At 41.8% G+C, this 72,089-nt stretch overlaps 1 protein-coding gene across 5 annotated transcripts; it reads right to left on the bottom strand.

Annotated features, from left to right (window-relative positions):
- Nucleotides 1–23,391: 23,391 nt before the first annotated feature.
- BDNF (brain derived neurotrophic factor) lies at nucleotides 23,392–71,454 on the bottom strand. Of its 5 annotated transcripts, none has more exons than XM_043549576.1 (2): nucleotides 71,290–71,454; nucleotides 23,392–25,815 (listed from the first exon to the last, which is right to left on the bottom strand). In XM_043549576.1, exons 1-2 carry the CDS (start codon nucleotides 71,290–71,292, stop codon nucleotides 25,054–25,056), a joined length of 765 nt encoding a protein of 254 aa, XP_043405511.1. In that variant the 5' UTR covers nucleotides 71,293–71,454; the 3' UTR covers nucleotides 23,392–25,053. The 5 variants fall into 5 exon arrangements, with proteins under 5 accessions (XP_043405511.1, XP_007067976.1, XP_027685922.1 ...); XM_007067914.3 differs by lacking the exon at nucleotides 71,290–71,454 and adding an exon at nucleotides 70,213–70,491; XM_027830121.3 differs by lacking the exon at nucleotides 71,290–71,454 and adding an exon at nucleotides 49,200–49,505.
- Nucleotides 71,455–72,089: the final 635 nt, after the last annotated feature.

The raw sequence follows: 72,089 nt of genomic DNA, 5'->3' as shown, positions 1-72,089 counted from the left end.
GTTACAGATAGTTTAGAGAGGGGTGAGTGGGAAATGTGTAATTTTGCATACATTGCAAATGACATATGTGGAAAAAATACTAAAATTGCATTTCATAAAACATAGTGATACTGATTCCAAAGAGTGGGAACTTGCATTAGAATTGTTTGGAGGCTTGATCTGCTGAGGTTCAGGAAGAAAACACTAAAATTAGTTTATAATTAGAATTTTGACACATTTAAATAAAAGTGTGTATATTTTGTTAGTGTTTCAATTGTAAGAATGGCCATACTGGGTCAGACCAGTGGTCTAACACAGTATCCTATCTTTTGAAAGTGGCCAATATCAGATACTTCAGGGGGAAATGAACAGAGAGTTCAACTGAGTGATCCATCCTCCACTGTCCAGTCCCAGCTTCTGGCAGTCAGAGGGTTAGGGACATCCAGGGCATGAGGTCATGTCCCTGACTATCTTGGCTAATAACCATTGATGGACTTACCCTCTATGAACTTATCTAATTCTTTTTTGAACCCAGTTATACTTTTGACTTTCACAACATCCCCTGGCATTGAGTTTCACAGGCTGACAGAGTTGTGTGAAGAAATACTTCCTTTTGTTTGTTTAAAACTTGCTGTCTATTAATTTTATCGGGTAACTCCTGGCACTTGTATTATATGGAGGGGTGTCATGGGGTGGTCGCCTTAGATACAGACCATGCTCACTCCAGGCTAGCTTCACCACCGTGCTTTATTATAGTGGTCTATCAGGCTTGTAGTACTATTTACACACACGCACACGCACGTCCCAGTCAGCTCCCCTCTTACTTCTGGAAGAAAAGGAAGCAGTACTAGCAGCTCTGCCTTCCTTCCAGCACTACACCTCCCTCCCCCGCTTTTCCAGGGCTTCCTTCCTCTCTATTTATCTGCTCCCAGCTGCTACAGTTGCTTCTCCCTCTAATTAGCCCTTCAGCTTTGGCCATTACGCTACTTGTTAATTGGTCTTCCACAGAGATCCCAATTAACCTATATTGGTAGGAGATTTGAGTGACAGGGAACTGAGTCATCACCTTACTAAGAACCCCTGCCACACACCTCACACACATCATCCAAATGCTCTGTTTTCTTTTGGGCCAAGCTCTGCCTTTATCAATATTCCCTGGCTTTTGCAGGACCCCAGCTTTGGGTTTCTTCCCAGCCTCTCAGTGGGTATCTCAATGGGTACTTTCCACCCACAAAAAAGTAATCTGTGGGTGGGGGTTTTCCCCCACAATTCAGTCTCTGGCCTTGTTCTTCACCAACTTGTCACAGGGAGCACCTGTTACTCACAGCTGGGCTGCACCTCATCCTGGCTATTCTGGAGATTACATCTCTTCCTGGTCCAACACCTCCCCTAGTGGTCTCCCCACATTGTCCTCTCTTACTCTACAGCCCCTCTCTTGCTCCAAGAGCTGCAACTTCCTCTTTGTGACTCATTCCTCTGGCCAGGTCAATATGGTATTTCCCCTTCTGGGTTATAGTGTCTCACTGGACCTGCTCTCCAGACACTGCAACTCTGTCAGTAGCTGGTAGGAGAAAGTGGGTTCCAACCAGGTTCCAAGCCCGGGACCCTACAGCATGCAGCCAAGGTCTGCTCAGTCCCCAGTTTTACTGCTCTCTCCTTAGGCTGCTTCCTACTTGCTTCCCACAGGCTCTCTTCTTTTCACTCTTCTTACTTCTGGGTATGCCCCTCCCTCAGGACCAGGGTCCAACTCTTTCCCTAGGTTTTCTCTCTCTAATGCAGAGGGTGACTGTAGGCTTCCTCACTGCAGCCATTGCAGTTGCCAGCTTCCTAGCTTTATACTAACCCAGGCCAGCCCCCTGCTCAATTGAGCTCCATCTTCCAATTGGGTTGCTTCACCAGCCTAAACCCCTCATGTGTGGCCTGTCTCACTAGTTGGCTCCTTTCTCAGCTTCTTTCACTCTTTTGGGGCTAGTGTTTAGTGAACACCCAATCACAAGGGTTAAACAAACACTTAGTCACTTTCTCCACATCATTCATGATTTGATAGACCTCTTATCATATCCCCTGCCTCAGTTGTCTTTTTTCCAAGAAGAACAGTTCCAGCCTTTTTAATCTCCCTCATATGGAATTTGTTCTGTACATTTTTATTGCCCTTCTCTGTATCATTTCCAATTCTAATATATGCTTTTGAAGCTAGGGTGACCAGAACAGTATTCAAGGTGTGGGTGTGTCATGGATGTCTATAGTGGCATTATATTTACTGTCTTATTATCTATCCCTTTTCTAATGGTTCCTAACATGCTGTTTGCTTTTTTGACTGCTGCTGCACATTGAGCAGATGTTTTCAGAGAACTATCCATGCTGACTCCAAGATCTTTTTCTTGAGTGGTACAAGCTAATTTAGATTCCATCATTTGATATGTAGTGTTGGGACTATGCTTTCCAATGTGCATTGCTTTGCATTTATCAACACTGAATTTCATCTGTCATTTTCTTACCCAGTTTTGTGAAGAAATAAAAAGGATCTCACTCTCTGTTTTAGACTTCACTATCTTGAATAATTTTGTATCGTTTGCAAACTTTGCCACCTCACTGTTTATCTCTTTTTCCAGATCATTTATGAATATGTTGTACAGCACTGGTTCCAGTACAGATCCTTGGGGAACCCTGCTATTTACCTCCCACTATTGTGAAAATAGACCATTTATTCCTACTGTATGTATACTGTCTTTTAACTAATTATTGATCCATGAGAGGACCTTCCCCCTTATCCCATTCTTACTTTGCTTAAAAGCCTTGATAAGGTCCCTCACCAAAGCTTTCTGAAGTCCAGGTACACTATATCTACTGGATAATCCTTATCCATGTTTGCTAACGCTCCTCAAAGAATTCTAATTCATCATGAAGATTTATCGATCATTCTGTGACTATGGTATAATTAAGCATACAAAGGCTTGGCAGTTATAGCAGAGGCATATCCTTTTAGAAAGGCTAACAATATGTTAACCCAAGGAAATTTAAATATGAGATTGAATTTATAGATGACCTTGTAGAGTTCTATATAATGGATATAAATGGTCCCATTTCCAAAAAACAGGGACATGACCAGACTATAGATATTGAATGTATGTCTCATTTGTTCAGTTATTTATTCAGACTGCTTTAAAAAACCCATCACCCTACTTTAGCAAGTAGATAGACTGGGCTAGTTTCTACTACAGATTACATGGTGAACATGTAGAGAAATCCAGGAAGTCAGTGAATTTATCTGGGAACTGCAGTAGTGTAAATTAATCTGGCCCAGTAAAACGGACTTTACTGGGGCTACTTATGTGAGCCAGATGAGTAGAATTTGATCCTCACGAGTGGAAACATTCATGTTCAACAACCAAGATTTGTTAGTGCATCATTAACCCAAAAGGGATAATTACAACTTAACCAGAATTTAAATTTCTTTTTATACATGAGACCAATAGCAAATTTACAGTTGAAATTTGCAGAAGCAGACAGTCTACTTGAACCCACATGGATCCACTCCTCATAAAGAGGCCAAGCCATGAACTGCTCAGAACATTCAGTAGCCCCTAATAGAAAAACATGCTTTTAAAAAAAAAAATACCAAGGTTTAAGAAAGATGGCTGCTACATTTAGGCTTACTAGGTTATACAGCACACCAGTAATGTCATGTTACATTTCTTTAAAAGGTCACTTTCTCTGAAAGGCATATTATTTTGGATCCGGTTTTGTGAAATGTGATGAGCTTCTAATATTTTGGATTGGGTACGAACTATTCAGAATTTTTTCTCTGTAATTAGGCTTCCGAGTACTGAAATAGCCTCTTCACCATCAGTCTGGTGCCAAGTGCTTGTCTCGTTGGTACCTGATTTGTGTTCCAGGCACCAAGCATGTTTGCTTTTTTATGAGCCTTTGTGCATGACAAATGGATGAGATCAGATACTTGTCAGTCCACAGCACAAACAGCTGAGCAGTGGGATTAGCACATTAGGGTATTCAGAAGAAGAGAGCCTACTAAACAAGATTAAAGCATTGGCCAGCCTTATCCATCCTATCCTGTAACATGATGTCCTGCTATGCTGCTAGAAAGAATGTCAGTGAACAATATTAGTTAGTATGCAAAAGCTAAGGAGAATTATTACAAGAAGCCTGAAGAAAGAATGAGACGAAGCAAAAAAATAAAAAGTTACACAAAGATACAAGAGCCCATGAAGAGACCAGAGCACATTATGTGGAATGATTACTAATCCAAGTGGGGATGAGTGCAGCACAAATGCTGGGTTCTGTTGTTAGAACACACATGTATGTTCTTTTAATTCACGCACTCTTTTAATAAATTGAATTGTGAAACTCCCTGGAAGATTGTGTGCCCATAAAACCAGTGAAAGGATCATATATAGGCTTTTTTTCCCCCCAGCTGGGATGGACACAATATAGAGGAAGTTCTTCATTTAAGGGCAACACTTAATCCATAGTAATGGTGAACAAATCCTGATCTTGAATTAATTGGCTGTGTTCTGGGGAATGTCATGGAAGAAACAATTCTTGTAGAGAAGCAATCCCTATGTCTCTGATGTTTCTCATTCCCTCCTGGGAAGAGCAGTCAGTGGCTCTTGATAGCCAAGTGTCCCCACCAGCTCTTCCCATTGTCCCAATAAGGGTGTAGGGAACTCACAGAAAATCCATACTGCATATTATATAGGATTCCAGCATCCTGCCCTCTCACCTCGGCACCCCACCCTTGTAGGATGTTGGTAGGATTTGCCTTTTAGTTAAGAGACTGAGGTATAATTCAATAGAAATAATGACTACTGCATGTTAAAAATATTCTTTGTTTTCTGTATCCCTCTCAGGCCTCCATGTGTGATAGGAGGCAAGAAAATCCAAGCTGCTTATACAATGTGTCAGAGAGGGTGCTATATGCTGTGGAATGTGGCGTGCAGTCTCTCAGTAAAGTGGATGGCATGTGACACTCTGGCTTTTTGGCGGAGAGATGTTGACTAGGGAAGTCAGATTGAAACATGCTTTTCCCTTCACTGACATGCAAGAGGCCAAAAATATTCTGCCTCCCCTACTGGGAAAGCAATATACTGGCATGCTGATCAGGTAATACTAATATTACTTAGCATTTATACATTTCATATTTTCAAAGCCCTAGACACTCCTTACTAAATTAAAACCCCTATTTAAGGAAGGTATCTAAGCATATGCTTAACTTGAAGCATACGAGGTGGGTGTTCTACTGAAATCAATGGGACTCTTCAGGTGGTTAAAGTTATCTTCCGGAATAGTGGCCTAAGCCTGTGAATGTGGTAGGTTAAGTATTACCCTCACTTAAGTGGAGAAACTCTTTGTTACATATAGTAAAATAAATTTAGTTATATGTAATCATTTTTAGGAGCATCTAACCATAGCTGAGGATCTTAATGTGGTTTGCTGGGGATTTGCAGCTGTTAGCTGGAACCAACTAATTTGCTTTAAAGCAAGCTGGAGACCCTTGAAGAGTACAACAGCTGCCGAACATCTGCCTGGCACTGGAGCTCAGAACTGTATATTTTAGCAACCTGTTAAAAACAAACAAAATTATTTAAAAAAATCCTAGACCAAAAAAATCCCAAAACAAATAGGGACACAGAGCCAGAGAGTTTAAGTTTGCTCAAGGTTATACACTAAGTCAGTGGCTAAGCTGAGGAAGGGTTAGCTTCTATCTCTCTGCTCAATTCACTAGACTACTCTGCATTTCAATTAAATATATATATATATGCTGAGTATGAAATGGTTTGATGAAATGTAAGAATGTTTTGCTTGTAATAATCAGAAACAGATTATGAAAAATGTGAGTGAATCTAATGGATTGTATTCTCATTTACTGTAAGGCCAATAAAGGGGAGTTAAAGTGGTCATAAATTACAGTTGCACTCAGTTTAAGGCCATTGGGCCTAGGTCCCAATATTTCCATGGTAACTTTACAAACTGTGAGATGGTCCATTAACTTCAATGGAACCACTCACTGAGCACAAAGTTATGCACAGGTTTCGGTCTTTGCAGGATCAGGGCCTCAGTGTAATTGATAATAAAACCCAAAATATGTTGTGTCACGAGTATCTACACTTGGTTTCTAATTTTCTACACTTATAGAACATTGGAAAACATCATAGCATTTTAATAAACTTCAAAATGAGAAGCCAGATTAAATTAAACACTACTGGCCAAATTCAGCCCTCAGATACTTGGGTACAATGCCCATTGAAGTCAGTAGACCTGATCCTTTTATAGATGAAGCCAGAATTAGGCTTTATGAATGAAAGAAAAATGTGAGATCTGCAGAAAGATCTGAAATCTTCTATACATTGGTCTTAGTGGCTTGGGGCTTAATCAGGAAGTACTGACAGGCATATTTGTCTAGTACCAGTTGTGAAATGGTTTTGCTATAGATTTTCATGGTCATGTGGCTAAAAACAAGTGTTTAATATCAGATACTCTTTACTGGGGACTCTGAGCCAGATCATAGGATTTTAGTACTACCTACCTACTGTACTATAATCCATATCAGCAATATAGTATTGTGGTTAAAAAAAAAAAAAAAAAAGGGAACTTTGTGATGGAACCCTGGTTTAACTAATGGATTGCAGGCCCCTGAAAACATCTAAGGCTTCAGCCACTCTGTTTTAATGTCGTCTCATACCAACTTCCTGCATAAAAAGTTACTAGAAAGCCTTTAGCTTGTCAGGCTATTCATTACATTATTTTCAGTAACAGCCAGATCTTATTATTTGGTGTAGTTATTGTTTGCAGTACTTTTATCTTCATTGTTTTTTAGATTTTCTTTTTTTTGCTGGCAATCATCCTAAAGCCCTAAGGGCACGTAGTTATGTTTGTAATCTATGTTTTAACTTAAGAAAGGTCTATAAAAGAACCATACTAATGCAGATGCTTTTGTGAGTGATTCGCTGTTTTTCTTTTAGTGTTCAGTGGAAAGTAAGCTGAATTTTAAAGTAGGGAAGTAAAATATGGGTTCAGTCCTACATTTGTGCTCTCTAAACTATAATTAATTAGAGTCAAGGAATAGAAAAATAGGCTCTGTCATATGTTACATAAAACATTTCAGCTTGCTTGGAGATCAAAGTTCATGCCTAAGGCAACAGATATAAATAAAAATTTCGTTGGCCTGAGGAAAGACTCCACCTTCCAGAAAGTTAGGTGAATATCCTTAAGTAAAAAATAGTGTATGAGCACTATTGCTGCTCTGTGAAAATATGCAATACATTTTAGCGGGGGTTATGCAGGAATAGAACTGCATCGGATTTTAATAGCCTCCACTGAGTTGTTTTAGTTTCCTATGGAAACTGAAGCAAGATTTCATTTAATATTTCTTTGTTATGAATTTTTCTCAACAAGTATTTAACAAGCTTTTTATTTTTTATTTTTAAGTGAAGGAGATTTATAGATGGGAAGGCTGAATATCCAGAAATCTGGAGATGTTATGCAAATGATGCAAGGCATTAGTTGCATATTTAAATATGCATTCTCTCATTTGCATGTTCTCTTTTTACTTTCAGCTGAAAGCTTTTTTATTTTCTACTCAACCCTCATGATCTGTTGCTCTGCTGCAGTGACAGGCAGGCTATCAAAGTAAGTAAAAATAAATTATGTTACTACACATTTAGGTCCTGGAGATACTGAATCAGAAATATAAATAAATTAAATACAACATTTTTGATTTATAATTTAATAAAATATTATTTGTGGGCCACTTGATGGAGCCTCATCTATTACGATAAAGGAGGAGGACAAGGAGCCCAGATGGCCTGATGAGGGGCAGGATGAGAAATGATCTGTCTTGCCCAACCAAGGAAAAAGCCATGTTAACTTCATTGATGTTACAGGCCCCACATTATCCCCAGGTAGGGAGAGCCCTGAGGGCCGGGCTCTTTCAGGGTACTGTTTGTTTTAGGCCCAGCTCTCAGAGATATGGGGTCATCTTCAGCCCTTGCCCTGCCATTGCTGATGGCCTTGTTGGTGCAGCTCCCACTGTGATTGCACCTTTTTGCTGTACACAGGGATCATGAGGTGCTCTACCCCAATGCACCTGAAGTTATGACACTCCAAGGCCTGACAGGAGGTGGGGGTGAGATGCTCTACTCACACAGACTGCAGAAACCTGGCTGACACCATAAAGACATGTAGAGATGAGGAGTATTTGTGGGTAGAGAGTCTTATTATCCCCACTTCCTGTGGGAATCTGAGAAGTAATGGGATCTGGAGCTCCCCAGGAAAAGAGGTGTCTCAGTGGGTCCAGAGGCCAGGGAGCTGGTGTGCGGAGAATGCAGGGGCAAAGGTACAGAAGGGAATCGGGTCAGAACCTACCTGTGCTGGCTCAGGGATAGTCCCAACACATACCTTTTTCCAATCTGCACTTGGGCGCTTTTATAGAGCGAATTATACCACTGGTGATTTAAATTGGGCAGTATCGGCTCTTTTATCATTTTACAGCCTGTGTTTCCTTTTAAAACACATTCAACATGACTGTGTGCCCTCAGTAGAACAAATTGACATAGCACCCAGGATTGCACACATTCACACACATCCCTTACTGGAGAGCCTGCCCTATACCAGGTTTAAATGGTTTACAGAACCTGACCGCCAGTTTCTCAGTGCTAGACTTGTTTTTTGATTGGTTTTAAATTTCCCCCTTGCTACCACTAGTGTGGCTCCAACTAGTGTTAGGAAAGGCAAATATACTAGCAAAGACGGATCACCGTTGACCATTATTTGAACCACTGATTGTCTAGATTCTGTTGTACTTTGAATGAAAGCAGCAAGAACTTGTATTTAACACTCTTATTGTTTATATTATATTAGAAAGGCCAGGGCACAAAACAAGATGAGACATAAAGGGTAACAAGAAAACATTCTAAAAATAAATTAGAAGCAAGAGGAAGACCAAGGACAAGGTAGGTCACTTACTCAATGAGGCGGGTAAAACAACCAAAAATGTGGAAATGGCAGAAATGCTAAATGGCTTTTTTGTTTTGGTTTTTACCAAAAAGGTTAGTAGTGATTGGATGTCTAACATGGTGAATGCCAGTGAAAATGAGGTAGGATTAGAGGGAAAGAACAAATTAAAAATTACTTAGACAAGTTAAAAGTCTTCAAGTCATCAGGGCCTGATGAAATACATCCTAGAATACTCAAGGAACTGACTGAGGACATATCTGAACCATTAGTGATTATCTTAAAAAAGTCATGGAAGACAGGAGAGATTCCAGAGGACTGGAAAAGGGCAAATATAGTTTGGCATTTGTCATATGCAGTAAGTTCACTAACACCATTATAAAAAAACCTATTATACTTAGATATACACTGTATAAATAAATGAGAGAGGAAGCAGGGGGAGGGAAGGTTTGTAGAGCCTGAGCATTTTATGTTTGGAGAACCAGTTCTGATCCTAGAAGCTAGCCAGGGTCTTTAATTCATGAAAATTGTTTAATTTTATCCTAGCTAGCTACTGTCTTTAATTCAAGAAAGTTTAACCATTTCACATTTAAAAGTATGTTAACAGATACACGGAAAGGCTACCCAGATGGAAACCTGTTTTCATTATTAGTGTCCCTGATTGTTGTGTACAAGTTACTATACATATTATACTATACTGTTATGGTGAAAGTTTCTACTTTTTTGTGCATTTATGGTCACAGATGTACAAGCATCCAGGATGAACCTCTCCATGGAAAGGGTTAGGCTATGTCAACACTACATTAGTAGCACTATTGGTGAAGATGCTCTGAGACAGGGATCAGCAACGTTTGGCACGTGGCCCACCAGGGTAAGCCCCCTGGTGGGCTGGGTCAGTTTGTTTACCTGACGTGTCCACAGGGTTGGCCGATTGCAGCTCCCGCTGGCCACAGTTTGCTGCTCCAGGCCAATGGGGGCTGTGGGAAGTGGCGCAGGCCGAGGGATGTGTTGGCTGCTAGCTGTGTTGATGGGAGAAACTCTGCCACCAACTTAGCACTGTCTACACTGGTGCTTAGGTCAGTATAATTTATGTTGCTCAGAGGTGTGGATTATTCACACTCCTGAGTGACGTAAGTTATACTAAAGTAATTTGTAGTGTAGACATAGCCTTAGATACCATGCAGTAATGCCCCTCAGAAAGTCCTTGAGGGTATTGTGTTGATTAAAGCACTCTTCCTTGTCTGGGCCTTTAGACATTTTTGAGCTGACTTGGTATTGCAGAACATCAGCACAAAAGGAGGGTGTCACAAGGTAGACACATCAAGGGGTGCCCGGTCACATATGGTCAGCAGGGAGCTTATGTCCTGATTGCTAGAGTCTCTCAGATGGCCTAAAAACAGGAGAGTGCAAACTAGCGATGAGAATCCTTTGGGCTACCCTTGCTCTCAGGGCAGTGTGACCTAATAGTCAGAGTAGATTGGGCTGCTCCCCAGAGTCTCAGGCCCTCAAGCAGAGTCAGGGCCGGCCCACAACATTTTGGCACCTGAGGCGGGGAGCTGAAATGACACCCCCCATGCCCCCTTGCTTGGGCCAAAACTTTGAAAGGTCTCAATGCTGCCTTCTTCCTGTTCTACTCCTGTCATAAATATAAAGGGAAGGGTAACCACCTTTCTGTATACAGTGCTATAAAATCCCTCCTAGCCAGAGGCAAACCCCTTTCACCTGTAAAGGGTTAAGAAGCTAAGATAACCTTGCTGGCACCTGACCCAAAATGACCAATGAGGGGACAAAAGACTTTCAAATCTGGAGGGGGGGTGAAACAAAGGGTTTGTCTCTCTGTGTGATGCTTTTGCTGGAAACAGATCAGGAATGCAGCCTTACAACTCCTGTTAAGTTAGTAAGTAATCTAGCTAGATGTGCGTTAGATTTCCTTTTGTTTAATGGCTGGTAACATAAGCTGTGCTGGATGGAATGTATATTCCTGTTTGTGTCTTTTTGTAACTTAAGGTTTTGCCTAGAGGGATTCTCTAGGTTTTGAATCTGATTACCCTGTAAGGTATTTACGATCCTGATTTTACAGAGGTGATTCTTTTACCTTCTTTAATTAAAATTCTTCTTTTAAGAACCAGATTGATTTTTCATTGTTCTTAAGATCCAAGGGTTCGGTCTATGTTCACCTGTACCAATTGGTGAGGATTCTTATCAAGCCTTTGCCAGGAAAGGGGTTGTAGGCCTGGGGGGGGGGGGGGGATATTTTGGGGGAAGACATCTCCAAGTGGGCTCTTTCCCTGTTCTTTGTTTAAAACGCTGAGTGGTGGCAGCATACTGTTGAAGGACAAGGCAAAGTTTGTACCTTGGGGAAGTTTTTAACCTAAGCTGGTAAGAATATGCTTAGGAGGTCTTTCATGCAGGTCCCAAACACCTGTACCCTAGAGTTCAGAGTGGGGAAGGAACCTTGACAACTCCTCTCGTGGTATTGCTCTGCTACCTACCCCAATAAATGAAAACTAAAATTAAAAATTTTGAACAAGGCATTTTAAGTAACACTTAACTTTCAAACACCTGAACAGCAAATGTAACTTTTCTTGTCTGCATAGTAAACATTGGCATTTTTATCTGTTTGAATAATCAGAGTGGTACTTTCCGTGCCTTCTTGGTTACAAAGATTTGAACTGCTTCCTGCTGAAGGTCCATAGTCTGGGCCAGCTCATGCTCTACTGAGTTGGTTGCAAGGCCAACCAGCCTCTCTTGTGTCATTGTGGAGCGTAGATGTGTTTTTAACTTCCGCTTGGAGAAGCTGCGTTCTCCACTGGCAGCTGTTACAGGAAGCGTTAGAAGTATGCGCAGAGCAACAAAAGCATTTGGAAAGAGGGTGGTCATCTTTTTGTGCACATATATTCCAGAACAGCCTTTGAAGTGGATCCTGCTGAAATGAACTGAAAGCCCTTTCAAGATACATCACCTAAATCACTCGCATCAATATCGTGCATGTCATCATGTGTCACTGTCTCTAGTGCCCTGCATTGCTGGTGTAGGTCTTCTTCAGGTATAGTGAGGAGTTTTGGAATATCATACAACATCCCAAATATGCTGCTGTGTTCCTTGAGCTGCATGAAACGTTCAGCTGACTATTGCACAGTCTAGCACCTGGTTAAAGAATTCAACTTTGAATTGTTGTTTGGGGTCTCTTCTGGGATTATCCTGTGCCTTGTAATCAAAATGTCGGTGACTCTTGTATTCTTGAATGGTTGGGAAAATAGCTTCAGTGTGAAGTTCTTCTGCCAATTTCTGTGCACTCTTCAGAAGGTTTTGAAATCCCTCATCTGACCGGTAAGACTGTAGGTATGACTTTGCTTTGTCCAGTTATTCCATTGCTCCAGATATGTCAAGGTCAACACCTTGGAGTCTCTTGCTTACAACATTTATTTTAAACAGTATGTCATGCCACAAAACTAAGCTACACAGATATTTGAAGTTATGTATGTTTCTGGTGAGTCCATTTCCCTCTGCCACTGTTCTCCCCTGAACAGTTCCTGTTATAGCATTATCCTCCATAATGGCAACTATGGCATCATCTATCTTCCCAATTTGGTACTTGATAGGCTTTATCACCTTCACTCAACTTTCCCATTGTGTGGCACTCAGTGGTTTCAGTGTCAGAGAGGCTGGTCCCAGATGTTGCTTCAAAATTTGCCATTGATGAGTTGATGCAGAGAAAAATACATAGATGCTTTGAATTACATTTAAAAAATTCAGCAGCCTCATTAGAAGTTGATGCTGCATCACTGACCACCAAGTTCAATTAATGAAAACTGCATGAGACAAAAAAGCTCGAGGGTTTAATTCTTGGATCTGTGTCTGCACTCTTCTGTACTTTCCTCTCATGTTGGCACCATTATCGTAGCCCTGACCTCTTATGTCAGCTATTGCAATTCCCGTATCTTCCAGCTTTTTAAGAAGCACATTTGCATACCAGCTCCTGTAGTATCATCAATGTCAATAAATTCTAGAAAATGCTCTGACAGTCACCATTGCAGGGACAATTTCCCTAGGTGGTTATTGTTGTTACAAAACTCACTATTAAAGTCATTTGTTCTGTATGGCTGATATCAGGTGTGCAGTCCAGAGTAACATCTTGCTGACTTCAGATCTGCCACAATCTTCTGTTTGACTTTTGTTGCCAGTAACTGTATGATCTCATTTTGAATGGTTTTTCCAAGGTAGTGGTGTGTGTACATTTCTTGGGTGGTGACTCTTCTTAGGTGATCCTGGAGTACAGCATCAAACCCAGCCATCAGCTCCACAATTTTAATGAAGTTTCTATTGTTTGGCACATACAGCTGATCTAAAGTGCCACACAGTGCTAGGTTGGGTAGCAAGCATTCTCGCAATGGCAATGAGACTTTTCAGAACATTTTGCCAGTGAAGAGACTCTGATGCAATCTTCTCTTGATGCGGATCATCCATGGTGGCCTTTAACTTTAGTCTCATCTCAAGCTCTTTCCACCTATGGAATGCTCTCTGGTGATTTGCTACCTTCTCCTGGCATGCCAGGTTTCTAGCCAGATTTTTCCAGTCCTTTGTTCCTGTAGAACCCAAAGTGGCTGGAACATTAGATTGGAAGATTTCAGAGTAGGAGCCTTGTTAGTCTGTGTCCGCAAAAAGAAAAAAGGAGGACTTGTGGCACCTTAGAGACTAACAAATTTATTTGAGCTGTAGCTCACGAAGGCTTATGCTCAAATAAATTTGTTAGTCTCTAAGGTGCCACAAGTCCTCCTTTTCTTTAGGCTGGAAGAGTTTGCAACAAAAACAGTTGCAGCATTCTGGGTTTTTGAGTACATAAGCCATGGCCTCTCCACTTTTGTCACCATCGGGGATTTCACGCCAGTAATGTGTTGGATGGAAACTTCTATTTTCATTGTCTTTGGGGAACATGAAGTTTTTCACTTGCTGTGGCCCATGCAAAACAAGGAAGTCCTTCAGGCTACTGCTCACGTGGGTCCACAGTCCTGGATCATCTAGACTTAAGGAACTAAACTCAGCAGGAGCTGTTTCTTGCACCTCCACCACACTGTTTTCTGTTCTTCAGGAATGTGCATGGTTACATCCATTTGAGAGGGAGATATGGATGCTGCAGTAGCTGCCAGGTCACCCGCACTCTAACTGGAAAATCAGGCATCTCCTCACCACTCACATCCTCACTGGGGCTGGAAGGCTCACCGTGAACATTTGTATCTATACTAGAGACTAACCAATTTATTTGAGCATAAGCTTTCGTGAGCTACAGCTCATTTCATCAGATGCATACTGTGGAAAATACAGAAGATGTTTTTATACACACAAACCATGAAAAAATGGGTGATTATCACTACAAAAGGTTTTATCTCCCCCCACCCCACTCTCCTGCTGGTAATAGTTTATGTAAAGTGATCACTCTCCTTACAATGTGTATGATAATCAAGGTTGGCCATTTCTGGAATTTATAGAATTTATAGAGATAACCTTTTATAGTGATAATCACCCGTTTTTTCATGGTTTGTGTGTATAAAAACATCTTCTGTATTTTCCACAGTATGCATCTGATGAAATGAGCTGTAGCTCACGAAAGCTTATGCTCAAATAAATTGGTTAGTCTCGAAGGTGCCACAAGTACTCCTTTTCTTTTTGCGAATACAGACTAACATGGCTGTTACTCTGAAATTTGTATCTATGTATCTCAGGAGAGTTCCTTCCTGTTTAAAGAAAGCAAAGGAAGCTTTTCTATCTCTTTTTCTGAATGCTGCCCCAGAGGGGTGTTTTCTTATTTCATTCATGACTGCTGTTCTGTGCCAGCTATAGTGGCTCTCAACACTCAATTGAAGGGGACAAATAAGCAGGCTGGTAGCAGGGCCTGAGTGAGGGATGATGTCAGCATCTTAAGGGCCTAACTGGCTCCTAATACTTCAGTTGACTGCCTGTTCTCCTCAAGTGGGTTCAGGGAAGCAGCAGGAAACAGACAGGAAGCTCCCTGAGAAGCTGGTGTTAATCAGTCCAGGCTCCTGGGGGTGCTAATGAGGCTCCTCCTCCTCTCTCTCTCTCCCTGCAGCTCCTGCTGCTGCTTTCTGTTATTCCCTCTCACCTTTTCTCCTGCCTGCCTGTTATGTCTCTTGTGCCCTCCTTCCTCTAGCACAGCACTCCACCATCTCTGTGCATCTAGATCAGAGAGAATACATATGCACCAGCCAACAATTTTCTACACTCTGGGTCCTAGTGGCGCCCCCCCCCCCCCCCACAGTCTGGCACCTGAGGCAGCCGCCTCAGTTCCCCTCATGGTAAGGCCAGTCCTGAGCAGAGTAGAGCATCAAATCAACAGTCTGGGTTGCACAGGTCCTCTGATAGGGTGGAACAGCAAACTCACAGTCTTAATAGTCTAGCATTCTGACTCAGGTGAACAGTAGACAACTGCAAGCCTCTAAGATTAAGGTGGGGAGAAGCTGCCACCATGGTGTGGGGTTGACAGCAGGGGGGGAACCTATGCCCATCTGCTCCACCAGGTCCCAGCCCAGGATCCTAACAGTGGCAGGAGGGTTCCACCACTGGGTCAGCAGGGCTCCCACTGAAACACAGATGAGTTTTCTGGTCCCATGACTGGAATAGATTCTATTTCCCCTGGGCTATTTCCTACCTGGTCTCCCAGTACAGCAGTCCATGGGCCCTCTGGTTCTCTAGGGTCATATGGTGCTGAAGTCTACAATGACTCAGTCCCTTCCCAGGTGTTTACCTGGGGTCTGGTGTGACTGGTCTCTGTGAACTAGGGCTCCCATAGCTCCATAGCAGACACTCACAATATGCATCCATCCTCCTCAGTGGTCTGACCCAAATGAGCTGGGCTGCTTCTCTTTATACCCTGAGGGATGTGGCTTCCTCAGCCTGCAATGCACAGTTAACACCTGCAGGGCCAGTGTGGGGTAGATACACCCCATCACAGAGGGCTAATGGCCAGGCCACCTTTCCACACTCTGTGGTCTGAGGGGTTTCCAGCTGTAAAATTTAGGGCCTGAGGAGGAAAAAGGGCATGTGTTTAAATAATTGGATCTCTCTGTGTTTTCTGTGAATGCTGAGGAGAACCAGCAGCTTCTTAGAACAGAGCAATGGCACCTTACATGAGGTTTCTGCAAGAAAGGAGTTGCCTGTGTACTGTTTGTTATCATCCCTGTTGAAGGAAATAGGATATGTGAAAATTTTGTAAATGAGCAAATTACACTAAGAAAATGCTTTTCTACATCACGGATTCCTTCTTCAAAAGGAAAACTGACCTTATAGGCCTCAGATTCTGCTACGGCACAGCAAAGGGGCAGAAATACATTTTGTATTACTATCTTATGCTACTGTATCTGTATTATGCTTTGGACAAAGCTCAATTAGATCTCTGAAGAATAAAACAATTAAATTGAAACATTTTCTCATAGGTTTTTAACTTAGTGTACAAAATTTACCCATGTAACTCTTATGGAGTGATTAGGGCAACTAGCTAGCAAGGGTGAAAAATCAGGACAGGGGTGGGTGATAATTGGCACCTATATAAGACAAAGCCCCAAATATCAGGACTGTCCCTATAAAATCAGGACATATGATCACCCTATGAGTGATGCTTGTAAATCTATCTGTGCAAATAAAACACATGGATGAAGTGAGTATTCTGAAGAGTCTTTTAGAGCAGTGATTCTCAAACTTTTGTACCGGTGATCCCTTTCACATAGCAAACCTTTGTGTGTGATCCCCCCCCCCTTATAAATTAAAACACTTTAAAATATATTTAACACCATTATAAATGCTGGAGGCAAAGCGAGGCTTGGGGTGGAGGCTGACAACTTGTGATCCCCCCATAATAACATCATGACCTCCTGAGATGTCCTGACCCACAGTTTGAGAACCCGTTTTAGAGTTTTGATAAGGCCTTTTATAATTTGTTCACAAGTATTGACTCCAGGCAGAATCTTGGCCAGAATGAATTTAGCATGGAGATTAATACTTCATACATATTTCCTCAAAATGTAATTTGGCCATTTTTTAGTGTTATGAATATGTGCAAAAGGGAATCAGCGGTGGAATAGTCACACTGGACATTCTTTTTGTAACTGTAAATAGCAAATTTAGCAGCAGTAACTTTTTTCATATGTGTCCATACAAACTTTACAATGTCTTTATATGAATAGTTCTTATGATACAAAGTACAGTGAAACTTGAATTAAGCAATCCAGGGAATGAACAAAAATGAATTCCCCAACAGAAATGTTCTTTAACTAAAGGTCAGAAAAAAATGTATTTGAAAACCTCATAGGGTAATTTAAAGTAGTCATTGTATATGGGGGGATGCCAGCAAGAGGGGATCCTTGGTGCAGATTTCTCCATATAGTTTAAAAGACAATCTGAGCAAATATAATACAGTGGACGGGGAGGGAGAAAATAGTTTAGTCTTCATTTATAAGCTGGAGTTTTAGCTTTGAAATTCCAGTTCTTTATGGACTTAAGTCAGAACTGATTGCTTACACAAGTTCTATATCTTGGGGTCAGGAGCAGAGAGGAGGAAGGATTTCCATATAAACGATGGCTTATTTTTTCAAGAGCTAAACATTTTCTGATGTCAGATGTGACACAATTACTGGACTCACTGTTCATGAGTCTATAGAACCTGCAAAGCTTTCAGTTCTTGTGAGACTATCCTCTCAGAATAGTGATCCCAGTCTTTTGTACTTCTGTGTCACCTAGCAATATCACGAGAGAGAGAGAGAGACTGTTGACATCAAATAAGCCAAAGCAGTTTTGGAATTTATGCTCTAGTACATCAGCTTCAAAGGGAGTTTACAGGCAATGAGGAGGAAAATTGTTCCTTCTTAGGCAAGTTGGAAATACTGTTGCAGCTTTAAGATATCTCTGGTAAATATTTTTATTCATGCAGCTTATCTGTATCTTTTAAAATTCCTAGAGGCTTAAAGTCAGATAATTGGGGTTTCCACTTTTAAAACACAATGGATTGATAAGAATAGCACTTGTTGCAGAGGACTAGTGTTTGCTACCTACTATAACCACATACAAATTATTTTTCCTTTCCAAACACTAAACACAGATTTTTGGCTCTGTTTCTATGAATCTATCTTTATCTAGGTGATTTTATGGCTCTTGTCATTGTAGTATCTGAGTGCTGAGATGAAAATGGAAACTCTTAAATCCCTCGTCTTTTAACATGGATAAAGCCAATTACACCTAAATGCATTTTAATGTTTAAATCTACAACCAGCATGGTTACAAACCAAATGATTCCTCTTCCATTATGTGAACAAATGAGAACCTGAACTTGTTTCTATTGGCTGGGAGCGGGGTGCAAGTCGGGAGTGCTGGAGTGTTCCTCTCTGCCTCCACTCCCACAGTGGCTCTCCCTGGATGTCTTGGAGAGTTTGCACATCAGGGTTAGTTGAGGGATAAAGCTGGGATTGGGACAGGAGGGCCGGCAATACTCCACCAGATTGTCTCTATCTCCCAATAACGCTGTATGGGAAGACCAGCATCAGCTAATATTGTCTGGGTTAGCATTTGCTTGTGTGAGTCTCCCCCCTGTACTGACATGTGCCCCTCCTCCTCCACACTCCAGAGGAGTACCTCATGGCAGCAGGGAACCTCTGGCAGTCTAGTTCTTTCAGAGCTGTACTGTCAATGGCCATAGAGGAGGAGACATAGGCCCTCTGAATCGTTCCGCTGGTGGAAAAATTAGCAGAGAAGCCTGTAGATACAAGCTCATAAAGTTTCCAGGTCCCCCCTACAGGTTATTCCCAGATGATCAATCTATGGAAGTTACACCCATGTAACTGGGGGCCCAATGCAAAGCCCACTAAAGACAATGGGAGTCTCTCCTTTGACTTCAATGGGCTTTGGATCAGGTCACTTATGTTTAATTCTTATACTGTGCTCATTGCCATAGTATCAAAGCATAGGGCCCCAATAAGCACAAGCTGTGCTCATGTACAGCTGGAGGTTGTCTTTGCAGGGTTTTGGCTAGTCTGACTGCTTGTACCGATGTTCTGTCCACACCAGAGCAACAAACCAAGCCAGTAAAAATGAAATAAAACATGCCAATGGTGTTTTTAATACAGGTAAAGCTTTCATGATTTGCTTCTTTGGGGTGGATAGGTCTGAGGAGTGCTCAGGTTACAGAGAAGGTCCAGTGACTCATTTTTTACCCTTGATTTGTATAGTCCTTTAGTAAAACAAAACTGCAGCAGCTGGATGATGTTTCTATGACAAACTAAAGTGCTGGGAATGCAAATGTAAGCTTAGTTTTGAGTTGAATTGTTTTTTCTAGCATCACCTATGAACAATTCTGTCCCTCAGTCTGCAAGAATGAATTCTATAAAGTTTGATTTGGAGAAGCACCCAAAAGTCCCAGTGCTAATCCATACCTTTTCCCTCTGAAGCTCTTGCAAAGTCAGGTTGTTTCATGGTACTTTCTCATTAAGGACTTGCTGGAAATACCACTACAGCAACCCCTTTTGCCATATTATGATACTTCCATCTCTGGCTAACAAGCGAGGTATTAGTCTGAAAAAACAAACAATAAGATGAACTCTTTTTAATCTCAAAAATGGTTTGTGGTTTGGGTGAGGGTTTGATTCAGTTTTTATTTCATCCAAACCAGTGCATTCCTTTCTAATTCAATAGTCCTGACAGAATGAGTCTTTATTGGCTAATTTGCATCCTGGTGAGAAATTAATTGGAAGAGGTAGGCAGTGGAAGCAATGTACTGCACATACCTGGGACTGCATGACATAAATGTCACGGCCTTCTCATTTCTTTTTAATGTTGCATTTATGTCCAGTTCAAAACCTCCTTTTGCCATGGTTCTCTGGCTGAATAATTTAAAATCCCTTTAGTTTGACTCCAAGATCCCAAGTTATGTAAATTGTTTGTCTCTTACAAGAAAAAAGAAAAAATTGGATAATCGTTGCCAAACTGCATTTCAGTCTCTGCAGACTCATTATAATCAGCCACTCAAGACTGGCTTTTCTAGTCTATCAACTGGATTATTTACACCTTCAAATTTCTAAAGTGTAACTATAGGTACCAATCCTGTTCCCTGGTTACCTAGCCCATAAATTAAAACAACAAAATAAGCCTATAAATATATTCACCTTAGTCCAACCCCCTCCTCAACAGTTTTTGGAAAGGGGGAGGGGAGGGAAATGTGCACTGCAGCTTGCCTGAAGAGTTAATAAATCTCAGCTCTGGAAGACAAAGGGGGAGAAGCAAGTTCCAAAATCAAGGACATCTTGCAAAGAACGTACTGTCAGCAGCAGGATCAGGGCATAGCAGTAAGAGCTCTCTCTTACCATTATTCCATACACTGTAACCATTTCAATATTTGTTATGGCTTTTGTTAGCCTTATTTTTAAGAAAACACTAAAGGGTTATGTGCATGCATGTGTGTTTAATATAAATGATAATCTGCAGAAGTACAATTTACTAGGTTCTGTGAAGGAATTATTGGCACTGATCTCTTGGGAAAGTTGCAACACTGGAATTTAAGAAGAATTTTTTTGTAACTTATTTGAAAGTTTTCCATTCATCATGATGATTTATTGATCATTCTATGACTATGGTTTAATTAAGCATACAAAGGCTTGGCAGTTATAGCAGAGGCATATCCTTTTAGAAAGGCTAACAATATGTTAACCCAAGGAAATTCCAATCTGAGATAGAACTCTACAGGGTCATATATAAGTTCAATGTAATGGATATGAATATACATGGTACCATTTCCAAAACACAGGTACATGACCAGCCTATAAACATTGAATGTATGTCTCATTTGTTCAGTTATTTATTAACTGATTTATGAAAAAAATCCCTCCACCCTACTTCAATTTTAACCATTTTTCATAGTTGAATAAAATCAGCTATGCCAGATTCATGGATATTCATGTTCCTAGCATTCATGGTCTAGAATTAAATGGAAATACATAATTCTGAAAAGAATCTTCAAGTTATGTGGAAAATGACATCTTGACATGCCACCCCTGGTTATGAAGAAGAGCTCTGTATCAGCTCGAAAGCTTGTCTCTTTCATCAACAGGAGTTGGTCCAATAAAATATATTGCATCACTCACCTTGTCTCAGCTATGAAACAGGTGGCTATCTGCTCTCTAAATGAAGTGTTATTGCTAAAATAAACAGTGTTTTAAAGCAAGGAACACACATCTTCATAGTAAAACTCAAGTTTGTTTTACAATTAAGGAAAAGTGACATGGTCCCCAACCCTTCCCACACCCAAGTTTTTTTATATATATATATTGAAAATATCTTAAAAGAATACAAAATGTTATACTTAAACATATATTAATTAGTACACTTAAATATAGCTTAATTATATTTACAGTATGATGCAGATACTTTTAAGTTTTAATGCCAACTTCAATGTTTCCCAAAAAACATAACATTATATAAATATACAATAAATATTTGTTACACATGGTGAATAATAGAGAACTGGTCCACAGACATTAACTTACATTTGCACGAAAGTCTTTACTTTAACAAAGCAATAGGCCTGCTGACATGAATGAAATACCTTTGCCACAAACAGACCACAGCAAGACTTCAATTGAGTGACTTTTTAAGAAATATCTCATTTCAACTAAAACTGCCAAGCCTGGGATCATGTATGTATTAGGCCCCGCAAGTGACAGCCATGGAACCATATTGTAATTAATTGCTTAGTTCATTGATTGTAATTGTAAATACCAACACCTTAGGGAATAATTTGTACCACATTAATATACTTGCATAGAAGATTCATTTGCTATTCCTGTCCCAAAAGAATGAATCTATGGATTTTTTTAAAATGTACAATTATTAAAGAAAATAGAAGTCAGATTCTTCAACCTTTACTCACTTTGTTTAATAAGCTACTCCATAAGTAGATCCATTAAATCCAATTACTCAAGAGTAAGAGTGGCAGAATTTGGACATAGATCAATGTACAGTATTCTTAACAATTTACATCTGGCCTAATAATGGCTGAGAGTTTTGTTTGAGTAAAGACATATCTATAGATAATTTTGCAAGTTCACTATCTTTGTTCTTTCTAGTATAAATTAGATTTAAAGAAACAGTCACTTCTCTCATAGACGCTTATTAAAGTCAATTTGAAATTATTTTAGTCTTATGTCCAAATTAGATTCCTGTCATGTTCTATCTGTCCTTCCACTGCCAAGTTAAGAAATAGGTAATACACCTATACACTGCTTAATTTCACCCCTTCCTGTTTTCTACACGGCTGCCTTTTTTAATTTTTGTGGTTTGAAAAATATGAGACAATAAAACCATTGTCACATCTAAAGTTAGACCTCAGTAGAGTCAGTTGCTCTTCCTGGCTGAAATTCCAGCTTCATTAAAGTCAACGGCAGAACTTTCATTGACTTCAGTGGGGACAGGATTTCACCCCTTCTGTCTACAGAAAGAGTATGGAAAGACTTTTGAGGTTGCAGTTGCTTCATACAGTATTATCAGGGCTATGAAAAATAAGGATATTTAACATACACAAAACTGATGGTGGACCAAATGATTTGAACAAAATCAAATCCTCTCCCAACCAATCCTTCAGTTTGTATAAAGCAAACTCAAACTGGACTCTGCCTCTGAGATCTTCAGGTAAGTACTTTAGTTCTAGTTTCCATCTAGGAGCAGCATGCCTGAAATCTCTTCATAAAGCCTGAAGTTTGCAGCTTCAAGAGGTTCAGATAAATGTCTCTCTCTTTATCCCTGTGGATTTCCACAGTTGCAGCAGCACACTCTTGCTAGCAGTCCCTAAGCTTAAACATATTGAGGATGGAGAAAGAAGTTGTCATTGAGCAGGTGGGGCAGCTAAATTCTGGTAGTCATTTATTCTGCTGAACTGACAGATCCAGAGTCTGTTTACTTTTAGTAGAAGGACCATTTATTTAGTCAATCCTTAGCTGACAAGGATGATTGGGTTAATTTATGGGATAATGTCTACTTGTATATTGATCAAATAGGTGGGTTACATGGTGCTGAACATATGTCCAGGGATAATTTGTGAGAAGGGAATACATTTTACAATAAGCCTGATCACAGGTGATTTAAAATAGAGATGCAAAATAGGGCACACAGTTTGCTAATATTAAATTCTGGATGAAGTATAGCAAAATTAAGTGTCCTTGTTTTACCTATTTTTTCTCTTATCTCTTTTCTCCCACCTTACCTGAATTGCCTACAAAGCTGAACTATTGGGCTAATGGACTCACTAACTACCAGTTACTTGAGTAGAGGGTGAGCTACTTTCTCTCACTTTAGACTGTGTGTTTGCCCCACAGTATTCACTGCAATTGCTGTACTTAGTCCTTACCTACATTTATCCTTTGTTTAATCATCTTTGCTCTGGTTTTGAGTTTCTAACTCAAAAATATGGATTTCACGCTATTCGACTACTAGGACATTGCTGGATTTGGTGTTAGCTATCACCAGTGGTGACGATCACACCTACCTTTTTTTTTTTTTTTTTTACAGTCTTATTTATTCATGATGCTATTCGTTTAATGGATTAAATCTGCCATGTACTGCACCTTAAGATATAGAACCTCTTGAACGTATCCAAATATATTCAGTACTTAAAGTTAGAGGTAGAACCCTCTTTCTACTTCATTCCAGAGCCACCCCTCCTGATCCTTCAGGCCTGAATTCTCTCAATTTCTCAAGTGCTATATTTCCCAGAAACTCAAGGGATGGAGCATATTAGATGTTTCCTTTGTCATCAGTGGAGAATTAGGCTATAGTACAGACATCAGTATGCTGGGCAGTGGCATTGCTCTGCCGCTGAATACATGGTGCCAAATTCATTGCAGATTTATACTCATGCAGCCCCACTCAACCCAATGTGTTGTAACTCATAATTGAATTTGGCCCACACTGTCCCACCCTGTAGCCGCTCTGATCTACGTTTACTGTACTCTGTTCAGACCATATTATCGTGAAATTTTATTGTGCTTCAACAAAACGTTTGATCCAAGCACAAAAAGGCTTTTATTCCATTTTAAGTAATTGCTTTCAACACTCTATATGATATTTTCAGTATGACAAGCTTTAGTCATACGGTGAGGAGTGAAATATTTTAGAGATGGCAATCAATTTCCTGCCCAAGACAGGAAGGGGCTGGGGGGGGAGGGGAGAAACTCCAAACAACTCCTCCCCCAAACCCCTCCTCCCCACACAAACCAATGTGATATAAGCAAATGCATTTTTTTCACAATGTAGCCATAAAAAAAAAAAAAAAAGCCTGGAGCCAGACAGTTACACAAGTGCTGTCCTTAAGCCCGCAGCTCAGCAATGTGAAGCGGAACATCAGGATTCTTTTTCAGTTGCCTCTTTTTAAAATTTATTTATTTATTTATTTAGTCAGTAGCCTGATTCAATATTGCAAACACCTTCACAACATCCAAAAAACAAAACCAAAAAAAAAAAAAACCAAAAAAAAACAAAAACAAATTTGTTTCATCCGGAACATGTATCTAACGATTTTTTTTTCCCTTTTCCAATCTCATGGGAATTTAAAAGTAAAAAAATAAAACAGTAAAACTATGACAACAGCACCTTGACATTGCTTTAATTCCAACGCTATCAGAAGGTAAAAGCAGTAAACGGATATAATACTAACAGGAATAAAGATACTTACTGTCTAAAATGTAAACGGAATGTTTTGGTTCAAATTTTTTTTTCTGAAAGAGGACAGTTTATCATCAATTCACAATTGAAGCAGCATGCAATTTTATTATTTTTTTAAACTTTTTACGTTTTCAATTCTTGGCAACGGCAACAAACCACAATGTTATCGAGGAATGTAATGCAGAGACTTATTCGTTTTAGTTGTGCGCAAATGACGTTTGTTCCCCTTCAGGTCATGGATATGTTCAATAAATAGATTGTGGAACCACTGTACTGTATAAACTTCAGTTATACATGCAGTCCATAAAATTATTATTTTACTGAATAATTTACCCTGTTATGTATATATACAAATAGATAATTTTGTCTCAATATAATCTATACAACACGAATCCACTATCTTCCCCTTTTAATGGTCAATGTACATACACAGGAAGTGTCTATTCTTATAAACCGCCAGCCAACTCTCTTTTTGTTATCCATGGTGAGAGCTCGCACATAAGACTGGGTAGTTCGGCACTGGGAATTCCAATGCCTCTTGTCTATGCCCCTGCAACCCTCTTTTGTGTAGCCTTTGGGATTGCATTTGGTCTCATAGAAGTATTGCTTCAGTTGGCCTTTGGGTACTGGGACTTTTTCCAGGACCGTAACCGTTGCACCAGACATGTCCACTGCAGTCTTTTTCTCTGCTGCTGTTACCCACTCACTAGTACTGTCACACACGCTCAGCTCCCCACGGCGAGCAGGGTCAGAGTGACGCCGGACCCTCATGGACATATTTGCAGCATCCAAGTAATTTTTGTACTCCTCAAGCAGAAAGAGCAATGGGGGCTCCAAAGGCACTTGACTGCTTAGCATAACCCGAGACGTGTACAAGTCGGCATCCTTGTTTTCCTCACTGGGCTGGACGTCCTGCTCCTCATCTAGAAGCTCCTCTATGACATGTTCAAAAGTGCCTGCCAATGATGTCAGTCCTCTTGAACCAGTGTTGGGCCCACTTAGGCTCTCCAGAGTCCCATGGGTCCGAAGACCTGGGTAAGCCAAGCTGCCTAGTCCTCTGACACTTGCTTCTTTCATAGGGGCAGCTTTCATGCAACTGAAGTATGAAATAACCATAGTAAGGAAAAGGATGGTCATCACTCTTCTTACTTGGTGGAACTGTTAAGGACAAGACAAAAAACAGAGATTTAAAATTTCATAGGGGCAAAAAAAAAAAAGAATCCATATCCATTTAGTTGACCCGAGAGGAGAAAAGTTTACTTATGTAACAGCTGTTATGAACATCAGCAGCACAAAGGTGTAGATTAATATCAATGGTGCATTATTGTTTCCGTTTTATAAAAAGACACTCAACATTTGTCCCTTGATTTATATCTTCAGCTAACACATAAGCCAATGAATAGGCAACCCTGCCCAAGGTCCTTCGTTAGTAAATGTCACACTTCAGATACTATATAGGCTTAAGATTTAATGACCTTCCATTTGTGGTGCAAGTGTAACAGCAGATTAGAAATGGCACTAAACATCAACAGTACAATGGTAATAATTTGAAGAGTTTCAGAGATTGTCTGTTGCAAAAAGAAAAGGAGTACTTGTGGCACCTTAGAGACTAACCAATTTATTTGAGCATAAGCTTTCGTGAGCTACAGCTCACTTCATCGGATGCATTCATTCATCATGAAGTGAGCTGTAGCTCACGAAAGCTTATGCTCAAATAAATTGGTTAGTCTCTAAGGTGCCACAAGTACTCCTTTTCTTTTTGCGGATACAGACTAACGTGGCTGCTACTCTGAAACCTGTCTGTTACAAGTACACAGCTATGTATTTTAACCGTGATGTAGAAGTTGAGATCTAAAGTAGGGCTACCTTCTCTTGGCTATTAAAACAAATTTGAGGTTGTGTAGGTCACAACATGAACATTCAGGGCAAAAAGTAATGAGCTATGCATTTGGTCCTTATCCATACTGCAGCTTGAATTGTGCTAGCAACAGCCATACTAAATAAAAGCTGCTCTGCCAGAACCCCCTCCAGCAACTGTTTTCCTCTGTGGTTATTGCTCATGTGGGTCAAACAAGATTTCCATTCTGAGTGCACGCACAGGTATTTTATTCCGAGGAGTGTTGTGGCCCAAACCGTGTCACAGCCTGCCTGCCTGAGGTTGTCTATAGCATATGTGGACACAACCACCATAAGCTATAACTACGGTTTGAAAAATACCTTCATTCACCAATAGAAACCATACAATTACTGAGCGTTGGCAAGCCTACCTCTTGCCTAAAAGCAGGTGTGTACAGAAATTGACTATGCAACCAGACAAACCATCACAGAGTTAATACTATAATAAACACTTAAAATACAGCCTAAGTAAATACATTGTTTGTATCACACACACACACGTTTCAACACACGTTATATTGAAAGGACAATAATAAAATCGCTGTACGGTAACTTAGAAGGGCCAAATTCTACCGTCTTTATTCAGGCAAGCTTGCTGTTGAACGCAGCATTGATTTCAACAGTTTTGCCTGAGTAAGAATGGCAACATTTGGCTCCAGTGCTTGAGCACAGCGGAGCTAGCATGAACCAGCCATTAGGGCCCTGCCACCCCCACCCCCAGGAGTTTTAAATATCATGACTGTCTGGTTTGCCTTCTGTGTCTCACACTTAGCCCACAGTCTGTGGTGTGAGATGGGCAAGGTGAGAGCAATGCTTGCCATGTGTGATAAGGCAAACAGCATGCAGTATGGAAGAGGAAGTGTGAGGGAGTGGTTTATTTATTATCAAACCCCACAACACACATCCAGTAGAATTAACAAAATTTGTTCCTATCAGCACCTCAGAGAGTCTGCTTGCATGTCTATCCACCTCCCCTTTGTTTTGTCTTTTCAGATTATAAGCGCTTCCAGGCAGGAATTGTCTCTTGCTATGTATGTCTGTACAGTGCACATTTTAGATGCCACATTGCACATTTTAGGTGCTCCTTTAATAAGAAATCCATACAATCCTTGAAACCCCTTAGCGACAAAGAGAGCTGTGTTTGCTGATCTGAATGTGCTGCTACAACATCTTCTAAGTCCACTTGTTACTTTTCCCCCCTTCCGATCCCTGCTCATGCCAGTTCACTAGTAAGCAATGGCATTGTTCACATTTTTGAAGCAGCAGCTAATGTTCATTTCAGTGCTTTTGAAGTTCATTCGGAAGTACCTCATACTTGGCATGCACACTGGAGTAAATGCTATATTTGTCTGGCAACAGGGTGCTCTGCAGAAGTCTTACTTCATCTCCTACAAATAGTCTGTGGGAAACCAGTACTCCCAAATTCGCAAGTAGAAAAGACCAAACTCACATGCTAGAGGGACACTGCCCAGGTTTTAAGGCCCAACATTCACTTAGTGAAGGGTTATTTCTTTCAAGAGGAATTTACTTGAGGATCTCCCCAGCTCAACTCACCCCTTATGTCCAAGTCATCCTTCCTGTTTAAGTGTGTCACTGTGGCACAGACACATTGAAATTAAACAAACCTGATGGCTGTGATTCACAGGAACATAGTATTTGCTCTAATGATGAGGAACAACCATATTTTGTACATAAATGGTGTTTTTCATCCTTTGGATCTCAAAGCATCTTACAGACTGGGTATCATCATTAATATAAACATAGATTTATCTTACTGACAGACAGGGCACCTATGGCACTGAGAGATTATGCTCCCATTGGTTCAGCTGCACCCAAGAACTGAGCCACTGAAAAAATCTGTAAACATTTTGAAAATTCTCCCCTCAGTGATTTGCCCAAGGTCACACAACAAGTTAACAGCAGAGCTAGGAACAGACCAAGATCTTATGGCTTCCATTCAAGTACTCATTACTGTTGTTATTATTTATATTACAATAGTGCCCAGAGGCCCCAGCCAATATCAAAGCTCCATTGTACAGGGAGCTGTACAAGAATAAAACAAAAGACAGTCCCTATGCCAAAAACCTTACAGTCTAAATAAGGATTAGACATGCCAGGTGGATGTAAAACACAACAGGGTGGGGAGGGGAGAGACAAAGGTAAGTGCAATAAGGACACACATATGAGCTAGGTGTACAGTTTGGGGGCCTCAAAGTTTGTTTTAAAATTAGGCAAGTAAATGAGTGACAGAATGAATCACTAACAGACTACCTACCTAGGCAGTTTACAGTGGGCATCATGATAGCAATGGTTTTTAAGAAGGGATTTGAAGGAGAAGAGACTAGTGGCTCTGCAAAATGATTTAAGACATACATTTCACCAGTAGTGGCTTAGCCGTTTTGCTGGCCAAGGTGGAAAATGTTTTTGGCACCTCCCCTCCCCATGAGTGGCTGAGGGGCGGGGGGAAAGCCAGCCAAAACTGAGTGGCACACCAGTTCAGCACCTCTGGAAGTTGGCATCCAGATGATTGCCCTACACCCCCCTAATCCTCCCCCAGAGTCAGCCATAAGAGATCTCGTGAAAAAGAGGCATGACAGTGCTTGTGGGAGACAAAAAAAAAAAAAGAAAAGTTCAATCCATTAGTCCACAGATATCCTCTGCCAGCTGGCCATTGGTCCATCCAGTCTGTCACTGCTCAATACCTACTGCTTCAGTCAGTTACCACCCACAGTGCACCTAACCAGTTCTTCCCTACATCATGGTAGAAAAGAATCCACCCTAATCCTGATCAATTTACACCAAGAGCATGACATAGATTTATCTTTATCGTGCATAAGTAATCTGGAGGGATGGGGGCTGAAGTCCAATTAGGCTTTCAATCCTATTAACAATCCTCTCAGCCATCTCCTACATTGCCAGAGTTGCATGACGATAGCGCACATGTGGATTTGTTGATACAAGAGGTCACCATACCATGGCTTTTTTTCCTTTTAGCAATTTAGCCTGGCAGCAAACAGAAAAACTATATCTGGAATCCACCCTTAAGGCACCATAAACACACATTTCTGATAAGTGAATCTTGGGACCCTAAAATGTCAACAGTCTCCCCTTTAAATGAGTTATGGGTCAAGTACCAATGGATATGTAACATCTCAAAAGATGGGTCTGTCTGTATTTCTTTATAGAGAAAAGAGACTGCTAGTAACTTGCGCATTGGGCACAATCATCATCCCTGGCAAAGAATGATGTCCAAATGTGCTAATGTGGAGGGAAATCCTTTTAACACATACAAAACCTTATCATTTCATAGGCAACAGTGTGCTCATAGTGGAAGCACAGATGCAGTCACAGGAAGTCTGCTAATCTTGTAATGATGAAGTCTCAATAGAATGAGAGTGTTAAATCTCAGTGCTCAGATAAAATTCTTTCAGCCACTTTCAAAAGCTGGAGACTTTTTTCTTTGTTACTTTAAAAGTATTACCCCAGGCACTGAAAATTTACTGATGAATGCAAGGTTCATATCTCACTTAAGGAATTGGTACCAGATCCTTAATATTGTAATATCCATATCAAAAGGGTCTCTGGAAACAGTTATTACAGTTTGAATGTGAGTTTTCAGTTCTTTCCCTTCTGCTCCCAGATCAATAGAGTTATTGCCTGTTCCATTACAGTACATGTCTTGTAAATCCAAATACCAATACAGATTATGTATGCACTCCTGTTTGCTGTTTAGTTACTATGCTGTATGAGCCAGAGGAGGGAAAAAGAGAAGAGAGCTGTATTTGCCTATCTTCCAATCTGCTTTCCTAACAGCATTTCTAAATACCCTTTACTATTGTATCTGTGCAGGCGGGTGAGGGTGGGGAGGGGATTCATCCATCCAGAATCAGTGCAGTACTTTCCCTTTCCATGTGGAAAGACAACCTCAATGAAACCTTGCACGGAGGTGCCCCTGCAATTCTAGGAATCTGCGCACAGGGCTGGGCTATAACAATTGTCCCTCCCCCACATAGGCAAAAAGTGACAAATATACCTAGAAGTTAATGCAGCATGCATGCCCTTTCACTTTCCCAGGAGGGCCCCAGGGCACAGAGCCAAAAGGTGTGAAATGGGACCACTAAGCCAGTACAGATGCACACGGCTCCTCTGTGGATCGTCCTTTTTCTGTCGCAGATCCATGGGGATCTCTGGGGTATTCCAGGCTTTGGGGACAGAATCTCTGCCTCTTTTGCTAGGGAGAGTGTGGTGGCCAACTTTCTGCAGTAACTCAGTTTTCCTCCCTGCCAGAGCTTTCCTGCCGCTGCTTTTTCTTTTGGTCAACCAGGGCAAGATCTCCCACTTCAACTCAAAACACAGACCAGGGCCTGATCCTGCATGTTCTTTATGGGTGCTGTTACTTCTTTCCATCAGTTATGCTCTGGGATGATGTGTCTGGCTTCAGCACAAGCTTGACACAATACACTTTTTAATATTAGTTTGTACTGTGGTAGCATCTAGAAGCCCTGACTGAGAACAAAGCCCCATTATGCTAGGCACTCTACATGTACATTGTAAGGGATGGTCCCTGGCCCAAAGAGTTTACAGTATACATAGCCAAGATAAAGGAAGAACCATTTTGGCAGAGGGGGAACTGGGGCACATAGAAATTAAGAGAATTCTCCAAGATCACACAGGAAGCCTGTAGCAGAGCTAAGGAACTGAAATGAGGTCTTCTGAGTCTCAGCCCAGTGTTTTGACCACAGAAACATCCTTCTTCCCTAATACAGCATGGCAGAGCAAAAACAACAAAAAGTGAGGTCATACACCACATGGGCCTGAGCTCAGATAAACCTATCCTGGTTTGCACTGGTGTAATGCCACTGAAGTCAATGGAATTACATTGGTGTAAGTGAGGTCTGAAGTAGGCCATGTAACTGTAACAATCGGAAGGCAACCGGTTAAATGCGGGCCTTGCCAATTATCCAGGACTAGTTTACATCTGAAGTTAATTACATATCTGCATAATCCCGCCAATAAAACAAATACTTGCATTTAATGAGACTTCATTGAAATATAAAATAGTATAATTATATAGATACGTAATTTAAGCAGATTCTAAAAAGATTAACAGGTCCTATTTCCAACAGAGAGACCTAGTCAATAGCTGTGCATAAGTACATTTCTCCACTGGATCTTGACACTAAAGCCACATGGTTTTGAAAGCTAAAATAAAGGGAACAAATTAGTGAATGGTACATGAGGCCTTTAAATTCATCAGAATGGAACCCCAGGTGGGAGATAAAATTAGCAGCAAGAAACTATTCAATTTCTGTCTTGCCATTTTCTAAGATTTTTTTTAAGTTCAATTTGCTAAATTTTATTGAAGGGCACAGACATGAGTTCCTGCTCTATGTATCATTACAGAAGCGTGTGAACAGATACCAAAATGAAATGCATGTCAGCACATGATTTGCAAAGACTAAATGTACTGAGAACAAACAAGATTAACCTTTAACGCATGCATAACTGGATGTTTGATGCATGTAGGTTATCCTTAGGGGTATTTATACATCCAACTTTATAATTATTTTTAATTACTGAAATCAAAGGAAAAAACCACATGCACAAGTCACAATCTAAGGAATTAGCGTGTTCATAAATTGTTGCATGATGTGAGGGAAGAATTATTCCCTATTCATGCTGGTGCTTATTGCTTCCTCAGGTAATAATACCAACCAGCTATGTTGCCAGAAATGGCAGCGATGGACCTACACAAGCTAGGTGCTATTTGGAAGTAAAGCTGCAAGAAGGTCTGAGTTTGTTGCAAACCACATCTTGCGAAAATGAGATATTCTTATTGTCTCACAAGAGTGTATGACAGCTGCTATGCAACAATAATACATCGTATAGCCGTGATAGCCAACCTGTGGCTCTGGGGAAGTATATATCTATTCAGGGTACCATATGGGGTTTTTGTGGAGTCCCCAAGTTTGACCAGAGCTCTTGCACCCAAGAAAGAGGGGAAATGCCAAGAGCAATCAGGGGAGGGGAAAGGAAAGAGGTAAACTGAGTCTCAGAAAGCCACAAAACAATTGTGCCATGCTGTCCTGACATTACATTGAAATATTAGCTTGGTGGTGCTGCTGGTAGCACTTGTCCTATAAATTCCTGGGACTGGGAAAGCTATGGGGCAAGGATGGTGGTGGGGAGATGGTTCCCCCAAATTTCAGGGAGGCATGCCCAGCTGTTCCAATGGTACAAAACAGACTCCTCCCTCCACCCCATACCCAAGGTCTTCTTAACCCCCAAAAATACTTGAGGCAGGAGCTCCTGGTAGCACCTCCATCAGGCTGACCTATGAGAGGCTCACTGTCCCCACTTCGAGAGGTGGAGACAACGCAGAAAGTGGCAGCACAGGTAGGTGAGGAAATGGCAGGACAGCCTTCCAAGCCTAGCGGCTCAGTGATGTCACAACTCTTGTTCACCTTCATTTCAGTAGAGCGGTGATATCCATTGGGTGGGGTGCGGGTGTGTGTGTTCATGCACAAACTGTTCGCTAGCTGGGAATGGGCGAGAGAGGATGGATCACTGGATGATTACCTGTTTTGTTCATTCCCTCTGGGGCACCTGGCATTGGCTACTATCAGAAGACAGGATTCTGGGCTAGATGCACCTTTGGTCTGACCCAGTCTGGCCTTTTTAATGTTCTTCTTATTTTAATACTTCTACAATGGAAAATGGTTGTTTAGCTCACCACACACACACAGCCTTCCTAGATGTTTGTATGACACTGAGCACCTGGAAGACCTGATCTGGATTAGGTAGGGCGACCATATGTCCATTGTTGGCCGGGACAGTCCCTTTTTTAAGCCCTGTACCGGCCGTCCTGACTTTTTCTTCTTTTTTAAAAGGTAGCATTTGTCCCGTTTGCTCTGGCTGACTTGATCTGCTGGCAGGAGCAAACAGGACCAATGCCTACTTTTGTCCAAAAAGTGTGGTGCAGTATGGAGGAACTGGGGGCGTGGTGGTGGTGGCAAGTGGAGATGCCAACCCCCTGCAGCAGGGGAGGCAGAGTTGGGGAGGGGAGGAAGTGTTCCAGCATGGCAGAAGGGTTCCAGCAACAGGCTGACAGACTCCTGAGGGGTCCCCCTCACAGGATTCTAGCCACGGGCCAACAGCCTCACGGGGCTGGGAGGGGAGAGTTCCAGCCACGGGCAACAGTCTTGTGCAGGAGGGATGAGGGGGGGGGGGCTCAGACGAGCAGCTGGGAGTATCCAGTTTTCTCTTTGGGAAGTATGGTCACCCTAGGATTGGGGCACAACCATAATGAATAAAAACAACAGCAGCTTTCCAAAAAGGAGTTCACCTTCTGATAAGAGCCCACAGGCGGAACACTCCACTCAAAAGGGGAATAATTTTCAGAAATTTGTGAGCATGTGAATATGGGACTATCACTGAAACAGTTCTACAGACTGAGCTACAGGAAGTGCTAATGAGCATCCACTTATACAGGACAATGCACTAATCAGAAAATAGCTTAGAATTGAAATAACTAACAATGCAGAAGGAGCACCACTCAAATATCTTAGCTACCAACAGGTTCATTTTACTTACCAGGAGCTGAGTATGGTGGGGCAGGGAGGGATGCACCATTCTATAAGAACTACACTTGGAGTTTAGTAAAGGGGTTCTCAAACTGGGGGTCGGAACATGGGGGGGTCGCAAGCTATCAGCCTCCACCCCAAATCCCGCTTTGCCTCCAGCATTTATAATGGTGTTAAATATATAAAGATGTGTTTTTAATTTATAAGGGGGGGGGAAGTCACACTCAGAGGCTTGCTACGTGAAAGGGGTCACCAATACTAAAGTTTGAGAACCACTGAACTATACAGAAAAGGCATAACTTCCAGGAGTGACACCCAAGCATCAGCAAAGGCTGATCACTGGAAGTAACACTGATTTCCAAACAGAGGTTAGCTCTGAAAACTGCATGCAACAACCTTAGCACCACTTACACTTGTGATATTACATCAAAGGATTGATTCAGCAGAAACATTGAACAGCTCTTTTGTGACGAGACAGATTCCTTTATGGAATTGATCACTCCTTTTAACTTTGCGTGAAATATAACCAGCCTATGTCAAAAGTTAGCCAGTTCCACATTGAGGGTAGTTTTCTCTTCTTAAGCAGTGAACAAGCCACGATTTGCTCAAGCCACTCTCCTTCAATAGCCAAATTAGGGTTGCCAACCCTCCAGGATTGTCCAGGAGTCTCCAGGAATTAAAGATTAATCTTTAATTAAAGATTATGTTGTGATGAAATCTCCAGGAATACATCCAATCAAAATTGGCAACCCTAAGAGCCATTAGTACTGAAACTCATGCCTAGCTGGACTGCAGCCATGATCATGCTGGCACACGAGTTGTCATACCAGTTTCGTTTAGTGCTTAGGTCGCCTATCAGCAATGGGAAAGCTTGCAGAACCTCCCAAATAAGAACATTGCTGCAAGCAGTAATTCCTTTCTGGCCACCTATAGGTGGCAGTTTGGATCAGATGTAAGCAATAGACAATGCATGTCTCATGTTGCTAGGAGGACTAAAGGTTAGGAAGTATAATGCTCAGGTGACACATTTGTCCAATAATATGGGCAGACAGACAAGGCTGTACAACCTCAACTGGCCCTCAGTGTGCTTTCTAGATAGGAAGAAAGCAATAGGGACACTACACTCATTTGTTCTAGGCAAGATACTTACCTGTGTTGAGGTCCTGACTGTGTAGCTTTGATCTAGGTGACAGAATAGCTGACTGGATTCCTTGCTGTTAGCCATAGTCAGTCCTCAAAATGAAATAAATCAACAGTTTGCTGTGATGATCATGAACCAAAAACTGGAAATGCCTGTTATCAGAGCTCTGACGGTATTAACATAAACTGTGTCTGTATTTGTTTGCAGTGTTGACAGTCATCTTCTGTCCATCCACCCAACGTTTGGACTTCTCTCAAAACATGCTCAGTGCGTTCATCAGCATGGCATCTCTGTGGGGATACTTTCCATTTATGGGCAAGGGTTAAAGCTTACATTCAGGTTCCAGAGTGGCTTCAGGGAGTCTGATAAAGCCAGGAGTCCAAAATTCCACGGAATGTAAAGGACAATATTGGTTTGTTAGCAACAGTCTGATTGGCTAGTGGTTGAGCTCGGGAAGGTTGAAAAGCCTCCATCGTCTATGCCATGGTGGGGAATTTTTGTAGAACACAGACATAAATACTCATTAGAAAGCTAAACCACCTCTGTCACGGCACTAAAGCAGCGTGTGGGGAATTGCTGCATGTGTTCCACTTTGACTCCATGCTTTGAATCTTTGAAGACAACAGGTTACTCACCAGTAGCAATATTAAAATATTACCAGAATTGCAATACAGACATTTGGATATGGAGCACACGCTTTTTTAAAAAAAAATTGATAACGATGATATATAATTTCTGATTACAAGCATCATGCAGTAGCGTTCACAGTATCATTGTGGTAAATCAAGGTGGGGTTTTTTTTTTAAAATAGATTCTAATGAATACAAGACAGCAGCCTTACAGAAAATACAGGGTAAGAGTCAGATAACTCTTGTCAGGCCCCTGTCCTTGCTCCCAAATGTAAATGGAATGACTTCTTTTCTTGAAGGAATATTCCGCTGTTTTGTATTTCTATAAAGATGGAACATTGAAATGATTTCTTTCCCTACAATTTAAAAAAAAGTTGGTTTGCCCCTTCCCTGAGCAACTGTTTTTTTTATAGTTTATTAATAAATGTACGAGTTTTTTCCCCAATTTTCCATGGTAGTTAATTCAGCAAGTGGTAACAGAGGTTTATTTCATACTTGTCACTAGATCTAGTGACAGGCTCCCTGCAACCCTGAGACATTATTTCCATCAGAATTAAAAGGTTCACTGCTCTGGTAAATCCCAGAAGGGCATAGGGGGCCAAATCCTTAGGTGGTGTAAACTAGTAAATGGAGCTATGGTGATTTATACCAGCCGAGGCTTTGTCCCAGTATTTCCATGGACTGATCTTGTGGGAATGAAATTAAATGGGGTTACCACCCGAACAGCTGCATCAGAGCAGCACGATCTTTTGCCATACAGAAGACAGGTTCCAGTGAGACAGACTCCTCACACTCAAGACTCCTCAGGGACAGATGCATATTTGGGAATGATTATATTTTCAGTACAACTATATAACAAAGGTGGCTGACTGGAGTGTAGAAGATTTCCCAAACATGACTCTCCCCCCAAAATGTATCCTATAACTATTTGCAGAAATGTACAAGTAGCTCTAACATACCTGTAAGCAGTGATACGTAAAAGATAGCCTGTCCCAATCTAACACGCCACCCTCCAGAATGCTTTGCTTCTAGGAAATCCTCACTCAAACACAGCTGGGGGAGGAGGGGAAGTGGTCTTGTTGCCAAGATACAGCTCTTGTTGCCAGACCCCTCAAGCTCCAAACGGAGGGAAGAACACACATGTTATTAAGTAATTAAGTAACATATCTATGAAGCGGCTTCAGGTCCAGCCCCTTCCCGCAGATTCTGCTGCCTTCCAGGGAAGGAGAGCCGCTGTTCAGATAGGTGAAGAGAATGAGGAAGCAAACGTTAACTGAGGAAAATATAATGGTTCCCCATTCCAAACAAAAACTAAACAAAAGACAAAAAAGCCACACAAAAGGATGCAAAGTAGGCTACCCAGAAATAACCTTCCTATCAGAAATAGAAAACAGCTCTGTATATGGACAGATAGACAAAGAACCAGGTCCAGTAACTCTTGAGAGGTATTACTCCGAAAAAAATAAAGTGCAAGAGGACACAGATCGAGTATTTGAATTTCTGTAGTCCCTCCCTACTTGTATAAATTCTAACATTTTTATAGCGCTTGTCATCTGAGATCTCTAAGTGCTTTAAAGACATTAAGCCTAAGCCCCACAACACATGTGTGAGGGAGGAATTGTATTAAAAATCCCATTTTCCTGATGGGTAGACTGAAGCACAGAGAGATTTAAGTAACTTACCCAAGGTCACACAGCAAATCAGTGCTGAGCCAGGAAAAGAACACGGGAGCCCCAACTCCCAGTCCCCTGCTCTAGCCACTACAGAACATAGCCTACCCATGCATATTACTCATACATTTTGCAAAGCTCTCTTTAGCAACACTGGATTCACTCTGTTTCTTACTCAGAAAGAGGCAGGGCTGCTCATTAAAACCTTAAGGGTATTATTTTGAATACATATGCTAGCTCACTCCCATCTGTGTTGTTAATTAGTTCCTGACTGTAGGTTAAATGTAGGGCATGTCGTCACGAGCCCAAGGTGGGGTGGCCAGACCTCCTGCTCTTGCCATATGGCTTTCTTTCTCCCTCCCCCCTTCACTCTTCAGTTTTTAACCTGATCTCCCTGCTTTTAATATGTGGGCTCAACAACAACAAATATTGTTAAAATTGAAATGACATGCTAATGTAGAAACATGCTCTTCCATGCTGAGGCAGCTCTTCCAGAATATTGATTTGAGACACATCACAGCTTCCGTGGCCCATACACAATGATTATGCTCCAAGTGAAAGCAGCTTCAGAAAAGCTGGAAATAACTATTCCACATGTAGAACAACTACTGCACAAGTAGGTGATAGCCAGGGCTGCAAAAAACATTGCCCTAGGAGGACTGCATAATATGTTGCCAGGAACATGAGGGTCACCCCTTAATTTGTTTAAAATGGAGAAGAACAGAGCTGCCCCATTTGTAATACAGATACATTGCCCGGGGAGAGGATGAGATCCAGTATGCAGAGCTCCATCTCGATCCAAGCAATGGAAAAAAATCAAGATGGAGGCAGGCATATTGGATTCCATCATCTCCAAGGCCACATCTCTCTGGAATTCTAATAGAATTCTATAGAAGAATTCTATAGAAGAATTTTCCAAATGCATGATTTTAATATTCTCATACAATTTGGGGGCTCTATTCAGCAAAAGGTCAATGTTGAACCAAGTTAAAACAAATCCAGGTGATTGAGCTTTTTGCACTACTTCTGTGGAACTATCACCCTCAGATTTGCCAAAACCATAGGCAGAGGCTCCATAGAGATTTAGGGCTCAGCTCTCTTACAGCCTTATATCACTTTATTATTCAATTTAGTCTTGCAGAATCTTATTCTCTCACTGGTCCTCGGTGAACTTTTGGTTTAGAATGGGCAAATAAATCATCATTAGTTTTTTCATTTATTTTTATCATTGTTAGGCTAGAAAAGTAAATTTTGTGCCAGGGTTGGTAAATGTTATGACAATTTTATAGGGCAACTTTAAGAGAGACTTAAAAACACCGCATCATTTGGCCTGTGCTCCAAGGAAAACATGTCACCGAGATATGGGACAGGGTTCTTTAACAAACCAGATTCTGTCCAGGGAAACTAGGTATCTTTGTTTATGAGCACCACCGTTACAGTGCTGGATGTATTGCCCTGTTGCTTCTGCGCTGTTACATGCGGTTGTATTGCCCTGATTTTTCCCCCTACTGAGTGCATGTGGATAAACAATTGCTTAGCTCACCTTTCTACTGTTTCCTTTAAGAGGATCCTGCATATTCCAGGCTGTTTCCCTCATACAGAAAAAACTTTGCAAAACTTCTCTTTGCCGCTCATAAAAAAAAGAAAAACAAAAACCAAGGACCTCCTTGCTGACCAATCTGCATGATGCATCTGTGGTGAGCTGCCAATATTTTGCAGTGAAAAGATAATCTGTGACTTTGTCACAAGCCATAATGTTTAGATTTGGATCCAAACCCTATGGAAGTTCAGAGGTGTTCAGATCTGGTTTTGGTTCAGCCCACTAGGGCTGAAGGACGGTAAGGATAAAGGGTAGCCATGAAGTTCATGACTTCACCATAGTTCATCTGTGTTTGGATCTTAGGCACTGGTTTAGACTCACTGCCAACTTGGCTTGTTTGTGGTTTTTCTTCCCCCTTGGATTCAGTTGTCAGCATTCAGAGTGAAGCCTATCATCACAACTATTTGTCTTTTGGCATTTATGTTCTAATCAGATCAGATGATCAACTCACGAGGAGCAGAAATATCAATTGAAGATCCAAGTATGAGAGCAGGAAACCAGCAGACTCTCATTTATCTGAGAACACCAGGAATCAAGTCCTAACGATGACCTTTGCCAAGAATATTCACACTAGCAACAGGGACACCATTATTCTTAAGCAGGAGTGACTGATTTCATTAATTCAGCCCTTAAATAAAGCTAAATATATGTAAGTAGTTTCTTTTCATCTCAGGATCTCAAGCACTTACAGGGTGCATGTCCATTTTAGAGATGGACAAACTAAGGCCCAGTGAGATTAAGGATGTTGGCAAATTCAAACAGTCATTGACAAAGCTGGTTAAAGAATCCAGAGATTATGATGTTTAGTTCCCTGCTCTAAACAATGCTGTATTTCTTCAGGAGCTCTTATGTTCAAATAAAGCAGTGTTTTACTCATCTTGGATGAGACAAGGGTTGAGAGGATTGAGAGGCTGTACTAGGATTGAGAGGTTGTATGTTTGATTCTACCATCTCCTTTAGACACTTAATATAAGATCCCATGAACATTGGTTAGGGTGAGAGGAAAAGGATTCTAGTCCAGTGCTTGCTGCTAAATAAATAATCATGATGCAGAAGCATGTGTTGAGGTCTTTTAAACCTCTATGTTTGTATAACGATATTTTTGCTCAAGAGTCCTCCCTATAATTGAGACATATGTTTTTTGCCAGCAGCCTACTCTTACACAACACTGCATACATATGTGTGCTGGCTACCTGTACTGTAATAGGCCAGCTTCTGCTCTCAGATGTGCACACATAACTAGAATTGCAATCAGTGGGAGCCTCTCAGATATCTGAGATCATAATTTGATATAGTGAACACTCACCATATAACTCTCTATAATGTAGCATAGTATAAGGCTTCTGCGTTTGTGCTCCTAACTTGAATATAAAGGATTCTCTTTATATCACAATAACTCATTGAACCCCAAGAGAAACTTAGGAAACATAGATTAGTCATCCACCATAATATAGTGTGTGACTGTAATCGTAGGTTCTAAAGTTTCTGAGAAATAACCAGAGTCGTCATTTAAAAGGACAAGATGCTAAGTAAATATTATAGACTAATGGCTGGGACTTTCAAAATTGCCTAAGAGTTAGATTCTCAACTTCCATTGGAATTCAGTGGGAGTTGGGGGCCTCAATCTCTTAGACATCTTTGAAAACCCTAGCTTAATGGCTGTATACTGGCTATCTTAAGTCTACCTTTAAGTCTCTGAAACCAGTCTCCTATGTGAGGTCAGGGAGAAATATTTAGAAAAAAGATTATATGGGTTCTGGGAGGTAGGGAGTGCAGAGAAACACTCTAGCGTTCTGTATGAACAACTCCTGATGGCTGCACCAGGGAAGTGCATACTCCCAAATGGAAGGCAAGTACTATAATTTCCACCAAGCAAAAGGAAATATGAAACATTTAAGAGGGGAAATTGTCATTGCCCTCCTTCATTCTGGGTTTCTCTGAGCCAGCCACACATAGAATAGAAGAATCCACTCTTCATTGTACAATGTATGGAGGAGCTAAACACACATCTGCATATCCCTCCCCCAGTTCAACCTCAATACTGTATTTAAAGATTGGGTTCAGAATTTCAGCCACTTTCAAATCAATGGGAGGTTTGCAATTTACTTCAATGCAGAGAAGATTTCATCCTCAAGAGTCACAGCCTCAAAAAATTCTTAGAATTTCTATTAAAAAACTTTCCTGCACAATAAAATTATTTTAAATTAGTTTTCACGTAAATGAAAAAATCAAATCCTTAAAGGGATTTTGCACTCATGTATTTGGCGCACGCTTTGAACATGCAATTGAGTCTCAATGACACCTGTAACAAACCCAGAGAAATTTAACTTGCAAATATTTCCCTAGTAATAATATAAAGTTAAACAGGCATCTGATTTACTGAAAGTGTTCCTTCTTGTTTATTTGTTTACACCGCATAAAGAGGACTCTGTGAATACTAGAGTTATCTGCCTCATCAGAAAAGTCATAGACACAACTTTAATGCATAAATATTTTAAAAACAAAGAAGCCATGCACTGGTAAACCTAGTTTCTGTCTACTCAGAGCAGTTAATATTAATAGCCTCATCACTAATTTCAGTTTTCAAGAGTTGCTTACACAAAAAGTTGTTGGCATATCTGGCAAATGTGTGGAATTTATCTCTAGGTGGCGGTAGTAGTTCAGATTTTGAGCTTCTCAGATCTACAAATACTTCTCTAGAATTTAGCAATAAGTATTCTTTTTATCCCATAGAATTACCCCTTGTAATTAGTCTACTCTGAAATTAAAGCAACGTCCCTATTTTCTTTAAATTTATAATACAGTCTGAAATTAAGTAATATGATTTCTGCATTTTGCTGTCAGAGTATATGGAAAAAGGCAAATAGATTTAATGGACCCAAAATTAAGGCACCTTTATGGAATAAAGAGCCATTAAATTTCAAGCATTTTAGAGGACTTAGAAAAAAAATCATATGGATTGTCATGCTTTCAATTCTGTACACAATTGCCATGGAAAGAAATTACAAAATCTTAATTAACTAGTTTAAAAGAGAATTACTTCATGGAAAGATACTACATTCTTAGTGAGGTAAATATACAACTACTGCAGCATGATGACAGCTGTCACGAATGCATGAAAAGTTACTATATGAAGTCTTATGGAACTCATCTTCAGACAATTTGTGTAGCAATTAGTGATGCCTAGATTATGCAGTAATGGGACATTTTGGGACTGGTAATATCAGAATAACTAAGGGACTATAATCACATCTAGTCAGTATTATCCTAGCAAATCCTTTGTTTATACTACAAAATAAAAACAACCTGTTTTCTCCTCCCTTCCTTTTCATTTTGTATACTTGAGTGATTTATAAAGAATTGGAATTAATACTTCCTGTGATTGAAATTAGGATACTTTTTTTTGCACACCTAGTTTAACAAAGTTGATATAGCATGACTAGCAAATATGTGGTTAATGTAATCAGATCCTCAATATATTAGCAGATCCTCAGCTAGTTTAAGTCAATCTGGCTCAGCTGAAATCAATGCAGCTATTTTACACCAGCTGAGGATCTGCCCCAGTATGGTGAAGAAAGTGAAAAATTAAGACCCTGAACCAGCAAACACACTTTTGCATAAGTTTACTCATGTGAATATTTGCACAGATGTCAGTGAGACTTCTCATTTGAGCATAGTTACCCACATACATGTTTGAAGGATCAGGACCTAAAATTATAGCAATACATGCCTAGCATAAAATAATGCTATGTGGTATTCCAACAGAACAGCTGTCCGAATAACACACCTGTCTAGTCCAAAAACTAAAGTATTTTCTTCCCTCTGATGCTGTGTCTTCTAGTATTTAAAGAAGTCTGCCTCCAAGTGGCATAAGGATTTAATCTGGCAACATCATCTGTTACACAATTTAGTCAGTATAAGAGCAAGTTGTTTGAATGCACTGTGTAGTTAATGTACATTATTATTGTGGCAGCATCTAGGAGTCCAATCATGGGCCAGGATCCCATAGCGCTAGGTGCTGTACAAACACAGTACAAAAGGTCAGCGCCCTACCCCAACAAGTTTACAATCCAGCTCTGAGACAAGAGACAACAGATGGAAACAGTCAGATAGGGGAGCACAAAGCAACAATGAGACAATAATGGTCAGCAGGATACACAGTGGTCACAGCTTACCAGCTGTCAGTCTCAGTTCCAGCTGCACATCAGTCAGCTTGTTTAAAAGCACACCTGTACTGCTTGGTCACTGCAATAAGATGTGTTAAAGGGGATATTACTCACCTTTTTCCTTTTTTGGAACCAGAGATTGTAATTTGTTCCACTACTTCTCATTTCAGCAATATTTAAAAAAAAAATTACAAAGCTAGTACTCAACTTTAACTGTTCTTAAAAACACCTATTTAAAATGCAGTTCACTGTTTGATATCACAGAGTGTGCCAGCATATGAACTGCTTTCAGAGATGATTGAGGGAGTCTTTCAATTAAGCAGCAATTTTGCAATTAGGAGTACTCATAACAATCATTTGAAAACAAGTCAAGACAAGTTAGTAATTACCCTACTAAAAGGATATATCTGCTTACATCAGAGCCTCCAGTACCCCACGCAGTGCATAACATGAGATTTTTACTGTAGGCAGATGACACATGCTTAACACTATGTTTCAGCCATTTATATAAATCTATAAGGCAGACACTTAAAATAAATTTGATGGCCTTTTATTTTTAAAGCAGTAGTGTACTCACTATAGCAGTGTGAAAGCTCACTGATCTCCACTCTCAGATTTACACACACAGAGTTTGAGATTCTTCTGCCCATAACTTCTCCTTGACTTCTGCTTTCCTATGTGCACCCTTGAGGGCCTATTAACTGAGCTAACAGTGCAACTTCTTCAGCTATTATGTTCTATTGTTTACGGTGAGAAAGTACTGTAGAGATAATAAGTTAAAACTGCAGGCTTCTTTCAGCTCTGGATCTTCATTATGTGTGCGACTTTAAAAAAGATTTATTGGATGTTTATTTTCCTATGTGTGTCTTGACTGCACATTAGAAAGATGAATTTTAAAAATGTAACTCTGTACTGTGTTTTCAGCTGGGTCGTGCAGTCCTCCTGTGGCAACATATAAACTAATGTGTTTTATGTTTGAAAGCATATTGATGAGAGCCAGCCTTTTCAGTTTAGCCTCCTCATCCCCTTACAAAATACAATATACACTTGCCCTCCCCTTCACCCCTCTACCCCCGCTCCCCTATTCCAACAGGGTTATTCAGATAAGAATTAAAATGTTGTTGATCCTGACAGCTCGCTCTAACCTGACTTTATAGCCTTATAATGACGGCACCTCTCTGCAGTGCTAGAAAGCAAAGAATGCTGTGGACCTGAACAGAAGGCATAAAATTTATAAATGGGTTTTCCCAGCTGTGGTTCAGTGAAGTTGAACATTAAGTGGTAGTACTATGGCAGAAAATTGGTTCATGTTATGGAGCCTTGTAGAAAGGCTCTTCTTGGGTGTGTTAACTAACAGTGACTATCAGCACTTTTCAAGTGATTTTATATTTGAGGCCAAGTTGTGGCTTTGGCCTGAGCCCAGAGTAAGTGGCAGCATGCTATTGTGCTGCCCCAAGAGTGGACCAGAAGAGAGTCTCAATGTGCCTCGCAGATTCCCCCACAGTCTGAGGGACAGTCCTGCATCTAGTCTGTCTGCACACCTAAAGCACCACACGTGTGCAGTGGGAGGAGATGTAATGCCTCTGTGAAAACTGTCTCCTCCTGCACGTCTACCCATGGTTCGGATAGCTAGGACATGGCTGCAGGGAGCCTTATACCCACTTACATCACTGCACAGCTATACAAATCAGGCCACCATTGGGTCCACAGTAATGCAAATGCTGTGGGGGCAATTTTGATTCCCATACTCACATTAAGTAGTATCTTACTCTGCAAGTAGATCCATTGATTCCAGTCAGACTATTCAAGGACTAAACTACTATTCAATGTGATTAAGGGATGAGAAAGTGGCCCTAAATCAATATTATGACCTTTTACTGTGAGGTGACTGATTAAACACATACAAATAATGGACCAGATTACAAACTTCTTACTCATGCTGGTGAACAACTGTCCACCCAAAATCAGTGGCACTAGTTGGATGACTAACTGTTCATGTGTATAAGCAAGAGGTTCAAAGCCTGGCCCTATGTGTGGATATGTATGAAATACCATAGATTTTTCATGTATATGTATTTTTATCAAACCACGAATTACAGATACACAAATACTTGCTGAAGAGAATATATCACCGGGATAGATTCCCTGCATACATTAAAACTCAGTTACTAGAAGCATAAATAAGTAATGACTATTGATCTCACAATGGTAATAACCTCAAAACAGCAACCTATAATAAAGTGAAAGTAAAATGTACATTGTAAAAAACTTTAATGTTCAAGTGAAGACACTAATAGCATCTCCGGAATTAAAAAGAATGATGTCCATGATTATAACATTTTACTCTTTTAATGTCGTAAAATTATATTTTAAAAAAATCAGTAGGATATTGCAAGGTATCCAAATCATTAATTCAGTTTTGACCATCCAAAACCACTTACCATTTAATTCTAATTCCTTTTCAGAGGAAAGAGAACTATTTTCAATCTAGCCATGAAATTAAAACAAAGACAGAAAAAAACCACCATTATTTTACCATCTTCCCAATTCTTAAAAGAGAGAACACATAGCTATTATCTAATTTACTCAAAGATAGAAACTTTTACACCCTGAAGAGTTCTCTTCTTCATTCATTGCACACACAGAGTATAATCTGTTTAATTATTTACTGAATACTTTCATATTCTTTCCTCAGTTTAACACAAAGTTGATGAAAAGGACAAAGACTTTATGGCATTGGAATTCCAATTATGGTAACCAACATGTTTTAAATTCCAGTAAAGGTTACATTTCAACAAGTGTATCTTTCCATTCACCTACTTACTGTACCTCAGTTGATATATAGATACATTATTCTGAGCTGCGGTCAATGAGTTTCTTCTCCTTATACTCAAACATTCCATTTATAATTTCAGGCAATATGTTACACATACACTTGTGTATGCCCACTGCCAAAACTGCACTGCTTAATTCCTTACAGCTATAATAGCTTGAAGCAGTCCATGTCATAGCCAAATAACCTTAAATCTGGAGGAAATCTAATGTTGCATAAAGCAAACAATGAAAGTTCATGCATTACTTTTATGACTATTAAAAAAACAGTCCTGAACATGAGAATGTAAAGTATCAAAGTTTAACAATGAAGAAAAGATGTAAAATGTCTGAACCCAAATGTATTTATTTACTATGCTGTTTTGCAGCTTTTCCTGTAGTATGCTCTATTGTAAAAGGTGTTTAGCTCACAGAATTACATCAGTGTAACCAGCAAACTATTATTGCTGAAAGAGATAGAGTACTGGGAAGATTACTCAGACTTAGAAATCCACTTTGCCTTCATTCCTGTCAATGTACATGCCTTCACTCTCCTCAGAAAGTGTTCACTGGTTATTGCACAGACCGACTGGGGGAAAGACCTCATTGCAAGTTGAGTTAAGACAATACACTAACGGTGATGACAGATCTGTCATGCTCTGCGCATCTCACTCCAGCTGTACAGAGGCAGCTATACGTCCCTCATTCATTACGGGTGCATCATTTGCTAAATATGACGCTTTAGTAGAATACAAGCGGGCTGGAGTGGCTCGTAGCTCGCGAAGATTTAGTTGGGGATTGGTCCTGCTTTGAGCAGGGGGTTGGACTAGATGACCTCCTGAGGTCCCTTCCAACCCTGAGATTCCATGATTCTAAGATCCATGGAAGACCTTCCAGTCCCCAGCAGGGAATTGAGATCGGTGGTGACAGCTAGCCTCGCTCCCCCTTTCCTTCGGCTGCAAGCTGCTGTTCACCCACCGGCCAGCAGAGGGCCACCTTCCCCACCAAAACTCTCCTCGCTCGCTCCCAACCTTCGCACCGGCGCACGTACAGTGTGCGCCCCTCGGGGCTGTTTTGTATTGCAGCCTTAACTCCGGCTGCCGCTGCCGCCGCCGCCCCGTGGCCCGCTCGTTGCCTCAGCCCCTGCAGCAGCGCTCGGGCAAGCTGTGTCGCTGAGCCTGCCCGTGGCCGCACCCCCCGGGGGGATCCCCGTCCCCAGCCCACCGCCACCCAGCCAGCCACGCTGCGCAATCCCCGTCTCCATTACAGCGCACGGGGCTCTCTGCCCCCGGCGCTCCCAGGGCTTGGAGCGACTGGGAAGCCCTGGCGGCCAGACTCTCTTCTCGGGTCCCCCTTCGCGCTGGACCGAGCTCCAAGCCGCCGCCGGGAGACCGGACCGGGGGGCTGGGCAGGGGACAGGCTGGGAACCGCGCCACCCCCACCTGGCTCCGAGCAAGCCCAGCTGCGCTGCCTGCTACCTGCCCAGCCCCTGCCGCGGCGCACGGGGCGGACAGGTGTCTGCGCGCGCCGGCGGGGCGCTCTCCCGAGCCCAGCGGAGCCCGCAGGGAACAAAGGCGGCTGGGGGGGCTCCTGAGCGGGGAGAGGGGAAGGACCCCCCAGTCCCATGACCCCCTAAGTCAGCATCCACCCGGCTCGGATCCCCCACCCCCCCCCGCCCATGGGCGCCCAGCTCCCGAACCCCAGAGCCCTGGATCCCCCGTCTCCTCTTCCCCCAGCCTTGGATCCCCCCTAGCCGCGCCCCCAGGCCCCCTTCCTGCCCATCCTCCCCAGGCACTCCCCTCTGTACGGGATCCCCTCCTCTCCCCGGCCTGCGTCTCTCCCGCGTCCCCGGGCTCACACTGCGCCAGGGGCTGCCCGCCCCCAGGGGCTGGCTCATGGGAAGGGGAAGCCCAGCCAGAAGTTGCCCCTGGCGGCCCCCCGCCCGTGCCCAGCCCTGACACTCAACTTTCCCGGCCGCGCTGGCGGAGAAGAGTGAGTTAGTTCGGGCCAAGAGACGCCTCGTACCTTGTTGTCCACGCAAAGCCTGCTCGGGTCGCTCCGGAAAGTCACATCCTCTCCGAGCCGCCCAGTCCCACCAGCCGCCTCCTGCAGCCCCAGCAACACAGGAGGCAGCTCAAGTGTCTCATCAAAGCTTTATGAAGGGTGGGAGGGCAGCAGAGTTGTTGTGAGGCTCCGATCCCCCCCCCCCTCCCACCCCCTGGCTGGTGCAGGAGCCTCTCACACAAGCCTCTGCCTTGGCTTCTTCTCACTCAGGAATTATTTAGATCTCCGTTTGGGCTTCTATTGGTCAAACTGTCTCCAGCAAGCAGCTCCAGCGAGCCCGAGACACCAGCGCTGGGTTGCTTGGCTTAAAGGAACCGCACGCCTTTTCCCTTCCATCGCAGCCGAGTGGGACAAGCCCCTCACTCAGCAGAGCACCGCCAGCCCTTCCCTCTTTCCCTACACTTCTTGCCCTGAAGGGGTCCGATCAACAACCCCCCGGCCTCTTTATTCTATGCTAGTTAGTAATACACTCTCCAATCAGTTAATACCGGGGGGGGGGATCCCCCAGAATTTCCCTCCCCCGATAATTATTCTGATTCACACACTTCGGCTTCCACAGCTGCTGACTCAGCTCTACTGCTGGGAGTTTGCAACTTCTATATCCCCGCTACAAGGCAAAAGTGGTGTTTGACTTTACTAAAGAAACGCAGAGAAACCGAGAAATGATAACGAAGAGCCACATAAAAATAAAACCCACCAGGAGTCTGAGCCTGCACCTAAATCTCTTAAAAGCGGGAGAATACTAGTTTACGTGTTAGTATATTAAACAAACCAGATCCATTTAAGTATAGCTCCCTCACTGACCCCTTCATAGTTTGCTTTTAAGGATGCAATCAAGATAATAAGCATTGTTTATTAATGAACGCTCCAGATAACGTTACGCTAGTCACTTTCTGGAGACACGCAGGGGCATATTTGCACAATCTAGACAGCCTAAAGATTTTCTCGGAGGCATAACAACAGACAGAAATCCAAAACCCACCTTTTATTTTTAGTGGCTACTTGTACAAGTCAATATCAACAGCGCTGCATGTGGGACCTCTGACGAAACTCCCAAATTGGCTCTGGTTTGGGGGGGGTGTTTTTCTTCCCCCTTCAAAAATCTGGCTTGCTGGTTTCCCCTTCTGTTTATGCAGCAAATAGATTAAATTATTGATAGTGGAAATTGCATAGTGGAGGTAATAATGGAATCCTCTGAGTGAGTAGCTCCATTTGATCTTGGTAAAAACAGAAAGATTTCATGCTCGCTCGCTCGCTAGGGTTAGCTCAAGCTTCATCAGACCTCTAGCGCTCTGAATGGGAGTGTGGGTGGGAAGCCACACTAGCGCTTGCTCTACACTCTTGACGTGTATGTCATATGATACCCTGGCTGCCTCCCATAGACACACTACTGCATGGATTACAAGAATCAAAATACCATGCATTGAGAATGATGCATCTTTTATTAACAGGGTTTCGTTTCAGTGCCTTACACATGTTTATGATGTTCTCATTTGAGTTGCTCCCATTTCCCCCAAAACAGACATAGTGTGAGTTAGTTTATTTTCAAAGCGGGATCATCATCTCTCCCATGAATCAGCTGAGGCAAATATATTTGTGAACCTTAAGGCCTGAACCTGTTGTCACTCTAGTCAATGACAAAAGTCCCATTGACTTCAATTGCTCAGGCCCACTGCAAGGTTTTACTTTAACAAATGTATGTAAGTCATTTTTGCCTTCCGACAGCCTGTGTGCCTTTACTATGAAATACCTGCATTCATTAGATCAGAAAAGTTGTGACTATTCCAGGCTTTTAAAATTTGAGGATACCTAAGGCCTTCTACATAAAACAACTTTTGATATATGTTAAGGGGAGCAGCATGGCTTACATGTGGTTAACTTGGTTTGTTTCCCTACTATGGCTTTTAAAACTGTTTTAGAAACCTTAGTAAAGTACCACATTACAAGCCTTCTTGGACTTTTTTTTTTTAATGTGGTTTGGCTAAAAATCTAGTAGCATACTGAAAAGGACTCCACATTTACTGTCTCAATGGTTTCCAGATCAGACTAACTCAGCCTACAAGTAAAAAAGATGGCCTTTCAAACTGCCAGCCCTGCAAACTCAGCCTGGGCTCTAAAAATCATGCTCTGTTCTTTCTGTCTGGTGAATAATCGCCAGTAATACCAATTCCACTGGCCAAATACTGCCCTCAGCCACACTGGTACAAACCCACCCTCTATTTCTGCCCTCAGGGATATCTCTGCCACACCTGTACAACCATATTTGTCTCAGTGGTGTTGCACAGGTGACCTTCTGTTGGGAGGTTTCAGAGTAGCAGCCGTGTTAGTCTGTATCCGCAAAAAGAAAAGGAGGACTTGTGGCACCTTAGAGACTAACAAATTTATTTGAGCATAAGCTTTCGTGAGCTACAGCAGTGAGCTGTAGCTCACGAAAGCTTATGCTCAAATAAATTTGTTAGCCTCTAAGGTGCCACAAATCCTCCTTCTATTGGGACTTGTTCAAATTTGTCATCAGTTAACATATCTACTTTATTTTTGAATTTTGATCACACTTTTGTGGGACCATTCACATTTATAAATATAACTGCACTAGTATGGTTGTCTCCTGCAATTAGGGACATTCACATGGTTTGAACAGGACACCATTCTTTTATATTGCACATTCAGAGCAAGAAATCTGAATGACCTACCATTCAAATGTAATGGCAGCAGGCTATTGAAAGGTTATATTAGTGATAATTTAATTCATCTATTTTATTTCTACAGGGAGATCCCTTCCCTTAAATGCAATGCATGTGCACATGAACAGTATCAAGAATCCTGGATTAGGGACACTGAAGCATCTATTAACTGTTATCTGGAAGTGGTGGTGGTAGCAGGGATATTGTAAGACATTTGTGAAAATGGTGACTACCCTCCATTACATTGAGGGGCTAAACTATGTTAAGTCAAATAATTTTTGAAAGCAGTTCAAGGGCTCATCTGCACAGCAATTTTTCCATGCTTTGGGGCTGGTTTGATAGGACATGATAGATTCCCAGCTGTTATAACATGCTTTGGCCATGTCTTTGTAGGTAGGACCAGTGTTTTTAATCTGGGTAATGAACCATGTTACAGCCATTTAAAAACTATGGGATCATTAATCATGATACATTCATTTGAACTGTGCTCTGGTGGTGAAAAAGGATCACAAAGCTGATTTAACCAGGCAGCTGAGGATTTCCCCCAGCCTGCAGGAATTTCCAGGTGGCTCTGCCACCCCCATTCAGCCTTCTGCCATGGCATAGGGACATACCTGGGGGACAATGCCTGGTCAAAGTACCACTGTGCTCTGACAATGCCTATCTGGCCTAACCAGCCCCTTGGGGATCATTACCAGCCAGCCTTTGGAGGCCCTGCTGGCGAAATAAAAATAATGCTTTATCTGGGTTTCAATATTAAAGTTTACCATACAATCTATGTTCCTGATTTTCCAGGCCTTGACACTGCCTTCAACGTGAGCTTTGTATGAGCGAGCATGAAAAGATCGGGCCCACAATTTATTAGATTTTTTTAAATAACTCAGAATACAAAGGCAATCCCATAGGCAAATCTACCCATCATTCTTAGATGTTCTGTCTGCTTTATGAAATATATAGCCTACTGCCTACAAAATTCCTATTGCAAGGATTATACCTCTTGAGATTTCCCGCTGACTCCCAGGTGAACCCATAAAGAGCGCTCTTATTACATTTTCACCTCACTATCATCTGAAAAATGATGTCTCATAACCTAACAGTGTCAGGTGAATACATTTTTCCCCAGTGGGGTTTTACAGGCAACAGCATACAGAGATATTTCAAACAAAAAGCAAAAATGCAGGCTGGATGGAAAGGAACAAAGAGATAAGAAATTATTTCCATATCAGATAAACTTCACTTTCAATCAATTTGCCATCTCTTAGTGTTCTGCAAGGCTCTTGGAATCATTATCATGGCACATCAACAGATACAAAGTTTATTTTGAAACTGACAGTCTTTTGCCCCCTAAATAATTAAACTGGTTTTTCGTGTACATGAAATAAACTTCTCTCTCTCTCTCTCTCTTTTTATTCAACAAAAGAGAAAGAAGGTACAAATAAGGGTTGTCAATCAAAGTAATGTTGATTTATCCCTGCAGCAACAGACGATTGCAAAGATCAGTGCTGTCTTGCTGACTTAAATTTAAACTATACCATGGGCACTAATGATGCAATAGATAGCACACAGAAGAAGCAGAAGCATGCACTTCTGGTTTCTGTCTCTGCTGGGGTTATGAATTAAACTGACTGATCTATCAGGACCAAACCCTAAAAGACTGTAATTATATGATATAGTAGTTTGCAGGGTTCTTAAACTTCCCCTTCACAATGGTAATGGAAGCAGTAAAACTCCCAATATTTAAAAGGAATAATCTTTTTTCAAAAATTCTGTATTTAACCAACACAGTAGGTTTTTGAGTCTTTTTCCCAACAAAACTTTTCTTGCTATCCTTATACTATCTGTTTTATTAGCATAACATTATCCCAACCTGTTTTTCGAAGAGAAAAAGGTCAAGAAGCAACCATTTGGATGCCCATCTCTCCTTGTTGTCAGGAAATATAAACTAATCCTGATTATACAAATGAGAATGATGTCAATGTACTCAGGTTTTGACACCAGAGTATTTTTTTTCTATTAATAATTTTAATTGGCTGAGGTCAGTACTAATATCACTACAAGTATTTTATGTTTAATTATGTTTATTCATGTCTCCTAGTTACCTATCTTTGCTACTTTTTTTCAGAATAAAGGAATGGAAAATTGATCAAAATCAACTCAAGTGATGCAAAAAATCACAATGCGCTATAAACATAATTTGAGTTTGCAGACAATCCACATTTGTCATAGAATGACTGAATTTTGACTCTGTTGTATGACTACGTGACAATCATTGCACAGAAAATGCAGCAATTTAGGGTTCCAGGGCTTGATCCTGAAAGTGAGTGGGAAGCTTCTAAGCACCCTCATTTTGCACTTTGCAAGTGCACAGCACCTTGAAGGATTGAGCCTAAATTTGTTTCAGCTGTATAAATCCTGAGCAGCTAGACTTTATGCAAATAAAATGACCAAGCTGTACTCAGTATAGGATGCAAGGGTGGGGGAAAGTGGCAGCATGCCATATTTGCATTTCTCTGCCCCTGGGCTGCTGGGAATTGGTTTGGTAGGTAAGGCAAGTTAGAGCAGCTTAGTGCCAGCTTGTAGGTATTTCTGGGATCCACTACAGCATTGTTGTGCTCTGTTCACATCTTCAGCACTCCCTATATAGCTGGGATGCCAGGAGAAGGAGGCATAAAGCCGGCTGTACCAGCTCTATGCCAACTAGAGATTCCCCATGGCAGAGGCATCAGTAGCTGCCCTGTTAAAAGTGTGGAAAGGGGCCAGAGTCTGGGTTAGGATGTGGTCCAGTGTGCATATAATGGTTTCTTGGTCTCCTTTTTGGTATTTTAAAATAGTCTAATTTACTGCTTAGGCAATTTCAAGAATGTACTTGGTAACTTCTAAGCAAGGCATGAAATCACTTTACAATATGCAGAAAGTACCAGCAGGGTATCCAATATAATAAATATATTGCCTGTATTGAGTAGTAGTTTTGTAGTACTGCATCTGCAAGTCAAATAGTCAACATGAGAGGACAACAATCAAAGACAGCAGCACAGCGTAATGCAAGATAAGGAAGGCATGATTCAGGAGGCAAGGACTGGGAGGCCTCAGAAGATCAGGAATACAGCAGCACAACACTTGAATGGCAATGCACAGCCATGGAAAGGAGGATACATAGCAAGCCTTCTCCAGAAGGAAAATTCAAAGTTGTATCTATACCTCTCTTGCACTCGCAATACACATAGAAAGTGGGAATTAGTTTACCCGGTGTCACTGCATTACTCCCATGTGCTCTTGCAGGCATTAAAAAGTCAGCGTCTGATCAGAGAGCAAAGTATCTGGGTTGTGCATCGGAGTATCCGGTGACTACTGTGCAGTACCGGAGCAGTTCTAATGTTCACTGCATGACCCGCATGACTAACAAAGAAAGGTCCTGAATGCATAGCGCTTGGTGATGATGGGGAAGGGTGGATGAAATAACAAAAAGGAGGATCAAAAGCAGTTGCACATATGGTAAAGAAAAAAGAAAATCCATCCCCGCCCCCTCCAAAAGAGGCTGTATGTGATTCCTCAGGGCTGGGGAAACATGAGCCATAGTCAGGTAGATTAGACAGAGGGAGAGGGAGAGCGAGAGATGTACTTCTGAGATGAATCCTGCTATTGGAGCTCTATGATTAAGGGAGATCAGAAAACTGCTGCTGCACATGAGGGTGAAAGGTGTTGGGACTGAGTCATCTCCCCTTTCCTGTATGTGTTCAGGGTGTTTCAATTAGACGTGTTATAATGAATTATTTTTAATTTTTAAAAGGATCAGATTCTAGCAGTCTAATAAACTAAACCAATCATCTAGTCAGCCCCTGCAGCAAGCATGTTTCTTGCCAAAACTTACCAGTTAATAATCTCCTCATAGCCTGGGGGTTGTTTTTTTTTGGTATCTTAAAAATAACACTTCAAACCGTTGGATGAAACATCTGTAACAGACCTTAGAAAACTCTTCTACATGCTAACATTATTTGTATTTAAAAAACAAACACACACGTCCTGCAGGTGTGGGAGTCCCATTGATATTAAGAGGGGGTCAGAGTTGGGGGTTACGTGTGTGAGGGGTAGCATCTACTTGTGTGTCTGAGAGCAGAATTTGCCACTCGATTTTCCTTTGTAGGTTGTCATGCCATTAGTTTTATACTGCTGCTGTACACTTTTAAACAGCTGCCACATTCCAGGCTCAGAAGTGAGTTAGGGGATTCCTGTACATGTAAATGTTTATACAGCATCTTGAGATTCTTGAGAATGAAGAGCGTGTATAGCTGTCAGCTATTATAATTATTTCCAGTAATCCTTCCTTTTACCGATTCCAGGCTGAGGCATCCTATACCGTACACAGCAATGTATCTCGATCTTTCTGATGACTTCAGTGGGCTTTGGATAACCTCTTTAAAGCACAGGTACAGCTAAGATACACAGGCCTTTCAGTTTTAACTAGTCAGTGTTTTTTTTAAGATGGAGTCAGGATTTTTTAATAGCAGATTCAAATAGCTCATCAGAGAAGTACTTCTGAGCGTGAAGAACATTGTTCATATTCAAGTGTCAGAAAATAAAACATCTGAAAAACTATGGAAGATGGTTTAGTTTCAGAGTATAAATGTCAGTGCATTGAGACAAATTAAATATTGTACTGGAAACTAACCCCAGACCACACCTTGGTCTTCTCATTCAATACCTATGGCTTGTGGTGAGAAGGACCTTTATTAAATGATTTGTGGATAGGATCAAGATTGTCTTTAAAACACTTTTGTTTGCTGTCTTTCATTTTATCAAATACTTGGGATTATAAATCTACCATTAACTTAATAACTGGCACCATTGTGTATGTAGACTTCAAAGCATTCTTTGTTTGAGCTCAACAGAGAGACAGGTGTCAGTCTTCCAGTCTTTTAAACTTTTTCTTCTTGATAAAATGAGTTGAGCCCTCAACTGGGGCTGAAGAATGCTTGGTACATGTGAGGGGATGCTGTGTGTGTACAGATGACTGTAAATGGTCTTTGCATTCCCACCCCTACTCCTGATCGTTGGTATGTTTTGTGTCAGTCCATTCCTTGGTGCATGTTACCACAGCCAGAAGGATGCCAGTATCACTGCAATGGGTACCGATATCCTTGTGGGGTTCTATGGGGTCCTTGCAGCTGTTGGTGTTAGCTGGGATGTAGGGGATAGCCTGTCTATACCCTCTTTCCTCCAGCGACACCTCCAGTCCTGGCCACAGGGAGCGGTAGTTGGTGAAGGAGCCACTATGGCAGCACTATGCCCAGTGAGGATACTGGGGAGATTCTCTGGGTAAATTGATTTATGGGCAGCTTTGCACTGGCAGAGCAATTTGTATAATCCATTGCTTTATTAATTGTAACTGTGAAGCTCTCATTAGTTTTTTCCCCCCACAAGCTTGAATATATCATGCTTCTAAACTTTCAAACTTTAGTGCATAAATTAATTGTATGGGCCATCAATTGACTCTCTGGACATGGCACTGCATGACAAGTATATTCCTTGAGCTAGAATAGATTAATAGAAATTAGAGATGAAAAGATGTGTTAGATGTAGTCGAGCCCTTTCCCCTCTCCCCGCTAAAGCAGGTTGTAGACCCCAATCAGCAACTATCAGATGTAAATAGCTACCATATGATTTCTATTTAAAAATCAATATATGTTTGTTAGGAGATATTTTAAAATAATCTTCCTTGTGCTGTATACCATTTTCTGGATGAAATCTGTTCACTTCTGTGCACCAAACTCTGACGTGCCCTGCTTGGGTGTGCAAGGCCTAAACCGTGCATTTCTGCACCACGGAGAGCCTCACAGGAGGAAGATGCACCATGGAAGTGCCTTCTGTGTCAGGTCTCAACAGGGCGAAGAATGTGTGTAAGGGGGATGTAAGCATGTGGCATCAGGGGTGGCCAGTGTGCTCACATGTAGTATGGAACACATGACCACAACTCCACACAGAACCAAGGATTTAAGGCACATCTACTATGTGTTCCCTAAGCACAGAAGCACAGTGCTATTCCTCATAACCCCATGCCCATTTGAACCTTGCAACAGTTACCCTGGCCCTGGAACATATGATGGAAGGGAGGATTCCCTTCCTCAGACCCGGTATACGTTTCAAAGCAACTTCAGTAGACCATATCCCTTTTAGTCTGAGTTAGGGGTGGAATCCAAAGCCCACAGAAGAGACTAGAAATGTACCCATTGACTTGAGGGGACATTGGACCAGGCATTTTGTTTGCTGGTTCAAGGGTTAGTACCCAGAAAGTGTAAATTTGTAAATAATATTTTGTACCGTTATTCCATGGACACTGTTTATTTTCCGTTCTGTTGCTATACTGCTGTAATGTGAATGCTTTCAAGAATCAGCTTTTGGTTTTATACTCATTCCTTGTATTGCGTTTGTTATTTTTGTTAGTTTTTGCTTTCCTCTCTAGCTATACCTTATTTTTGCTATATGCAATACATTGTCCTCATTGTGTCCATAGTTACATTAATGTAACCACCATTGAAGTCAACAGGGATGCATGGAGTGTAAACTGGGGCAGAACTGAGCATTTTATTTTAAACATTGTTTTCTCTTACAGAGAATGTAGACAATTATATATGTATTTTTGTTTCTGTTCATTGCTTTGCCATGCTGTATTTTCCAAGTGTGAGCCTTTATCCTTCTAGGCATGTATAGCTTTTTCCCCTTTGGTTTACTAATTTGGGTTACATCTCATAATATGAATAATATACTCTGATACTGTACCTAGAGCACACTGATGAGGCCTAAAGAGCTCTTCTGTGATGGGAATTAAGATCAAAAAGGATACCGAAAGTTAAATATTCAACATTTTTTCCTTGGATTTTAAATACAGAAAAAACAGTTTTGATGCAAAACTCATTGCAACAGAACGTGTTACTTAGACTCTCAGACCATGTCATTTTTAGATAGGAGTTGCACTGAGGGAAATCTCTTCATATGTAAATTATGACATTTTGACTATTGCTTCTTGTTATTAATGTTTATTAGCGGTGTTAAATAATCATCTTATTATGTTGTGTCAATGTCAAATAAAGTAAATGAGAACTACTGGAATTTAAAGGTATATTTTCAATTAGTTTCCTAACAAGAGGCTATTCATTTTATACAATTAAAAATAAAATTTCACCATTTTTTTCTTTTAGGAAGTTTAACTGTCAATAAATATTACATGAGAGATCTGGAACTACTGTTCTTAGGATCCCTAATTTGCATTCTCTTAACACTTTGTTAATTAAGTGTTAATGATTTTTATTAATTTAAAGAAAGAGCATTGTGAAAAGAGGGTCTAATTTAAATATCAAGATACAGTAAAGCTGTAACAAATGTGACTTATTTATGAGAAAAAATAAACTCACTGGTTAAAAGATAGACTTGGTATAAGTAGCTGCCGCACCAGCCAAATTTGGCCCATGAATTTTTGGATACCATTTATTGATAGCCCACAAGAAGTTTTGACTCATAAAAATGCAGACAACTGCTCTCATCAAGTTATTTGCTATTGAATTGCACAGGAGACTCATACATCATCAAAGATCTGGATAGTTCAGTTACCAAAAAAGCATTGACTTTTTACCTGTGTGGGGTTTGTTCACCTTATATTGGGTCCAATTCTGCAGCTTTTCACTCATGCCAGGATTCTTTTTAACATCAGTGGGACTCCTCATGTATTGACTGCAAGATGAGGCCAACTGTGTGTGAGGGCCTATTTTAAATACTGACAGTATGCTGGTCACATCCCAGTGTTCCCATCCATAAAAATCCTCTTTAATCACCCCTGTTTTGCCCTGTCTCCATCTCGCAATGGCGCTTGTACTAAATAACTTGCAAATAGTCAAAATGCTCTTCCCACTCAAAGCTTGTTTGTAGAAATACTGGTATATGGAAATATGAAAGGTTTAGGAATGCTTTATGAGTACATGGAGTTCTTTTCACTATGTGCGGGAAGTCAGATTTTAAAATGATGTCCCTTCTTTTAGCCTCTGTACCTGTATTCTGCTTGGGTTGTACCACACTCTCATTCAGCCTCTGTCAAGCCAAGTTGCAATGGCACTTATGAAAATTAGTGGAGTGAAACAAGCTCAGCAGTGGTTGTGGCCTAGGTAAGTCCTGTTCCAGTTTATAACCTACACCTTACCGCTGCATTAGGTGTCATACAGTCTGAAGTGCTGGGTGTGGTTATTTGCATGGTGCTTCTACCTCACATCTGGATTGTGTCACCGCAATGCTGGTGTCTGTGTGCTGGGACTATAAACTGTAAAGTTAAGGAATACTTGTAGGTGCACGGAGGGTATTTTTTGTTGTGCTGTTTTTGTTTTGTATCATTCTTTGTATAGATGTTCCCCGGGTTACTCAAGACCCGACTTATGCAAATCCGCACGTACGGAAAAAGTTCCGTGAGCTAGAAATAGAAGGTTTTTTTTGTTTGTTTGTTTTGCATAATGGTCAGGTATACGTTTCCGACTTATGCAAAATTTGAGTTATGCAAGGCGTTCGGAAAGGAATGATTGCATAAGTTGGGGAGCGTCTGTACTAGAGATTAGACAGCCTCTTTCTAGAAGAAGTTTAAGAATGGGCTGGTTTGCATTCCAGGGTTTGAGTTAAGGCTATTAGAAGTTTTGCACATTCTGTTGCTTCTGTAGGCTGAGTGCATTGCACGCACCAAGGGCTGTTTGCATTCCTCCATTCCACCCCACAAGACCCCTGTATGCTACCCACACATCCCCCTCGTTCAGGAATTCTGCAATCCCCGGCTCGCTTCCTTCCTCATGCTCTGTGTGTCTGCCATTCCAACTTCTTCCCATGCCAGCAGCTCTGAGTGCCCCAGATTCCCCTCTACCTGCCTATTTCTCCTTTCATTCCCATGTCAAGAGCTCTGTGCATCACCCTCCTCCATATAATTGTCCTCACTCACATGCCAGGGGGTCTGTGTTCCCCCTCATTTCCCTCTTCCCCATCATTGTTGAAGTTCTTTGTGTCTCCTCATTCCCACATCCACTACTTGTCCAGGGTTCTTTTTGTTCCCTTCGCCACACATCATTGTTCCCCATTCCCCCAATGCTTGCAGCCCATTCCCTCCTGCTCCCTCTTCTTTTTTCTTTTTCTTTCTGTCTGCGAGATAAGTCATTCAGATGACAACATATTAAACTCTATTGGAGACAATGGGCAGAGCTATGATGGGGGGAGGGGTTAATTGCTGCCATCAAATGTAGCATAGCATTCAAAAGTTCTCATGCTAACATCACATTGACCGTAGGACCTTGCTTTGCTCAGCCAGTTGCTAAAGCAACATGGATACATTGTTGCCATTTTGGCCTGCAAAAGCAATTTGGGAAGCCTAGTTTGAGACAGTGACACTGAAGGATCAGGAGACACAGGAAAACTGAGCTGAAAGAGTTTCAACTTTGTGGCTGCAGCATCCCCAGTAGTTCCTAAGGGAACATGTACTGAACTCTAGCTGACTCCCAGTTTTCAAAAGGGAATAGGCATAGCACACAATCACCATGTGAACAGTACTGGCAGAAGAAAGCCAGGAAGTTATTCTGCTAATCAATGTGCCAGGCAGCTGTCATATAGAAATAGCATCTGGTGAAATAGCCACTTGTGGGCAGGGAGGCATATCATCACATTCCTATGGCCTTGCCCTGTTGCTCTTTGTCCGGCTGGCTTGCCCATTTCTTGTTGTCAAAAATTGGTATGAACCTAGAAGAAAATAAATTTGATAACGTTCACCTCCTTTAGCTTTCTTGTTGCCCTGAATTCCATGCCTCACACTGGATACCCATTTCCTTCCCATCCTTGATGATAAAGGTTTACAGATAAATGTTTACAAGATGCTGGCTGTATCAAACAAATTTTTCTAGATATGCCTCAAAAATTGAGGTGTAGCCTTCTCTTCATGTCTTATGGGCTCCCTAAAATTTTAGAGCTACTAGATACATGTTTGTGAGCCCTGCAAGAAATCTTCAGTAGGAAGGTAGGTGGGAAGGAGTAGCATAGAATGATTATTTGGTGCCAAGAACAGTAGATTGAGGAAAACCTCTGTACATTTAAGAGAATGATGATCTAGGAGAGAGCTCTGCTACAGCCAAGATAAGCAATGAGGCTTCTGGAAAATGTCCATGGATGGGAGATTGATGATTGAGACTAGGTAAGTGTAAGGCCTGGAGAATAGAAAAGCAGATGGTGGGTTGAAAGTGCTATTGTCACTGGATATCAGACATAACTGGGGATTGGGAAGAACTATTGTGTGTAAGGCAACTATTGAGGGATAAGAAACAAATGGATTTGATATGGAGTGGGAGGGGGAAAGGAGGAGACAGATAGAGAGATTCATGGCTGGACTCATCCCTCTCACCACGCCATGGTCCAAATGTACACATAACATGACAAAGACACACAATGAGGGGCACAAAATTATTTATGAATAACACTTAAAATGCTAGGTTTCAGAGTAGCAGCCGTGTTAGTCTGTATTCGCAAAAAGAAAAGGAGTACTTGTGGCACCTTAGAGACTAACCAATTTATTTGAGCATAAGCTTTCGTGGGCTACAGCTCACTTCATCGGATGCATTCCTTAAAATGCTGTAGGGTGCATTCCTTTGGTATGAATGACTCTTTTTGTAACCTTTGTTTCATTATTTCGGATGTAATTAATTTTCAACAATAAAAATGAGGGGACATCATGTGTGTGTAACACAGGTACCCCCTGGACCACAATGAGAGACATCGCTTGAAATGAAGGATATTTGAGAGATCTGGTCAGCCTTACATTCACAGGAAAATACCAATTCTAGAATTTAGATCAGCCTAGCATCACCTTCTCAATAGAGCTGGTCAGATTTTTCAAACAAACAGCTGTGCTTTTTTTAAATGATCAAAAACGGTCCTTTTTTTAAATGTCATTCTTCATTTAACATCTGTGTAATATTCTATTTTGAAAATTTGATAACATAACATTTTTATAGCATTTTCTATAATGTTTTCAATAGAAATATGGGAAAATGTTGGAAAAAATTGAAAAACAGGTCTGTTTTGAGGAATTTGAAACAAAAATAACTCTGAAATTTAAAATCTTTTGGCAAAAAACTACCATTTCCTGACCAGCTCTAATCCTCAACTTTAAGGGCCAAATTTGCAAAGAAGTCTGTAAGTCCAAGGTCTGTGTACACAAATGCAAACACAGTTGTAAACTGTAACTGATTATATGCAGAAATCAGGTTCATGCTTACTGAGATGTGTAATGCGCCATTTGCTGATACAGTTGTATTAATTGCACACACAAATATAGGATATAAATTGTAACTGAATTTTTGCATGCAGACTTTGGCCTGCTTTAAAAAAAAGACTCTAAAATTGAAACAGTGTAATTGTCTGTGGGCGAAATTGGGAAGACTTCCCAGGCAAAGAGAGATATTATGCACTATGCATGCATGAGGTACATTTTGCACCAATAGCTAATTGTTACATTGTGGGGAAGTAGCAGTTGAGCATGTTTTGTTGTAAATTTAATATTTTTCTCAGTGTTTTGGTTGTAGTTGCACACCTGGGATTTCTCCCCCCCCCCCATTTGGTAAAGAATATTTACCTTGTGCTAGAAAGGAAACTGTAGCACATAACAAGCTAAGAATAACAAATTTATATATGTTAGACAAAAAGCTCTAACCCACAGGACTGGTTGAGACAGGCTGCAAGTTCTGCAGCTATAACGTACTTGTATATCTTCAGGTACATTACACCCTGACATCCGATCCTCAACAGAAGTAACTGCCTAAGGGGAAGTTTATTCCTGTTATGGGAGTGGAGTAACAGTTCAGGTTTTGCATGCCCACTATGTGGCATAAGTGGGGTTGAGCCAATCCCTCCCACACACCCACTTTTCCTGTTTCTTAGGGAGGGTCTGGATAAGAGTTGGGTAAGGGGTGAGTGATCCCCAACTAGCACAAGTAAGACTATATAATAGCCATTGTTCCACTTGCTTGCACATTGGACAGGCTTCCAGAGTGTTGTTTTAACAGGATGTGCAAGGAATAACTTCACATAGCCATCTGTATGCAGGATTGGGTCTGATGTGGGTATGCTGAAGTTCCCATAGCTTTATAATATTAGCGCAACACATTAGAGAAGGTTATAGATAAACCTATATTGTTACATCCTAAAAAGAAAAGGAGTACTTGTGGCACCTTAGAGACTAACCAATTTATTTGAGCATGAGCTTTCGTGAGCTACAGCTCCGATGCATCCGATGAAGTGAGCTGTAGCTCACGAAAGCTCATGCTCAAATAAATTGGTTAGTCTCTAAGGTGCCACAAGTCCTCCTTTTCTTTTTGCGAATACAGACGAACACGGCTGTTACTCTGAAACATGTTACATCCTAGTTGCTCTGTGAATAGATGCTACAAGTTTCCAGTGTCATTAGTCTCATGATGACATTCATGAATGTTTCTTAATAAATCCTCATTTAAAAAAAGTTCTGAGATATAAAAATAGATATTTGGCTCATATATCACTTTTCAACTTGTATATCAAAATGCTTGACAAAGGAGGGGAAGTATTGTTATGGGGACTGTTGATGGGGAAACTGAGGCACACAGAGATGCTGTGACTTGCCCAAGGTCAGACAGCAGTTCAGTAGCACAGCCATGAATATACTGAGATCTCATCATATCCAGTTCAGTGACCATGCTGCCTGCCTTTTCTTCCATTCTTCCTTTAAAGTAGCCCAAACAAGCCTCTTACAAATTGCACATTTCCTCAGGTTCACATTGCACAGGGGTTGCTTACACAATGGTACCTTCTCAGATATATTCATGTTTATGGTGACTTCAGGGGTCATTTGCTATTCAACTCTTGATGGAGGGAACCAATATTTAAAGGTTTCTTGAATACTTCAGCATGTATTTTGACATTTATTGTAATGACAGCATTCTAGACAGAAGCCTGTCATCCAATAAACTTAAGACATCATTTTAACTATGGCATCTGTAAAAAAGTCAATAACTGCCTCATCAAAGGGCAATCATGTCCAATGTGGGTGTCTGTGCCAATTGTGTTCTGAACAGCTGCAATAACCTAGGTTTCTACACCCACATTTCCTCATAATTATCTTCATGAGGCTGAGGTAGTTAAGACCAGATCTTTAGCGTTTCCTGGATGTCAAAATATCCACACACCTTCTGTAATTCTGAGGCTACCAGCCCCCTTTCATATTCCTCTTAGTTGGTCCATCTAATTATCTAGTGCCATGGCTGTTTAATGCATTATTCAAGACACACAGTGAATTTCAAGGTATAGTGCCTTCTGTTTTAAAAAGGAAACAACTTGCATAATTAGACGTCCTTTGTTGCACAAAACATATAAACATTGTAGTCGATACAGACTCCCTGCCCCTTCCAAAAATGAACATTATTTTTTACAATCATAGTTAGATCTGTGTCTTTAAAAGTCTCTGTACTTCCAGCATCACTAACCAATGCATTCACTTCAGATGTTTGTAGTCTACTTCCTGTTTCAAGAGGGAATTCATTCTTTCCACATGTGGTACATTCAATAAGGGTTTTAAATGGCAAACTAGTGAGAAAGTTATAACTTAATGAACATGTTACTTAATCCTCCTTATAGAATGTCAAAATAAATTGGAGGCTATAATATGTGGCTTGAATATCCATCTTGTTAAATTGTGTTTCTGTGTGCTATGTCTGAAGAAAGTCAGATAGACTGGACCGCTCCTACCACCACACAAAAAGTGGGTGAGGGAAATGGGGGTGGGGGGCTGGGGAGGAATTATAAATGTAAATTCATAGGGACAGATCCTAACCCCTTAATGCCCCTTTGCTAATGTCCCACACTAATGCACCAGGGGCACAAAGGGGCTATAAAAGTTCACGAAATGTGGGGAATCCAATAGTTGCCATTGAGCTTGTTCTACAGAAATTTCTTTTAGCCCCTGGCACACAGGAAGTGTATTGTGGTTGGCAGGGCGTAGCCAGCATGCACTGCATTAGGGTGATTGTCAGCCAGTGTGGGACCATTAGAAAGCAGCCCTATTCAAAGAAGCAGCCAGGAGGCTGCTTTAAGGTCTGTCAGGGACAGAAATGACCCCTAGCTGTCCTGGGAAGCAGGGGAGCCCAGTGATAGTTCAGAGGTGAGAATCAGGCCTATCTCTGTCAGTGACATCAATAGGAGGAGTTTTTCCTAAGTAGCCCAGAAGATTTTGTCCTTTGTTATTACATTCAAGCAGAAATAGAAAGTGCAATATACAGTCAATGGGATCAGGCTGTACTCCTGTTGCAGCCAATTGCAAAACTTCTATTAGCCTTAGTGGCAACAGAGCCATGTTCAATTTTGCCACAGAGGAAGACCCATACAGGGTTTAAGTTATATATAGTATGTAGAGTCTTCTGCTTGCCAAAGTTATGAGTACATGGACAACGGAAGATTTGAAAACATATATGCAACTAAGGGCCTAATCCTGCAAACACGCAAACATGTGATAACTTTATTCCTGCACGTAGTCCCATAGAGATTGCCCTAAAGAGCTGAGTAGGACTAAGCAGATAAAGAAAGGTAGTCATGTGCATAAATGGTTTGCAAAACTGAGCCCAAAAATTGCAAGCACAGAAGGAGGCCAAAATATTAGTAACTGATACTGCACATTCTGCAAGTGTGAGAAAGTCAGGCAAAGGCATTGTTCCTTTGTGACTGTGGGAATGATATTTCTAACTTATTTACTCTTTATACCCAGTGAGCTCAGCAGAGGACTTCCTAGCAGCACACAAAGGCCCCAAACCCTGAGATCTTTACTTATGCAGACTCCTATTAATTCACAGGTTCGTCCAGAATCTTTTCTATTGCACATTGCCCTAGTCAAATTCACAAATCAATTTATTTTAGCACTTGGCTCTCATTTATTCTTTCATGAAACCCAGAAAGGGGAAAAATCCTTTTCAGACACCTACACCCAACATATATCAACTAAGAATAGAAACAATACAGAAACAGATGGAAATGTTAATGCTGACACTCACAAGCACGCACCACACATTTGTGAAATAATGAAAATGGGTGGGCAGTTGTTATGCGCACTCCATGCTGGCTAGTATATTTTTCTGGCGATACATTTGCAAGAGAATTTCTCAGAGGTATTTTCAGTTAAGCAGAGCAGTCACTGCATGGTATCTCTCTGGCATGTGGGTGTAGGAAGTCACAGACATTGTTCATGTTTTTTGCACTGCACTGGTATTAGTCAGAGCCTGTCCCAGAGACATGTGGCAGGTTCAGTCATATGTGGTCTGGTGTCCACTTGCCCCTGGTGCCTTCTCAGTATGTATGATAATGGGGCTGCCACAAGATGGAAGGGGTGACGGTGGTGACAGCCTCATTGGCTGGAGCCTCATGGAAATACAAGCCTCGTAACTGGGGGGCAGAAGCTGGGACTGAAAACAGAAGTGTCCCTTAGGACAGACTTGCACTTCTATGAGCTGTTATTCTGAGAACGGGTATCAACAGCCAAGACTACAAAGTCTTTTAATTCATCATGTGTCCACAATTTGCATGGCTAGGTTGATTCACTGAACATGAACGGCAAGAGGGATTACAAATTCAGTCATTTAGTTCTCAATCTTTGCTTTTCCGGACTGCATATTTCCACAATAAAGACAGTGTTGCCATTTTTGCTGGCCTCACCCCCCAATCTGTTATCCTAAATTGTGCATGGGGTATATTAATTTCACAAAGAGCATAGCATGAAAAATGCTGCATTCTGTGATCTCCATCTAATCTTACGCCCAAAAGGAAGGAGCCATATTTAGCCTCATGTCTAGTCATATGCAGAAAGAACATACTTCCCTTTGGCTGGTGCTACCTACATAAAGGGCATTTGGAACCAATACAGAGTGAGAACACTACTTGCAGAGTAATTTATTGCCCAGTGGGAGAAAGGGTATCCGAATTTGTCCCAGTCCTGTTTGTTAGAGACATCCCATGTCCACTGATCTTTACCAGGAATGGGTAGAATTTGGCTAAAGAAGAGAGAGGGAGAGCAAGAGAGAAATGTGGGAAAAAAGAATATTCAAGAGCTAGAAGTAAGAGTTGTACAGTTAAAATAGATGGAAATATATAAAACTATCCATGGAGTAGAAGAATCACATCAATAGAAACTCCCTGGCAACATAAGGTATGACAGAATCATTTATTTTTGGAATTCGATGAGTTTTAGCAAGGAACACAGCAACTAATTAACAATAGAGGTGTCCATATAGTAAATCAATCCCTGGGTGACAAAGGGAAAACTCTAATTGGGAAAAGGGGTTAATGATGATTTTAAGTTAAAGGAAATTGCAGATTAGGGGAGTTCATTAAAACCAGTTGATAAAGAGGGAACACTTGTGATGTTGACCTCTTCTTGCCTGGTCTCCCACCATCTTGTGTTTGGTTAATAAATGCTTCTTATTTTGGGTTAGCTGGCATTCCGAGTAAGGTTAAGTTTCAGAAGCAAGTGCAGGAAATGGGGGGAAAACATGCAGATCACAACAAATCCCCCCCCCCCACTTGCCCATCCTCAACTCACAACCCTCATAGTAACCTCAGCAGCCAGTTCCCTGTGTCATTGTGCTATGGAAGAACACGGAGATGTTGACTGACTCCTCTATAACCAAGTCCAGGACTCTCATCAAGTGTTTCTCCAGTAGGGGACCTAGATTATTAGACTTTAATGATTGAAAATGTAATAAACAATAATATGCGTGACGTCCCAGGGGATTGCTGTATTTGTTTTCTGAGGAGGAAGTGGGGCGTGTGTGTGTGTGTGTGTTAACCATTTAAACTCTGATTGTTTTCTTATGTGTATTATTCAAAATGTATTTCCATTTTAGCTTTATTTGCGGAATTCGGTGTCCGTATTGAACATTCGGTGTAATATTTACAAAGTACCTTTCCAGGGAGGTTGTTTATCAAGTCCCCCTATCACAAGCGACAAGGGCTGTTGAGTAAAGAGTTATATGACACTGCTTTGGATTAGCCTGAGGTTCGTCGCATCAGGAACGGCGAACTATGTCTCCTGTTGGAGTAAGAAAATTCCCTTCCTCCCAGAACACCACCAGCAGCCCTACAATTTTCTCGGTTCAACTGTCAGATAAATTGGCAGCTACGGTAACTGGATAATACCTCCCTCACCGATGCATTCACGGGAAACCTTAGGCACTGTATTAGTCTGAGGCAGGGATTCGCAACCCACTAGGCAAGGGAACTCTGCAATTTAGACTGACAGCCGATTTTTTTCCGTATCAATCCGGGCAGTGCGGAGTGTCACAATATTTACTCCTCTTCCCCGCCTGTGAATTAGATTTTGGGGGGCCATGGGAGGTAGCGGGAAAGGAAAGGGAGCGCTGCGCCTTTAACGGCTCCCCCCTCCGTCCTGAGTCTCCTGTTCCAGCTTGCAAGCCCTGCCGATCCGTATTTAAAGCGGCACCAGCTGGGCAGGTGGGAGGTGGCGGTGATGCTGGTGCCTCGGAGTTCCTTCGCCGCACGCTTTGGAATTGCATCAGCTGGAGCAGAAATCCCCCCTCCGACACAGCTGAGAGAGGAGAGGCGGCAGTTCCCCCAGGGCTCGCTGGCTCGATTCCCCACAGGGCTCCGGGGGTGGGAGTGTGGGGGGAGGCCCAATCACTGTCACCCCCTCTCCCCCGGTTTGCGTGCCGAGCCGGGCGCCCCGTGCCTCCCTGCCCCTGCCGTGTGTGTGTGTGTGTTGTAACCACACCCCGTTGTGAAATCGCCCAGCCTGCGCGGGCTACTCCCTTCTTCCCCGAGCTACGTGAGCGCGGTGCTGCCGGAGGGGGCAGGAAATCGCCCAGTCCCCGGGGAGGGGCGTGCGGGGAGCGCCGGCCCGCCCGGGGGCGCCCACCCGGGGGCGAGCCGGAGCCCGCAGGTGACCCGAGAACAAAGGGCTCCGGCGAGGGGAATCACCGCGCTGCGGGGGAGAGCGGCTCGGCCCCTGGGGTGGGGCCCGGGCGGCCGCCTCTGCTCCGGCTGCGGAGGGCGCCAGGGGCCGCGCGTGAACCGCCAGCGTCCGCGCAGCGAAGCGGATTCGTGACTCTCGGAGACACCCCCCCCGCCCCCCTCCTCCTCGCCCGCCCCCGGCTCCCAGGGCCCCGCGCCTTGAGCCTGCACTGCAACCGCGCGGGGGAAGCCGAGGCGAGAGGTTTCCACCGAGCGAGGCTCTGCCTCCCCAGTTAAAGCCATTGCGCGCCTACTGGATGTGTAGCACCTCGATCCTCCCTGGGAGGCAGAGAAGGCATTGCACGCCCCTCTCCCCAGCTGCACTGCCTCTCTCCCTCCCTCCCCACGCCGCCCCCGGGGATCGACCTCCCCAGCCCCGACCCACGGGGCTCCCTTTGCACCGAGAGGGGCAGACTGACTTGAAACTGGGCTAGGGGGAGAGAAGGCAGGGAAGGCGAGTCTCCTCCGAGCCGATCCCCGTGCACTGGTGGAATGACACCCACTCCGCTCCGGCAAGTGCTGGGGGAAGCTCGAGAGGGGGAAAGACAAATAAACTCTGTGTGTGTATGAGAGAACAGCCCCCTTAAAGAGCCGGAGACCCCCGGAGCCTCGCTACCTGCGAGAAGCTTCTGCTACTGCTGCTGCTGCTTTTCCAAACTGCTGACTTTCCAGAGCTTATTTTTAGCCCGGAGACTAAATATTATTAGCTACATTTCTACGTAGGAAGAATCGAAGGGGGGGAAAAAAGAGATAGATGAGCAGAAGGCTCACCAGAATGGTCTCCGATTGTTTTTTTGCGTTAAGGCTTCAGTGTTGTTAATTTCAGAAGCTCCCCGTTTTAATTATAGCAAAGTAGATACAGATCTTGATTTAGCAACACTCTAAGCGACATGCACGGTTCTTGCATACTATCATATGTAACACACATAGATGCATCAGTGATCTGTCTAGAAATCAGTTAATCTCTGTGTAGCTAAAGATCAGTTACATCTCTATCTAAAGATCAGCGGCATCTCATTATCTAAAGATCAGTTTAATCTTTATCTAAAGCATGCACACACACAGAGAGAAGAGATTCTTAGGTTTAAACAGATATAAGTTAACTTAAGTCTCAGTGAAATCTCATAAAGATTCTCCTACCTTTTCTATTCCTTTCCACACACAGGTCAGCAACAAAGGTAACAAAACTAGGCAAAGAGCAGGAAACAATCCCCACATAATAGACAGCAGCTAGAGGTGTTGTTGCTAGGGGGTTAGCACCCCTGTGCTTACCTTAGTCACAGCTAACACCACAAGCAGTGGCTAGATCTTGGAGATAAACACTTGCATTTCCCAAAGTTGACACCGTTATACCAACCCCCGGAGCTTGCAAGACTCTTTTTGCCCCCTATTCCAGCCTGCGCCGCTAGGAATGCAACTTCAGCCAGCTCCAAAGAGGCGACAGAACTGGGGCTTGGTTACAAGTGCGATCAGCTTCCTAAACGAGAGTCTCTCCTTCAGCCTGATCTTTCAGTGTAAGCTGATGTTCAGGGATAGCCGCCTTTTAAGGGCTACAGGATTCACTCCGGAGTCGAGGCAGATACCTGGGGTGCTCCCACCTCTGCCTAACCCAGTGCCCCTGTCCAAGGTACTGATCGAACCCCCTTTCCCCCCCAGCGCTCCCAGGACTGCACAGGGTGCTCCAGGAGGAAAAGGACTAAAACCTATACTTTAATTGTGACACTTGGTACCGCTTTAGACAGTTCCTTTCATTTCCCACGCTTTGTCACGTGAATATTGCCTTGCCAAAGCCGTCCTGTTAATAGATGATCACATGTTGACTGGACCCTTTGCTTTGCAAGAGGATCACCCATTTCATTATCGGCTGCATTCACTTATGGACTTCTTTCTCTTCCCCTTCCCCCCAGCATCTGTAGATGGACCCAGGGTTCTTAATATTGGGATGCTGCTCCTTGTAGCCATTATAGTTCCTTGCATTAACTCTCTATCAATGGTGCATACAAATGTCAAGGAAATACCCACATATGCCACACATAAATCAGACTCTATGCCCACATAGAAAAGGTGAACGAGAGGAGAACTTGACAGAGCCATCAGCACTAAGCACTCAGATATTCCAGGTCCCCAGCTCCAAGTTTGTTATACGCAGCCTTTGCATCGCAGTCTTAAATCAAAGAGCATTTCAATTAAAGTTATACTGTCTAAAACACAATTCACCCGGCCTCAGTGGGTTGTATTCTTTGGCATATTAGGTACTAGAAAGCTGAGCCATGAGATTAGATACTGTTGTTAAGCAACGTCTCAAACATTTTTTGCAGTCATAGAAAGAGATTTTTTATTGGTACTCACCATTGTTTCTTTGCTGTCCTGGAGACAGAAGTGTCTTAAAATCCAGTCTCTCCAACAGATGCTGGAAGGTAATGTGTCTTGTTTGAAGTCATCATGTGAGAACTTCTGCTTTGCTCAGTGGATCGCCCACCACTTGGTGTGACTTATGAATCTAATAACCCTTTGCAATATCCGCAAGCTTAAACTCTCCACCACCTTGGTGACTACAGAAGACAGAATGCAACTGGCAGGGATTTTAAAAAACCTAAAGATTTACGCAAACGCCTTAGCTCAGAGACACGTTTCCCTTTGAGTTCTTACGTGATTTTAATGAATGAGAGAGGTTACCAGTGATTACAAACTAACATGGTATAAAACGTGACACTAACCGCCTCCCAGTAAATTGGGAGTTTGACAGAAAGTTCCCGAGGAAAGTCTTTTCTGGACACTCTCTATACAATAAACTCAGCCTCCAGATCACTTTCCGACAACCTCCTGGCTCGCACCTGGGGCTGTGCAAGATGAGCTGGCTCTGGAGATTTGCATTGGTGACAGGTAAGGAAACATTTGGCTTTTTAGTGTCACGTTCACTCTAGCTAACACGGAAAGCACTCCCGGGACTTGTTGCATACTAGTTCCTGCAGAGTGTAGCCAAAGGAGGAATATGTACAGTTATCAAGACTGGATCACTTGGAAACCCTTGTAACTTACAAAAGCAGAACTTCTGAATAAACTTCTCTTTCCCACTCTCCTTTTGACACAGCGTTGTGAAATAAGATCTGTGTCTGATGTTCCTGGGGAACGTCTGGATAAGCGAGCTC

This window comes from Chelonia mydas, chromosome 6 (assembly GCF_015237465.2).
Source record: "Chelonia mydas isolate rCheMyd1 chromosome 6, rCheMyd1.pri.v2, whole genome shotgun sequence".
NCBI lineage: Eukaryota > Metazoa > Chordata > Testudines > Cheloniidae > Chelonia > Chelonia mydas.
Note: the sequence above shows the minus strand (reverse complement) of the source record. Positions and strands in the feature narration are given on the sequence as shown.

Bases quoted from the DNA above. Each gene is read 5' to 3' on its own strand.
- BDNF (XM_043549575.1), bottom strand. From the start codon at position 43,507: ATGAGAAGTAGTGGAACAAATTACAATCTCTGGTTCCAAAAAAGGAAA. The intron at 25,816-43,456 runs GTGAGTAATATC...TGTCCTTAACAG, and splicing joins GGTTCCAAAAAAGGAAAAAG to TTCCACCAAGTAAGAAGAGT.